Source organism: Castanea sativa, chromosome 6, assembly GCF_040712315.1.
Source record: "Castanea sativa cultivar Marrone di Chiusa Pesio chromosome 6, ASM4071231v1".
Classification (NCBI taxonomy): Eukaryota; Viridiplantae; Streptophyta; class Magnoliopsida; order Fagales; family Fagaceae; genus Castanea; species Castanea sativa.
In genome coordinates this window covers 22,525,490-22,597,578 of record NC_134018.1, presented here as the reverse complement: position 1 = coordinate 22,597,578, position 72,089 = coordinate 22,525,490, and the positions used below count along the sequence as shown (strand labels likewise).

The window sequence follows — 72,089 nt, the reverse complement described above, 5'->3', positions numbered from 1 at the left end:
CCTGGTAGCAATCCTGCTTGGAAGGTTATTAAGATGACTTGATCTTCAGCTTCGTCTACCTACAGCAGCTCCTTATTAAATCGAGTGACTTACTACCTTAGTGACTCTCCTTATGCTTGCAGGATGTTGAGAAGATGATCGGTTGGCTTTTTGTGTCTTTGCTCCCCAATGAAATGACGAACAAAACCCTTGCTAAGTCGTTCAAAGTCTGCAATGGTTCCTGGGGGTATCTTGTTGAACCATACACTGGTTGTTCCATTCAGTGTTGTTGGGAATGCCCTACACATTACTTCGTCTGAGGTAATCTGCAACAGCATCAACGTCTTGAACGATTCGATGTGATCCAAGGGATCCTTGGAACTGTCATATGACTCCAATTGTGGGAGACAGAATTTTGGTGGTAGGAGACGATTCAGCACTTTATTAGTGAATGGTGAGTATGTCCTTCGAATCATCCCATCCAGGTTCTCTCCGCCTTTGTCCTTCATAGCGCTTTTTAGTTCGCCCACCTCCTTTCTCATGTTGCGGAGCTCATTCTCCACGTTAGTAGAATCTTCTCCTGAAATTTTGTCTCGCCTATTGGCTTGAGAATTTGATTCTTCTTCATTTTGGTTTTCACCTATTCGCTAACGTTCTGCATTTTAAGACTCCATCATCTTTTGTAGCTCTTCATTCTGAAGAGTCAGTTCTTCCACATTTGCCAAAAGGGCTTGGATTTGTTGTTGTTGCACAGCATCTGACCAAGGTCTAGTTTCTGCTTCCATCTTGCACTTTGAGGAACTCTTTTGTCACGAGGAGAGATGGCTTGAATGATTAGCGTCCCCATAAACGACGCCAAATTGATGATGCAAAAAATCAACAATTGAGCTCCTCGTCGTAATGGATGGACGATACTGTGGATAGGGTCGTCTCTGTAGATGAGAAACCTACAAAATGAACTAGATAGAAGAGTGACACTGGCGTCAGCCAAACCGCTTTCGATACTTAAGTCAGTAAGAGAGAAAGATTCTAGAGAGAAATGAGGAAAGAGTGATTTCATAAAGTATTTGTGTGTACCTTTAGCATCTGTTATCTTCTCTTTTATAGTCGTATGCCTCATTAATGGGTAATGATGCATTGCATTTATGCTCAATGGCTAATGCGTTACAGAATCTTTGTCTAAAGGCTACAGCTCATTCTCTGATCGTTGCTCCGTCAGTTACGTTTTGTCATCAATGACCATAATAAATGCGTAACGTCTTCTCTGAGTGAATGACGATCTGCGTATAATGAAGACCATAAATTTCTGGCTCATCAACTGGTAATGAAGGATGTCTTCTCTTGATCTACCTCATCCATCCTGATCCTGTTATAACCTAAGAAGGCGTCCATGAAACTTAACAACTTATGACCCATTGTTGAGTCCACCAGCTAGTCAATGTGTGGCAATGGATAGCTATCCTTGGGGCAAGCCTTGTTTAAATCGGTGAAATCCACACAAATTCTCCATTTGCCATTAGCCTTCTTGTCCATTACCACATTAGCTAGCGAATCCGGGTAATAAACTTTCCGAATAAACTTTGCCGTGATTAAATTCTAGACCTCTTCCTTGATAGCATTATCTCGTTCAAGAGTGAAGACCCTCTTCTTTTGACGGATGGGTTAGGAGGAAGGATATACATTCAGATGATGGGTAATGACACTTGGATCAATCTCTGGCATGTCTTTGTGACTCCATGCAAAAACATCAATGCTCTTCCTTAAGAACTAGATGAGGTCTTGCTTCGTCTTCTCTTCCATGCTCGTTTTAACCTTGGTAAACCTTTCAGGGTTACTCTCATCCAGAGGAACGTCTTCCAATACTTCCATGGGCTTTACAACAACCCTTCTCACTTCTATATTCATTGCCTACACATGCTTGTCCATAGCCAACATGGCTAAGTAGCATTCTCTAGCTGCCAACTGATCTCCTTGCAATTGTCCTATTACATAATCTATCAGGAATTGGATAGATAGGTGGTAGGTGGACGTCACTGCCTTCCAATTATTCAGAGTTGGTCGTCCAATAATGGTAGGAAGACGAGCAATCTACGACGAGGAAATTCACCTCTTTGGCTATTTGTTGTGGATATGCTTCTACCACAACAGGTAAAGTAATAGTGCCCATTGGTTGTACCTTCATTCCTCCAAATCCAAATAAGGGCGAGGTCATTGGATGGAGCTGATCTTTTCCAAGCCTCATTTGTTGACAGGTGGGATAATATAAGATATTTGCTGAACTCCCATTGTCTATCAACACCCTTCTAGTCTTATAGTTTGCTATGAGCAAAGTATTGGAAAAACTGGTTTTACATCTCATACAAAACACACAGCGGAAGCAACATAAGTATCTCGTTCATTCATGTAAGATAACATGGAAAATCTAGAATTTTAGAAACAAAGAATAGAAAGGCGTACCTTGATGGAATGAAATTCAAAACAAAAGAACTTCGAACTTGGGAAAACCTTTACTCTTTACCCCAATTCCACAGATGCCCAAGATGTGTGGTCTCTCAATCAGTTATATACACACTTGTTCAAGAAAGAATATATATATATATATATATATATATATATATATATATATATATATATATTGAGAAAACTATCTTGTTTCTCTTTTAATCATACGTACATTTTTTTAACTATCAAAAGGCAATTACTTTATTTAATAACTCTTATTAAATAAACAACTAATTATCTAATTGGGCTAACCTTTTGGGCTTGAGGATATGTGTTCCTTTAGCACTACGTGTAGCTATCCAACATACTGAGATTTTGACCGTTGAATTAGATCTCACTCTTGATATATCAAAACAACCTACATTTCATGATTAGGTTCACTATCCTCTCAGGATTGAGAATTTATGTAAATTAAAGTCGTGAGATTTATTATTTAGTTGACAGTCATTAATAGAATAATTAATCTTACAGCAGTCCAATTCAATATGCCTTATACACTTAAGACACATCAACATATCAACTAGAAGTCTCCACTTCCATGATCAAGACAAACCATCTTAGTTAACACATTATAGTCTTCACAGATGAAATGCCTAATTTCATCACCGACTACGAACTAAGATTTTGAATTTACAAAGAACTTATGATTTATATCTTCTGTGACTAAATAACATAAATCACATACTATGCATCTCAAGGACTATATGATAATGTCCAAATACTCATGTCACCATTATTTCAGATAGTAAAACAACTTTATTATTTATAACATAATGTCATACCTAATATCATACATAGCATCGTGCAATAGGATTTTAGGGCACTAATCCTAACACAAAGTTATGATAATTGCATTGTCATGTGGATGATGGACCATTCCAGCATCTTCGTCCGTGAAAGGGATAGCTTGCTCGTCTGTCCCCCTCATCCTTAGTGGTCGTCCAGAGAGTTGGACATTCTACACCACCTTTAAGTAGGTCTTCCTTGACTTGGAAGATTGTCTTGCTGAAATTTCTCCTATTATAACTCTTATTTCTCCAAGTGGGGGTCGTGATGGCTCGTCTGTCTTCCCTTTCAACTTCTCATCCTTGTGGTCTCATCCAAGAAAATTTCTCAACTTTCCCTGCCTAATGAGATTCTCAATTTGCTGCTTCAAATCATAGCATTCGTTCGTGTCGTGCCTTTGATCTCTATGAAAGCGACAATACTTGTTCTCACTGTGCTTATTAGGATCCCCCTTCATCTTCTCCAGCCACTTCAAGGATAGGTCATCCTTGATCTACATAAGTACTTGGTCAAGTGGAATGTTCAAAGGTGTGTACTGCTGACTTCATCCTAAAGACGAACTTGCCTTCCTATTTTCTCTATCCTTCTTCTCTCCTGTTCAAGCCTTCTTTGGACAAGGTCCTTGTTCAAGATGACGTGGAAGCTCTGCTTCCATCCGCTCTGCTCTCTTCCTCTTCTTAGCAGTGATCGCATCTTTTGCATTCATGAAACTTTGGGCTGAATGGACGAATTCAGCCATGGTCTGTGGCTCTTGATCATAAAGCTTGTGGATGAATAGATCTAAACTAACTCCATTGTGGAAGGCTGCTAACATTAGCTTATCATCCATCTCGTCCACCGTCAAGGGTTCCCTGTTGAAGCGAGTGATGAAGGACTGCAAACTTTCATTATCTCCTTACTTTATAGTTAGCAGGATGGACGAGGAGCGTTTATGCCTTTGACCTCCAATGAAGTTTTTGACAAACAACTTACTCAACCTTTTGAAGGAACTAACGGTGTTTAGAGGTATCTTACTAAACCACAATCGTGTTGGCCCTACACATTATCTCATCTGGAACTCCTTGAAGGTGCATTGTGATCTTGAAGGTAGTAATGTGATCACATGGATCACGCGTTCCATCATATGAATCCAACGAAGGCATCTTAAACTTGGAAGGCAGGGGATGACTATTAATGGAGGTTATGAAAGGGGAATCGGTTCGATGAACTAAATCATCTACGTGATTCGACATTCTCATACTTTCCCTTATCTCGTCCATGGCTCTTCTCATTTGATCCATCTCTTTTTCCAAGTGTGGCAGCCTACACGAAGCGATACCCTTTGAGTGATTCTCACGCTCAACATTTTCTCCTTCTCTAACTTGTTAACTCTAAGCTGGTCCTTCCACACACTGTTCAAGACATTACCTTCTTTGGTTGACCTTCCGAGTCAGCTCTTGATTTTAACAGGTTAACTTGCCATGGTGGCTGCCATGGACTGCATTTGTTGGATGGAAAGCGGTTGCATAATAGGCACTGACTAGTGAGCGTGGTTGGGGTGATTGGAAGCATTTCCACTCTCCTAGTGGCCTGGACTAGTGGCTGTTGACCTTGTCCAGACCATACAGTCTTTTGTCAAAGAAAGATAAATTTTAAAACACAAATTTAACTCTTCCCACAGACGGCGCCAACTGATGATGCACAGTTAAAGTTCAATTAGTGTATAAAACACCAATGAACGTTTAGACCCCAATTCCAAAATTACCAACACAAGCTTATAATCAAACAATATATGTGCCAAAAATGAAATATAAGCTATAACCAAATTGGTAACACACTCTAAACCATATTTAATCACAAACACAGCAGTAATTAGAAGGTAAAGAGAAAGAGAAGAAAGATGCAAACACAAAGATAACACGCCGATGTGTTATCGAAAAGGAAACCAAAGTACTCAGCAAAAAATCTCTCTGCCACCTTCCAAGCGGTCAATAATAAAATGAAGTTGGGATACATGAATAGCAGAAGACCCTCCAAGGCTAATCTACCCAGTGCACCTAAGCATTCCAAGCTTCTTGCTCCAACAGGGTTACGCCGAACCTTGTCTTCTCTAGCTTACCGGATCTCGCAATAAGCCCATTGCATCAACCAAATGAATTAATCCCTTCTAAACTGCTTCCCAAACACCAAAACAACTCCTCGCTGATATAGGTATGGTGAGATAAGGATTTGGCCAAATGTACCTCTCAAGGATATATCAATGGAGAGGGTGACAATAGAGGAATTTGAGAATCAAAGGATGAAGATTGTGGATGAGTCAATCTTGTTTTTTCTTTGGGGTTTCTCTCTCAAAATTCTCTTTGGAAACTCTCTACATTTTATGGGTATAAGGGTATTTATAGTAAGGTGTATAAGGAATGTGAAACATCAGGTTTATCCAAACAGGGCATTCCGGTGACTCGACCTCGAGACTGGAACGAGTCGCGAGTTTGAGTCACAAGCTAACTGCCTGACCAAGCTGGAAGTTTTGTCCTGGAGTGCTCTAGTTGTCACGACCCTTCAGCTCCCTTGCATGCTCCACACGTGTGCCACCTTTGGCGACTCGCCAGTCGCGAGATCTAGTTGCGAGGCTCTTCTTGATTGCACACTTTTGAGATTTCTTCACACTCTCTCACACACTACCCTTACATAATTCCCACCTAAATATAGGGTATCTAATTGCTAAAATACAAGAAAATTTGGCACGGAATAAAGTCAACACATGATTGAATAAATTTAACCTTACACACAGAAAATCAGTAGGCTAAATGCTCCGGCCTTCAATGGGCTAGTAGTTGCTTGGAAGGCCTAAAAAGAAAGAAACACAAGATCAAAGGTGACCAGGGTGAACCGGCCAAGAACCCTCCGATGCTTAAGTTAGTTTTCTCTTTAGAACTTAAGTATTCCAACTTTAGGAGTGGTGGAAACTTACCTTCACTTGATATGAATGAATCATTTAATAGTGAGTTTTGGAGTGGTTACTTGTTTAGTAACTTCCTCAACCTGAATGGAAGTTGGAAGGTTCAGACTTAACTTCCACAAATGCTATAGAAGTTAGAAGGTTCAGACTTATCTTCTACAACTGCTATAGAAGTTAGAAGGTTCAAACTTATCTTCTACAAGTGCTATTAGAAGTTAAGAACTTAGTGGGAAGTTAGAGTGATGAATAAGGATTTTGCTCATACTTTAGAATAGTAGAACGTGGTTCGGAATATAAGCTTTTGAATATAAATTTACCCTGAGAATTTCTAAGTGTTAGGAGGTTGTCCAAGTGCTTCCGTGTTGGACTACCTTCTTACACTTAGACGACCTTCTCGAATTGGGACTACCCTTCTGGACTTGGACAACCCTATGAATGAACAGGAGATAGTCCAATTTTTGGTTCACTATCACAATATATTTGTGGAACGTTTAGGTTACTATCAATCAATCATGGATTTTTTTCTTGTATATATTTTTGTTACTTTTTTGTTATACAAGTTATATTTATAAAAAATAAAAAAACTTACTATCATATTGTCATAATTATTAGTAGTAAATTAGAAATTGGCCATGACATCTTGAAAAATATACCATCCCATCCAACCAAACCGCACCTTGTACACAACACCGAACCACACCGCACCGCACATGTTACCACAAAATTGATGTGCGGTGCAGTTATGGTTTTGACCAAACTACACCGCAAAATGCAGTGCTTAAAATGGCTCAAAACCACACCGAACCGCACTGTGAACATCGTACATGTGACCGCAAAATTGATGTACGGTGCGGTTATGGTTTTGGCCTAACTGCACCGCCAAGTGCGGTGCTTAAAATGACTCAAAACCACACCGAACCACACTGCGAACACCCCTATGTGGCATCCCAGGAAAATATTTCGTTGCCTCTCTTCAATCCCTATGCAACAAAATCACTTAATAAATTTAACCATTGTGATGCTACGTAACCTTTGTTTTAAAGGATTAAAGAGGGAAAATTCGATAGTTTCATGTGGTGCCATTATTGCAAAGGTCAAATGAGTCGCACATGGCATGTTATTTCATCAAAGTTAACAGCTCAGTTGATGGTAAGATGCAAAGTGAAACAAAGATTATAGTTTATGATGGTAACTATACATTATGAACATTCAAGATGGTAAGTGTGAACGGGAATATAATTTAAGGTAGCAAATTATAATTGCCACTTTCTTTTTTTACTATAGATTAGCAAAGAAATATTATTTCTTTGTGTATATATGCTATTTTTAAATTCTAGCAAAAAAAAAAAAAGAGACTAACTTTTTTTTTTAAAACTAACAAACACACACACACATAAGAAAGGGAAATGGGGTTATAAATAACACAAACTCCACTCAAAAGTCATATCACTTTTAAGGGAGGGGTTTTTTTTTTTTTTTTTTTGAAAAGGAAAATAAAAACTTTATTAACAAAGAGCGACTAAATCAGCCTGAATTACAGAAAATATATATATAGTGGCGGAGCCAAGATTTGAGTCTAGGGGGGGCTAGATTAAAAGACAGTATTAAAAGAAAAATAATTTAATATTAATCTATAACAGTAACAAAAAAAATTGTAAATAAACAATTGTAGTTACAAGTATATTTTTCTTATTGTTAAAAGAAAGAAACAAAAATAACCAATTCATAGTTACTAACAGTTGAAAGAAGAGATTAATGTAAATCCATAAATTTTTTTTAGAGGAATAAATACATAAAGTTTAGACATCTAATTTGATTTCTTAAAATAAATTAAGAAAAAAAAATTCATCTATAAGTTTATTATTTTATTTTATGAAATCTAAAAATATTAAAAATATAGCAAATACTTGTAAAGTTGTATATATGCCTTACTGTCTGATTGCTTCTTAAAATATGTAAAATTTAACATTTATTTCTCTATCCTTCTAAATATTTAAAATTTAAGTTTATAACAAAAATTCAGATTTTAAAATTGTGAAAAAGTTAAGAAATAACGGCATTTCATCATTCATTTATAGGTTAAGTTATTTATGAGATAAGCAAAAAAGGCAAGTGTTGTGAATAGTGATATAGGTAAAAAAATAAACGTGTATACAATATAAAAACTAAGAAAAAATAATAATATGAGGAGACTTAGGCATGTCAGAGGTTAGGATTTTGGTCTGTTTCTTTAAGGTTAAAAGTGGGAGTGGGGATACCTTTTTATTTTTTATTAGAGGGGTCAAAGTGTCAAACTCTTTAAACCAATACATTATCTTTAAGGCATTTTTACAGAGTTAGGGGGGCAGGTGCCCCCTCGCCCCATGCTGCCTCCGCCCATGTGTGTGTGTCTATATATATATATATATACTCCATTCACATTAAAAAATTTAAAATATTATTAGTATATTTAGCCAAATTATGGGCAACTGAGTTATCTTTTCTCTTCACTCGTAAAGTAATTGAAAAAAACTCTGGGAAAAGAACTTCACATCTTCAACCAACAAACCGTGGGGGGCCAAAGAAACACCATCAGCACGCAACGCTGTTATAACGACCAAAGAATCTCCTTCTAGCATAGACTCGGCAAAACCCAGCTCAAGAGCAAAGAACAGAGCCTTTGCCACTGCCAAAGCTTCAATCTCCTCACAAGTGTAGGCTTGAGGCAATTTTGACAGCAAGAGGCAATAACTAAACCGGAGAAGACAGCAAGAGGCAATGCCAATACCAACCTTGTTCTCATTGGAGAAGACAGCTCAATCAAAATTTATTTTCACAAAATCAAATGGTGGGGGATGCCAAGAACACCTAGGACGATATTGGGTAACAACCAGTAGTGTTTGTGAAGCCAAAAATTATGCATACCTTTTTATAGAGAGTTCAGCAATCTAATGTAGAGAACAAGCATTTTGTTGGAGTTGAACCTGGTTTCTTTGCGTCCAAATCGACCAAACTATAACAGCGAAAATTTCTGGGTTTTTTTTCTACATAATAATCCATGACAGCAACTCTTTGAAGTCCAAGAATTGGACCGTTCTTCAAAAAAACCAAAGCTCCTGATCGGACCAAACTGTGTCCAGCTCTTGGCAGCACCACAAACGCGTGTAAGGAAGTTTCCTGAGCTGTATGGCAGCGATCACAAAGAGGATCATCAATTATAGCAGGCCAGACTAAGCTTGCCTTTGTAGGCAGCGCGTTGTGACACGCCTGCCATACAAAATTTTTTATTTTATTTGGCACCCGAAGGGACCAAATGCCCTTCCATAGCAGCTTATCGTTATTAGATGGAGCCGTTAGAGCAACCAGCTCGCCTTCCTCTTGCAAAAATCGATAGCCCGACTTAACATTGTATTTGCCATCTGGTGAATGAGGCCAAATCAATACATCCTCAGACTGAATTCTGGACAAAGGTTTTTTTTTTTTTTTTTCGGCCTCAGATTGTGCGAACAGCCCATCTGCTACCTCTTCATTCCAGCATCTAGCAGTAGAATCAACCAAGGTTGCAACAGTTGAATTTTCAAAAGACTCGATAGGATAGGAAGTCACATGAGGTGGATGTTTTCTAGGGAGCCAACGGTGCTACCATATATTAATTTCTTCTCCATTACCCACCTCCATCTTGCACCCCATTAGAGGACATCCCTACTTATAAGAATGCTTCACCAAGCACACAAACCCAATCTAGAATCAGTCACCTCCATGATGGAACAATTAGAAAAACTCTGGCTTTGAACACTTTATAAAAAAGAGATGATTTATTATGTAGAAGACGCTAAGCCTGTTTTGCAAGAAGAGAATCATTAAAAAGTGGCAAATCTCGCAAACCCATTTCACCAACCATCTTTGATTTTGTAATCTCATCCTATCTTAGCCAATGAATTTTCCTCCAATCACCTCACTGCCCCCACCAAAAATTTTTTATCAAAGACTCAATGTCATGACAAGGTCCTAAGGGGATCTTAAAACACCCCATAGTGTAGGTAGGAATTGCTTGAATTACAGATTTGGTCAAAACCTCTCTACTTGAGAGAGTAATTTTCCTTCCCAACCTTGGAGTTTTCACCACACCCTCTCCTTTATATAATTGAAGCTTGCTTTCTTGCCCTTCCCAACCAGAGATGGTAGGCCCAAATATTTTTCATACTGTATAATTTTTGGGACTTCCAAAACCAATTTTATATTGGTTTTGATATCATCAACAGTGGCTTTGCTCAAAAATGGTGTTGTTTTGCTTCCATTCACTTTTTTTCCTAATTCCCCTTCATAAGTTTCCAAAATATGCAAAACTTTGTCACACTCCTCCATCGTTGCCCTGCAAAATAGAAGACAATCATCTGCAAAAAGCAAATGTGTTAGTTTTGGTCCCCTCCTACACAGAAAAGCCCTGAATATCTCCATTCATTTCAGCATGCTTTATTAGCCCATCAACCCTTCGATACAAAGCAAAAACAGAAAAGGGGACACAAAATCTCTCAATCTGATACCCCTGCAAGGATTGATCGTGCCACATGGTTTGCCATTGACCAAAACTGAGTAGGTGATAGTCTTCACACAAACCATTATTAGATTGATCCACCTTTCATTGAATCCCATTTTGCACAAAAGATTTTCAAGAAAATCTCATTCCACTCGATCATACACCTTACTCATATCCAGTTTTAGTGCCATAAAACCTGATGTACTAGAATTGTATTTCTGCATGCAGTTTAGGATCTCAAATGCAACGAGGACATTATCAGAAATCAATCTGTCTTTAGTAAAAGCCGATTGGTGTTTAGTGATAAAAGATGGCAGAAATTTTTTCAAATGGTTTGCTAAAACTTTTGAAATAATTTTATACAGCACATTACATATTCGGGGTTATTTGTCTTGGGAATAAGAGTAATAAAAGTGTGATTCAAAGGGTGAGGTAGGGTACCTGAATTCAACCAGGACAAAATTGAAGATGTAACATCACTATCCACAGCACTCAAAAAATGCTGATAAAACAGGGGGGGCATGCCATCTGGACCCAAAGCTTTAAGTTGAGCCATTTGTTTCAAAGCAGTACAAACCTCACACTGTGTAAACTCACGGCTTAGGGAGAGGTTCATCTCATCAATTATAACATGAGGGATATGGGCCAAAACACCAATAAACACATCCGGCCTAGTGGTAGTGAAAAGCTCCTGGTAGTATTTTGTCAAAACAGAGGCTACCTCATCAGGTTAAGCTCTCCAAGTGTCCTGGTCATCTCTGATTCCGACAATCAAATTTCTATGGTATATTTTAGTGGCACAACTAAGGAAGTGTTTAGTGTTTCTATCACCTTGGCTTGCCCACAAAAGTCAAGAGTGTTGTGCTCATATCCGAGCCTCTCTATCCAAGTGTAAATTAATTTCAGCTTTCAAAAGTTGAACCTGTTGATTGTCGCCATTTCTAATAGCTTCATTCTCTGTCCTACGAAGCATTTTTTTTCCTTTCCAACTCTTACCTAACGTTGCCAAAAATGTTTTTGTTCCACCACAATGAATCCTTACCACACGTTTCCACCTTGGCCAATATTTTCCTTTCCAAACCTGGCCCGACATTAGAATTCCAAGCACACTACACTATCTCTTCACAACTAGAATTCGACAGCCACATCTCTTCGAATCGAATGAGTTTTTTTTCATGATGGGGAATCAATACTAGAAAAATTAATAAAATGGGACAATGATCCAAGGAATCACTATGTAGATGATGGACCCTTATATCTGGAAATTTCAAAAACCAATTATTTGTAGCCATACCCTTGTCTAACCTTTCCCAAATTGAACTACCATTCTCAAAGTGCCTACTCCAAGTAAATTTCAGACCCATAAATCCTAAATCCATAAAGCTAAATTCATCAATTACATCACGAAATAGTTGCATCTGACTGTGTGACCGAATTGCTCCCCCCACTTTTTCTTCTTGTTTGGTAATCTCATTAAAATCTCCCATGCATAGCCATGGAATATCTGAACAAGATTAAGGACCTATAAATTCCAAGCTTCAATTCTTCTTGTTGTCTTTGGTTCCCTATAGAAACTAGTCATTCGCCATTTGTTATCTATATTTTTGTCAATGGTTGCATCTATGTGATATTTATCAAATCCATCAATCTTCTAATTAATGGAAGATTTCCAAAAAAGGACCAAACCACCACTTATGCCTTCTCTTAGTACTACCTATTGGTGATCAAATTCAATATTGCGTTGTATCATCTCTTGCCTTGCTTCATCTACCATAGTGTCATCTAAAAATACGACAGAGGGATCTTTTGCCCGTCTGAAATCAACAAGCTCCTTACCTATACGTAGGTTCCCAAGCTCATAACAGTTCCATGCTAGGCAACTCATTGTTGCTAGGGGGATGGCAACCAGCTCCTAACAAACCAATAGAAACATCAACACCATCCTAAGAAAATTGTTGACACTTAGCAGGTAAACCGTTATTTTCCTCCACTGCTAATGAATCTTGTTTGTATCGAACAGTTTGCTCAAGCTGTATATTGCCATTGGAGAACTCAAGTCTAGCTCTACGAGTCCACATTGATGACGCCCTAGTATCCTCTTGCTCAGCGCGTGACTCATTTAGATTGGAAATAGGGGCATGTGGTTCTAGGCCAAAAAAAAACTGGAAGGGTAGAGTACACTTTTTTTAATTGACTTAACTCCTCATCAATCTCTGTCAATTGTGATTCAAAAACAGAAGGATTACTGAAACACCCACTAATATTGGAATTGATGCTAAACGCCTCTTCAGGAATAGTATCAATAAGGGAATTAAAAGCAGACCTTACGTTACGTTCAGGATTAGGTTTTTCTGAAATGACCATATCAATTCCTTGCTAACTACTTCGCTGTATTAATTGCTCCAGCATGGTGGGAAGAGATGTTGGGCGAGTTGGGATTGCGGCACCATCATGATTCGCTGCTGCAAATTGATTCCTGTGATTAGAAGATGGAGCAGAGGGTGTCGAATTGGCAAAGTAGAATCCCGGAACGTTGAGCACGTTCTTTCTGAAGGCACAAACATAGGTGCTCGAAGGTGAGGTCCGAATTTCCTTTGCTCGAGTTGTAGGGTGCCCTCACTATTAATCCATAAATCGCAGTCCCTATCAACATGCGTGAGGCGACCACACCAATAGCACAAATTCGGTAATCATTCATACTTGAATGTTATCCAGGTTTGCTTATCGTTATTTAAAGAGATAAGACGTCCATGACATAACGGGAGTGACAAGTCAATCAATACCTTCATCCGCAGAAAAGCACCACCATCAAACTCCTTAGGCTCTGAGGGTCGAATGACATCCCCCACAACAACACAAATTTTCTAAGCAACTTCCATGGTCATATACCGTTAGGGAATACCATGAATTTGAACCCAAAAATGAGTCCTTTCAAACGTAAGATCTTCTATTAGTACATCTTTTTCATAACGCTGCATCACGACTAAATGTTTACCAAAACACAGGCTCATTCTGAAGAATTCTGTCAACATCAAGCTTATTATCAAAGTTGAAAAGGATTTTATGATCTCCCAAATTTTGGATCTTGAAGTCGTTGCAAGCTCTCCACAGAGGAGTAAAGCTTCAGGAAAGAACATCAACATTAAGGGCTCACTTTGTAAGAAACTTAGCAGTTATGGAAAAATCCAAGGAGCTCCTTTCATTTGTAGGGCAGCACCCCAGGCCTTCCCTCTCAAACAAAGTAAGACGACTCCAACTCTGTGCGAGATCCTCCATAGGATAGAGGAAAGACAAATAACAACACTCTTGTTTCCCTAGACCCCTGAAAAAATCACTAGCCAAGGAATAATCTAGTTATTCCAAGGAGACTAACAACACCCTCGTAAAGAAGGGACAAGATATTCTACTATGTGTGAGAAGTTAGAAGACTAACTCTCAAAGCAACAGAGAAACCACTGGTCAGTTATAGGAAGAATCGGAGTTTAAGGGAAGGTGAAGCAAGTTAAAAACATGAATTTATATTTCTTATTGTTATATGCATAGTTAATAATAAGCATATTATAACATTATGTAATCATGTGTTATAAAATCAGTACCTATTTCTTTTAAAAAATAATCATGTGTTATAACATTTTTTTTTAAAGAAAACTAAAAGTGGTTTGTATTAAGTATAAAACATGGAAATGCCATAAACATCCAACCTACAAATACTAAACTCAAACTTGACATAATGGTCACCCCACCAAGAGATTAGGGCAAATGTGGGTTTTTTTCCTCAAACCCAAAACGAGGGCAGGTCAGATAATGGTATTTATCTCCCATCCCAAAACCCAAACCATTTATCAAAAAAAAAAAAAAAAAAAGACCAAGTTAAGAGAAATTTTAGAGAAGACTACTGACTTCATCAATCAACTCCTCTCTCATTGTTGATCACAACCTTCGCCTTATTGATGTGAACGCTTCCAAAGCCAAGGAGATCACCCACTATAACTAGCTAGGCAATAAAGGGTAAAAACAGTGGTTGCACTTGCTCTCAAGCTATTGACCTTTACTCCATCCAACTGCTTTACTAGGGCTTAACCCTATTGTTGGAATGTGATAGCGTTGTGACTTGGTTTTAGGGATCATTGGTGATAATGGCATTTTTTACAAAGGCTTAGTACACCTAGACGCATTGTGCAAAGAAACCGACGACATCAACGACGTCACAAAAACCAACAGACCTAAGCCAATGACATGACCTTTGACGACCCCGTAGATGGTGCTCTAAGGGCACCTCTATAAAGCCGATGGGAAACCCTTTAAGGGCTGACGAGGAGGGGTGACCGACGGGTCCACCATGGCCTAGCTTGATCCCCACACATACCTATACATGGAAATACCTTGCACGACACACCAAATAAAACCCATTACTCACTCATATCTCCCTTACATGGAAAGGGACCCTGAAATCCACAAAACCCTACGCACCAAGCCCTCTTCGCAAGGAAAGATCCCCACTTCGAGGGGATACCAATTCACCATTCACCACTATATAAGAACTAGACCTCCACTTTTATCAGGTACGTGAAAAATCCTTAGCTCTCTCACTATAGAGTTCGTAGAGATTTCTCATTCACTAACTTAACCTTCAAAGGGTTCTTGACTGGTACCACACCGGTGCCTTCTGTTTGGTTCATTTGTTCTTATTCCACAGGCACCCATTGGAGTGATTTGGAGCCTACAACTCACTAATGATTTTAGCACATCATCAGTTTGCATTGTCTGTGGGGACCACAATTATGATTAACCATATCATTGCCTCAGACACAAAATAGTTGCATGGTCCAGACACGCTCAATGGCTACTATCAACCAGGAAACAAGGAACCCATCTAATGCCCTGGAAAGACAGGTGCAGACCCTAGCTGCAGCGATGGAGCGACTCACCCAGCGAAACCAAGAGTTAGAGCAACATCTGAACCAAAGGAATGAGCAAAGACAACGCAATGAGCGGGATATCGACGAACAGAACAGTAGTCATCTACCAACGGGGGACATATAGGAGAGGGAAGACCAGGAAGAAAGCAACATCCCCAGCAAAAGGGACGTTTCGAAAAATACTAGCTGCCCCTCCGAAATAGAGGTAAGCGTGATGCGTATGACCCAGGATATGCAAATGATGAAGGAGAAAATGGATATGATGATGAATGCCATGAGGGGATAGGTTTTGACCAATTTGGACGAATTGGTCCACCGGATGGACTCTCCATTCACTACTCAAGTGACTTTTTTCCTCCTTCCAGCAAAATTTCGGATGTCGTAGGTAAAGGTGTATAACAGGTCGAGGGACCTACTCGACCACCTAGAGTCATTCAAAATCCTTAGCACTTGCAAGGGGTTTCGAACGAAATCATGTGCAGAGCCTTTCCTACCACGCTGAAGGGGCCGGCAAGGTCGTGGTTTAGCAAACTTACCCCGAACATTGTCTCCACCTTCAAAGAGTTGAGTGGACACTTTGTCACGCACTTCATCAAGGGACAGAGACATAAAAGCTCCTCGGCAGCCATACTGAGCATTACACAACGGGAAGATGAAAGCCTAGGGTCATACCGGACCCATTTTAACAAAGAGGCCCTTTTGATTGACGAAGCCGACGACAAGGTCCTTGTCGCTGCCTTCACCCAGGGATTACAGCCAAGGGAGTTTCTATTCTCCCTCTACAAAAATGATCCAAAGAAAATGGCCGAAACGTTGTATAAAGCCACGAAGTACATGAACACCGAAGACGCGATGATAGCTTGAAAGGACAAGCCAAGGAAGAGACAAAGACAAGACGACCCTCATCTAGATAGGGGCAGGAAGACAGCCCAAAATGAGTGACCGATGGGATGATAAAAGGTCAAGGCTGCAGCAGGGGCGAGTGACGAACTTCACCCCTTTGAACGTTCCATTGGATCAAGTACTTATGTAGATAAGAGAAGACACGACCTTGACATGGCCAAATAAGTTAAAGGGCAATCCGAAAAAAAGGCCCCAAAATAAGCAGTGTCACTTCCACCTAGACCACGAGCATGACACCTTCGAATGCTATGACCTCAAGCAGCAAATCAAAGCACTCATCAAGCAGGGGAAGTTGCAGCAATTCGTTAGGTGAAGAGAGAACCCACCTAGGGACTTTGAAACCAACCGAATAGCCGAGGAAAGACCTAGAGCCCCACTTGAAGAGATAAGGGTAATCGTGGGAGGAAACTTTAAGGCAAGATCGACTAAAAAGGCGAGGAAGATGTATTTGCGTATGGTGTAAAGCATCCAAATCTCTGAATGGCCTCCTAAGGCAACCAAGGTTGACAGCCCCGTCATCAACTTCACAGAAGACGACGCTAGATGACTACACCACCCTCATGACGATGCCTTCGTCATCACCCAGTCAATTGCAGATTTCACCACTTGACGAGTTCTACTAGACAATGGAAGCTCGATGGATATCCTCTACTACCCGGCATTCCAGCAAATGAGGATTGATAGGGAACACCTCCTACCCTTTGACACGCTGTTAGTAGGGTTTAGGGGCACCAAGGTCTACCCCATTGGAACCATCACCCTGCCGTTAATTATCAAGACGTACCCTCAACAGCTCATGAAGGATGTTAGTTTCCTAGTGGTTGATTGCTCCTCTGCCTACAATGCCATCATTGGTCGACCGACGCTTAACTCATGGAAGACAGCTACGTCCACATACCTCCTACTAATAAAGTACCCGATGGAATACGGGATAGGGGAAAGACGAGGGGACCAAATGGCCGCTTGCGAATGTTATGTCACCATGCTAGAAATAGATGATCACCTACAGGCCTTGAATATTAAAGAAATGAGGATAGTGAAGGAAAAATTCTAGTTTTTGTATCTCATACAAAACCCACAGCGGAAGCGACGAATTAGGATCTATTTCATTCATGATTGATAACGTGCACAATGTAAATTTCAGAATTTAAGAACAAGATAGCGTACCTTGGTGTGGACAAATTCAAAACAAAGATTAGAAGCACTTGGGAACACTTTTAATCTTCACTCCAATTCCACTTTACGCCCAAGATGTGTGGTCTCTCAATCAGTTTTTCAAAGGGAGAATGAAAGTGTGTCTCACACTCTCTCACACACCGTTTTTTTTTTCTTTTCTAAACTCTTCTTCTAAAAATTCTGTATGTTTCTCCCTTTATAACTAACTGATTATCTAATTGGGTTGGCCTATTGGGTCTTTCCAATTGGGCTTTAGTGTGTGGCTTGGAGTGGGACCAAAAGGGACCAATAAGACACTAGCTCTAATGGGCCTTGGGCTTTTCCGTCAACTCTTGACAAGTCCAAAGTTACCATTAATTATATTTAATACCACTATATAAATATAATTGCACTTTAGGCCTTATTAATAAATTATATCCCAAGACTTTATTATACACGTAACCCCTTCATAAAATATTCGTAGTAACACAAAGTCATAAACGTAGACTGCCACTTTGTAAATTACTACATCTTATCCTTGAGTACCCGGTTTAATTCTTTAAAGTTATTCATTATATATTTATGAAATCCAATTTCATAAATATATACTTTAGTAATTTCTTACTAAAGTGGTTAGGCCTAACTCTCTGAATAACTGAAACCATTAAACTTATCTCAAGGGAATATTTTATATCTCCATTAAGAGACTATGAATTCTATCTTGAGAATATATGTTCCATCAACACTAAATGTGGCTGCCCAATATACTGAGGTTTTGACCGTCACTTCAGATCTCACTCCTGATATATCAAAGCAACCTACACTTCATGATCAGGTCCATTATTCTCTCAGGATTAAGAGTTCATGCAAATAGAAGTCGTGAGATTTATTATTCATTTGACAGTCATTATGAGAATAATAAATCTCACAGCGGTCCTGTTCAATATGTCTTAACTCTTAAAACATATCAACATATCAACTAGAAGTCACCACTTCCATGAATAAGACAAATCATCTTAGTTGACACGTTATAGTCTTCGCAGATGAAATGCCCAATTTCATCACCGACTACGAACTATAAATTTTGAGTTTACAAAGAACTTGTGATTTACATCTCCTATGACTTTTCACATAAATCACATACAATGCATCTCATGGACTATATGATAATGTCCCATATTCATGTTACCATTATTTTAGATAATAATAAAATAACTTTATCAAACACAATACTAAGTCATACATAATGTCATACATAATATCATACAATAGGATTTAAGGGCACTAATTCTAACAATCTCTCACTTGCCCTAAAGACTATTGTGCACTAATCAAACTCCCATTCCCTCCAAATGTGACTCGAAAGTCCTTTGAGGCAAGGCTTTGGTAAAGGGATCTGCTAGATTATTTGCACTTTCAATCTTTGCTACCACAACATCTCCACGAGCAACAATGTCTCGAATGATGTGGTACTTCCTCTCAATGTGCTTTCCTTTCTTGTGATTCCTTGGATCTTTGGATTGTGCAACCGCTCCACTATTGTCACAAAACAATGTGATGGGAACTTGCTCCATTCTCACAACACCAAGATCAGAAAGGAATTTCTTGAGCCAAACAGCCTCCTTTGCTGCTTCACAAGCAGCAACATACTCGGCTTCCATGGTGGAGTCCGCAATACAAGATTGCTTAACGCTCCTCCAACTTATGGCTCCACCTCCCAAGGTGAAAACACATCCTGAAGTGGATTTTCTGAAATCTAGATCTGACTGAAAGTCTGAATCTGTATAGCCAATGGGAATCAAATCCTCACTATGGTAAACAAGCATATAATCTCTCGTTCTCCTAAGATACTTGAGAATATGCTTTACAGCTTGCCAATGTTTTGGTCCTGGATTTGATTGATATCGGCTGACCATGCCTACTGAATAACAAATATCTGGTCTAGTACAAAGCATGGCATACATGAGACTTCCCACTGCAGAAGCATAAGGAACTTGTCTCATCATATTTTCTTCCTCTTGAGTCTTAGGCCTTTGGTCATCAGACAGAGGAACTCCAAGCAATCCTTTCTTGGAGTTTTGCATGCTAAACCGTTCTAGGACCTTATCTATATATCCAGCTTGTGATAAGCCTAACATGTTATTCTTGCAATCTTGCCAAAGCTTGATCCCTAGAATAAAGTTAGCCTCACCCAAGTCCTTCATATCAAATTGGCTTGACAACCAAACTTTAACCGATGACATTACCCCTACATCATTCCCAATGAGTAGAATATCATCAACATAAAGCACTAGGAACATGACTACTTTGTCTCGATGTCTTTTGTACACACATAGTTCATCAAGATTTTGTTCAAAACCAAATGACTTGATTGCTTGATCAAATCTGATGTTCCATGACCTAGATGCTTGTTTAAGTCCATAAATGGACCTATTCAACTTGCATACCATATGCTCTTGGTTCTTTGCTATGAAACCTTCTGGTTGCAACATGTATATTTCTTCTTCAAGATTGCCATTAAGAAATGCAGTCTTGACATCCATTTGCCAAATCTCATAATCATAATGAGCAGCAATGGATAAGAGAATTCTGATAGATTTAAGCATGGCTACTGGCGAAAAAGTTTCATCATAATCAATACCTTCTTTTTGTGTATACCCTTTCGCCACTAGTTTTGCTTTAAAGGTTTCAACCTTTCCATCTATCCCTCTCTTTCTCTTGTAAACCCATTTGCAACCAACAGGTTTAATGCCGTTAGGCGCCTTTATAAGATCCCATACATGATTGGAATCCATAGAATCCAATTCAGATTTCATAGCTTGGACCCAATGATGTGCATCTATATCATTCATTGCTTCATCATAAGTGTAAGGATCCGATTCAGCCTCTTCTAAGATAGCCTCATAAGTTTCTCCCAAACCTATGAATCTTATAGGAGGCCGAGCAATTCTCCCACTACGACGAGGCACTTGTGTACTAGACATCTCATGAGTAGTATCTTGTGGTGTATCTAATACAATCATATCATCCCTAGTTTCATCCATTGGTTGTTCAACTATCGGTTCATTCATTTCAGCCAAGACAACTCTACTTCTAGGAGTAAAATTATTCATATAGTCAATTTCCAAGAATTTGGCATTTGTGTTAACAAACACTTTATTATCCTTATGACTATAGAATAAACCTCCAACTGTTCCTTTTGGATGCCCTACAAAAAATACCACTTCTGTTTTAGACTGTAACTTGTCAGACTTTCCTTTCAACACATGTGCTGGACAACCCCAAATGTGGAGATGTCTCATACTAGGCTTACGCCCATTCCACAACTCTACAGGTGTTTTAGGAATAGACTTCGAAGGTACTAAATTCAGAAGATACATTGCAGTATTTAAGGCATATCCCCAAAAAGAAATTGGTAGAGTCGAATAACTCAACATGGACCTAACCATATCTAAAAGAGTCCTATTCCTTCTTTCTGCTACACCATTTTGTTGTGGAATTCCAGGTGCAGTCAACTGGGATATAATCCCATTTTCAGTCAAGTAATCCTTGAAATAACCAAGAAGGTATTCGCCACCTCGATCAGATCGAATGGCCTTTATGTGTTTACCCGATTGATTCTCAACTTCAGCCCTAAACTCTTTGAACTTTTCAAAGGCTTCGGACTTCCGTTTCATTAGGTACACATAACCAAATCTCGAGTAATCATCAGTGAAAGTAATGAAATACTCATAGCCACCTCATGCTTGGATTGACGTAGGACCACATACATCTGAATGTACTAGTTCTAGCAAATCTTGGGCTCTTCTGCCCTTTGCATTAAAAGGTCGTTTGATCATCTTACCTTCCAAACAAGATTCGCAAACTGGAAAACCATCAAAGTCCATGGGCTGTAAAAGTCCATCTTTGATTAGTCTTTGAATCCTATTTGAATTAATATGACCTAAACGTAAGTGTCATAGATATGCATCCCTAGTAGAAGGAAACTTTCTCTTTGATGATTTCACATGTGAGTTACTATCTAATTCAGAATTGTATAATTCATGCTTATCAGGAGTTAAAATATAAAGACCATCCACAATATTGCCAGAACAGATAAACACTTTATCCTTCTTTATTACAACATTGTCTTTCAGGATAACACAATATCCATGTTTACCTAAGTAAGTTGCAGAAATTAAATTCCTACGAACATTAGGTACATACAAACAGTCTTCCAATATTAAAACTCTAGACTTAAAACACAAATTAAACACTCCAACAGTTTCAACCGGAATCTTGCTCCCATCAGCCAAAGTAAGAAATAGTTCTCCCTCATTCAACTTTCTGGTCTCCTGGAACCCCTGCAAAGAATTGCAGATATGATTAGTACAACCTGAATCCACACACCAGGAATCTGTTGGATTCTGTACCAAACATATTTCAAGAAGAAATGAACTTTTCATACCCTTATTCTTGGCAGCCTTGAATGTTGGACAATTCCTCTTCCAATGTCCTTTCTCACCACAATGGAAACACTTTCCTTTGGTTTTCTTTCCTTTGTTGGCAACCCCTAAGGCAATTTGTTTACCATCTTTCTTAGTGAAGTCCTTCTTCTTCTTCTTCTTACCCTTGCCTTTCGACTTAGGTTGAGAAGTAGAAGCTTCACCCACATTGGCTTCAACACTAGAAGTACCAAGGATGCCTTCTGCCGCCACTAACTCATTCATTAATTCAGACAAAGAATAAATCTTTTTGTTCATGTTATAATTGAGTCTGAATTCCTTGAATGATTCTGGTAGTGACTGGAGTATCATATCCACTTGGGATTCTCCATCAATGTCGGCACCTAAAACTTCTAATGTGTTCAGATTAGCAATCATCCTAAGACAATGCTCTCTCATTGAACTTCCTGCAGCCATTTTGGTATTATAAATTTGCCTCATGGTTTCTTGCCTTGCAGAACGGCCTTGCTCACCAAACATCTCCTTCAGACTATGCATTATGTCCGAAGCAAGTTCTACATCCTGCATTTGATGCTGTAGAACATTTGAGATAGATGCTAGGATGTAGCACTTGGCCATCTCATTAGATTTCTGCCAATGATCATATCGCTGTTTTTCCTCAAGAGGAGCATCTAATGAAGGAAAGGTGGGACATGGTTGAGTAAGCACATATTTGTGCTCTTCAGCAGTAAGAACAATGTCCAAATTTCTTTTCCAATCAACATAGTTGGATCCAGTCAGTTTGTTTTGGTTAAGAATAGAAACAAGTAGGCTAAATGATGCCATGACAAAATCTGAAAATAATAAACATGAATATAATAAGTAAATTAGACATTATCAATTTAGCATAAAAGCATATAATATGGAACCTTAATAAAACCATAAAATAACATATGCAACGACAACCCAATCTCATATTCAATATCCCTCAGCATAGAGTGAACATAAAATACTATGATTGATTGAGAATTATTCTCATTATTAGTGCTATCATGATAACTCTTATCAAACACTAATAATATGCCGTTTTACATTTAGCCTCTAAGTAATAATAGTAAGAACTCAGCATAGAGGATACTAAAATACTTAGTCTAGTGTATACCATTGTCTAGAATTATGTGCAACCACATCTCATCTCTTTAACAGGCTTATTTTGTAGTACCATGATAAAACACCCTCCGCATGGAATGCAAAGCTCGAAGCTAAGACAAGGTGTTTATCAAACCACTATAAACCAAGAAATTCAATCTTGTAGGACCATGAAATAAATACTCTCCGCATGGAATGCTAAGCTCGAGGCAAAGACAAAGTATATATTTCACACTACTATGAACCAACAATGGAGGCCGTGAGATCCAACCCTTGAATCTCTCTCTCACTAGATATTTTAAAATAAAAGTTTTTAAGATCAAGAATGATAATAATGCTAGACACGTGAAAAAATATAATCCTAATCTAATTAGGAATAAATTTCATTAAACTAGCATTAATGTATATAAATATATATATATATATATATAACGTAATAAAAATCTTTATTATATATAAAAATCTATATTATATTATATATAATATAATATACAAATTAATATATATAATATATAATTATTACATTTTATATATATATGCCATTGACTTGTCTTTTCCTTAAGTCACGGTGGGCCATCAAGAAAAAATAAACTCCAAGACAATTCATGAAAGAAGGCTTTGATTCATTGCAAGTGTGCCAATCCGTACCATGCAATCTAAATAAACCAAAGCACATTTCATGCAATAAAGGACGAAACATGCAACAAGACAAAGTCAAAAATGCACCAATTGAACTTCCCATGCAATCCATGCAATTCCACTTCCAATTCAAACGGTGCAACGATGAATGCATGCAAAAGGTAGTTATTTATATATATTGGTACAACTTCCATCCGTGAATGAAATGGTAGTTATTTTTTTAAATAACTACCATCCATTTCAATAACCACCTATCCATCCGTATGGAACATGTATAGAATGTAAAAAGTGGTTATCATTTTGAATGTGCCCATACATATTTCAATGGCTATAAAGCATTAACATTCAATCATATTCTTCCATTAATGGTTATAGAATTAATGACCCATTCGTGCACAAGCATAACAATATATCACATATATTTATCAATGCACACAAAATTTATGGAACAATATTTTTATGCAGAAATTTGAAAACACAAAGATATCGGTTTTCTTAAATTCTAAAATTCAATCACACGCTATACAATCATGATATGAAAACCTGGCTCTGATACCAATTGAAGAAAAAATTCGGGTTTTTGTATCTCATACAAAACCCACAGCGGAAGCGACGAACTAGGATCTATTTCATTCATGATTGATAACGTGCACAATGTAAATTTCAGAATTTAAGAACAAGATAGCGTACCTTGGTGTGGACAAATTCAAAACAAAGATTAGAAGTACTTGGGAACACTTTTAATCTTCACTCCAATTCCACTTTACGCCCAAGATGTGTGGTCTCTCAATCAGTTTTTCAAAGGAAGAATGAAAGTGTGTCTCATACTCTCTCACACACCGTTTTTTTTTTTTTCTTTTCTAAACTCTTCTTCTAAAAATTCTGTATGTTTCTCCCTTTATAACTAACTGATTATCTAATTGGGTTGGCCTATTGGGCCTTTCCAATTGGGCTTTAGTGTGTGGCTTGGAGTGGGACCAAAAGGGACCAATAAGACACTAGCTCTAATGGGCCTTGGGCTTTTCCGTCAACTCTTGACAAGTCCAAAGTTACCATTAATTATATTTAATACCACTATATAAATATAATTGCACTCTAGGCCTTATTAATAAATTATATCCCAAGACTTTATTATACACGTAACCCCTTCATAAAATATTCGTAGTAACACAAAGTCATAAACGTAGACTGCCACTTTGTAAATTACTACATCTTATCCTTGAGTACCCGGTTTAATTCTTTAAAGTTATTCATTATATATTTATGAAATCCAATTTCATAAATATATACTTTAGTAATTTCTTACTAAAGTGGTTAGGCCTAACTCTCTGAATAACTGAAACCATTAAACTTATCTCAAGGGAATATTTTATATCTCCATTAAGAGACTATGAATTCCATCTTGAGAATATATGTTCCATCAACACTAAATGTGGCTGCCCAATATACTGAGGTTTTGACCGTCACTTCAGATCTCACTCCTGATATATCAAAGCAACCTACACTTCATGATCAGGTCCATTATTCTCTCAGGATTAAGAGTTCATGCAAATAGAAGTCGTGAGATTTATTATTCATTTGACAGTCATTATGAGAATAATAAATCTCACAGCGGTCCTGTTCAATATGTCTTAACTCTTAAAACATATAAACATATCGACTAGAAGTCACCACTTCCATGATCAAGACAAATCATCTTAGTTGACACGTTATAGTCTTCGCAGTTGAAATGCCCAATTTCATCACCGACTACGAACTATAAATTCTGAGTTTACAAAGAACTTGTGATTTACATCTTCTGTGACTTTTCACATAAATCACATACAATGCATCTCATGGACTATATGATAATGTCCCATATTCATGTTACCATTATTTTAGATAATAATAAAATAACTTTATCAAACACAATATTAAGTCATACATCATGTCATACATAATGTCATACATAATATCATACATAGCATCATACAATAGGATTTAAGGGCACTAATCCTAACAGATAGCAGTAAAGCTAATGGAGGACCTGAAGGAAGTTTCCTTGGACGATAACGTTCCCAGCCGAACCACTCGTATCGGCAACTGAGCTCACCCTTCAATTCACAGAAAGCTTGTCATCTTCCTAAAAAACAATCGGGACATCTTCACTTGGAGCCATAAGGATATGCCAAGGATCAATCCAAGTACCATGGTCCACAAGCTTAACATATGCCCATCCTTCCCTCCAGTCTAACAAAAGAAAAGGGGCTTCGTCAAGAAAGGGACAAAGCCATATTTGAAGAAATATGCAAGCTACTAAAGGCAGATTTCATTAGGGAAGTCTACTACCCCGAATGGTTGGTCAACGTGGTCATGGTCAAAAAGCAAACGGCAAGTGGAGAATGTGTGTGGACTTCACTGACCTAAACAGAGCTTACCCAAAGGATAGCTATCCACTTCCGCGTATTAACCTCCTTGTGGACTCTACAGTTGGCCATTAGTTACTAAGCTTCATGGACGCCTATTCCGGATACAATCAGATCAGGTTAGATGAAGCGGACCAAAAGAAGACCTTATTTGTCACAAGCCAAGGACTTTTCTGCTACAAAGTCATGCCGTTTGGTTTAAAGAACGCGGGGGCGATGTACCAAAGGCTTGTGAACAAAATGTTCACCCGACATATAGGGTGAAACGTGGAAGTATACGTAGACGACATGCTCATAAAAAGCACGAAGGAGTCTAACCACTTAGATGACCTTCGCGAAACATTCGATACCCTTTGCCTCCATGACATAAAGCTCAATCCCAACAAGTGTGTGTTCGGTGTGGCGTTAGGAAAATTCCTAGGTTTTATGGTATCGCAGCGTGGTGTAGAGGCCAATCCTAACAAAGTTCAAGCGATAATGGAGATGCCCCTTTGAAGAACATCAAGGAAGTGCAAAGCCAGAACGATAGAGTGGCAGCCCTTAACAGGTTCATCTCCAAAGCAACGGATAAGTGTCTGCCCTTCTTCAAGGTACTGCGGAAGGCTTTCAAGTGAATCGACGAGTGCCAGAAGGCGTTCAAGGAGCTAAAGACATACCTCGTGTCTCCCCTATTGCTTAGCCCATCCAAACCTGGTGAGAGCTCTTCCTCTACTTAGCCGAATCCCAGACGGCCGTCAGTTCCACCTTAGTACAAGAGGAAGACCGAGTGCAGTTGCCTTTTTACTACACCAGCCGAGCACTGCGAGAAGCTGAAGGATGATACCCCTTAATAGAAACGTCGACCTTCGTGCTGATCACGGTTGCACGAAAACTCAGGCTGTACTTCCAAGTGCATACCATAGTGGTTCAAACTGACAAGCCGCTATGGAGGACAATGAATAACCCAGGGGTGGTAGGATGTCTGGTCCTATGGGCCATAGAGCTCGATAAGTTCAATGTCCAATACCGACCCCAAACCGCAATCAAAGCACAAGCTCTAGCTGACTTCATTGTAGAGTTCACGACAGGAGAAGTTGAAAAAGAGGAACCGACGACATGGATGGTATGGATAGACAAATCGTCTAATCAACGGGCAGAAGGAGCAAGGGTCCTACTATGAACCCTAGAAGGAGATACAATAAAGTGTGCAGTCTGCCTCCAATTCTCAACAACCAACAACGAGGCAGAATACGAAGCGATCCTCTCGGGTATCGACTTGGTCAAAGTGGCAATGGTCACGTCCACAGTTGTGCATTATGATTCGCAAGTTGTGGTAGGACACATCAACAATAATTATGAAGTAAAAGGAGAACGAATGAAGAAATACCTAAGCATGGTCAAAAGCAAGACAGGTGATGGATTTTCAGCCAAGTTTATACAGATCCCAAGAAATGAAAATGAGCAAGCAGACTATCTGGCCAAATTTTCATCCGCAGATTACACGGACACTACTAATAACGTATTATCCTTCATTCAATATGCCCCTACCATCGACAGATTGGAAGTTCAGGTCATCCTCCCAAGGACTGACTGGACAACGCCCATCACATCCTACCTCAGAAATGGGACATTGCTAGAAGATCATGACACTTCTTGTAGGCTGAAGGTGCAATCTTCATGCTTCATAATGATTAGAGACATCCTTTACAAAAGGGGCTTCTCCCGTCCATATCTAAGATGCCTAGCCCCCGGCGAAGCAGACTATGTCATGAGAAAAGTGAATGAAGGAATATGCGGGAACCACTCGGGGGCACGCTCACTGGTCCACAAGCTAGTAATGCTGGATACTATTGGCCTACTATGCAAAAGGATGCTCAGTCCTATGTAAGGGCGTGCAACAAGTGCCAACGATTCAGTAACCTCATACGACAACCAACGGAGGAGCTTACACCAATGAGCGCCCCCTGGCCATTCGCCCAGTGGGGGTTGGATATAGTGGGACCTTTCCCTATCACTGTATGATAGCTCAAGTTCCTCGTCATAAGGATCGACTACTTTACTAGTTGGGTTGAGGCAGAGCCACTAGCCACTATCATAGAGAGAATTGGCTAAAGCTTCATTTGGAAGAGCGTCATTTACTGCTTCAGGATTCCTAGGGTCTTTGTCTCGGACAATGGTAGACAATTTGACAGTGATGCATTCAAGGACTTTTGCCAACAGTTTGGAATCAAGAACCATTACTCTTCTCCCACTCACCCCCAAGCCAACGGACAGGTCGAAGTCACAAACTAATCCCTGCTCAAAATGATTAAGACTCGGCTTAAGGTGGTGAAGGGTATATGACTAAATGAGTTACCCAGTGTCCTATAGGTATATAGGACAACAGCTCACACACCTACAAGAGAGACACCTTTCTGCCTCACATACGAGCACAAGGCCATCATCCCAATAAAAATAAGGCCGACCAGCTATCAAATATCCCATCATGATGGCGAAAGGAATGAAGAAGGATTACGCCTGCAGTTGGACCTCCTTAACGACGTCAGAGTAGTGTCAGAACAAAGGATGGCTCGTTTTTAGGACCTAATGGCAAAATACTACAACTCCAAGGTCAGGCCTCATCACTTTCAAGTAAAGGATCTGGTCTTAAGAAAGGTAACAACGACCACCAAGGATCCCTCACAAGGCAAGCTGGGCCCCAATTGGGAGGGACCCTACAAGATCGTCGACTGTCATAGGAAAGGGACTTACTACTTGGAAACCCTTGACAGGCAGAGACTCCATCACCCATGGAACACCGAGCACTTAAGGAAGTACTACCATTATTAGTCAGATGCAGCTTATTTTATCGTTTTCTTTTCGTTTTTCCATTTTTATATCAAAAGTTGAAAGTTAAAGGATGTTAAGAATCCAAGGATGTCGAGTTTCTTTTTAGCACTTTTCATTATTAATAAGACTTGGATGCATTATTAGAAATGTGGCTCTGGTCTCTACCCTTCAATGGATCATCTAAACCACACTAAGTCCTACCTACGGGGTGGACGGTCGATCAAGGATACTAACGGGTACTTGGTCTTAAAAATCTTGCCAAGTCCTACCTACGAGGTGGACAGGCGACCAAGGATACCAACGGGTACCTCACCTTTAAAATTCTTTTTAAGTCCTATCTACGGGGTGGACGGGTAACCAAGAATACTAACGGGTATCTGGTCTTAGAAAAATCTCCTAAACCCTACCTACGAGGTGAATGAACAGATGCCTTGTAAGGATTTTCCAAGCTCTACTGGACGGACAGATAGCACAAAATATCAATGTAATAGAGGTACCTTCCCAAATAACCAATAAAATAAAATCACAAGGGCAAGCAACGAATAAAAACAGTAGATGTAACCCAGAAGGGTAAATGCCTTTACATAAAAGCCCAAAGGGGCATTAATTACTGTTTTACAAGTAATCCTACAAAAATTTGGATACAAAAGAAAAGGATAGGAAATCAGGATGGGGGAGCATCATGGGCAGCTGGATCCATGGCAAATGAACCATCGGTAGTCATTGGGCCCACGGTAGACTCAACGGCATCGAGACCCTTGGGGGCAGGCTAGGCAATAACCACACCGTTAGCAACCTTCTCCTCCTGCTCAACCGTGTGGACGGAGTCCACGATATTATCGCTAACAGTGTCATCGCTCGCGAACGTCGGCGAGACGATGTCGTCTATGGTAATCCAAGACAAGTCTAGGTCGGGATAAATGGCTCCCACTTTCTTCAATCAATCATCGAACCCATCACCATAATAGACACGACACGTATCGAAGAAAGGTTGAGAAGCCTGAAACTCTGCCACAGCGTCGGCCCTGGCCTTCTCCACCTATTCGCGAAAAGTAGGCAGCTCTGTCGCCAGGTTAATCTTTGCCTTCTCTGCTTCCTCACGCAGAAGAGTCTCCTCCGCCAGCTCAACAAGCTTATTCATCAGCTCTTTGTTAATGGTACGAACGGCCTCCTTATACTGCTCTCGCTCCTTATTTTCAATTTCCTAAAGCTTGCGGAACCAACGTATCACCCCCTCGTTGGCCTCACACCTGTCCTGGAGGGCCTTCATCTGCACCAATGCTTGAGATAAAAGAGAACGACGAAGATTAGGAAAAGCACACAAAAATTGGCAAACTTAAGATGACGGGTACACACCTTGGATAGGTCGTAAAGGCTGGAAGCCCCCAAGTCTTCCGCGGTATACCCAATACAGGGGTCCAAGTCCGTCTCCTTGATGATCGAGCTGACCATCTCGATAGCATAATCCTTGTGCGTAAGGAGCTTCCAAACGGGGTCGTTGACAATGGGGCCCTTACCCATCATCAAGCCTTTACCAACGCCTTGGTGAGGAGGTGAAGGAGATTTACGCCGTTGGTCCCCCGCCGACAAACCCGTCCCTTTCTTGGGTGGACAGTCGTCCTTGGTTTCGCTCTTCCTTTTACTGGTCGTCTTGGGGACCACCTTGGGGGCCAACACAGACGTCTCCCCCTACTGCTTACAAGTAACAGTCGCTTTCCTTACCAGTGCCCTTTGCCTACCTATCTCTATCTCTAAAAATGATGGGACAAATTTTAAATTAAAAAAAAAAAAAATTGATAACGACAATGGACAAGGTATACATAAGGGATTAACAAAAGCACTAACAGATAGAGAAACTAACAACGACGTGAAGCAGCGTGCAGTCGTCGAGCTACAAGCATCGACTCTAGACCACCGCAAAAGGCATGGAGGGTGTCAAGGGTGACCAAGTCCTTCCACTTCCTTTCCTCCAAAGCCATCTCCCAAACCCTCCTTAGAAAGTTTTCTTGCTCGTCGGTTATCTTGGGACAGACGGAAGTTGAGAAATAAGAAAAATCTTGTTTTAGATACAAAACTAAAATCATCAAAAATACAAGAAGCTGAACACTCACTAGACTCCTGGATGATTCCCCAAGTGTTATCAAACCCGTCACACATACTGGCCCACTCTTCGAGCCTACACACCCACTCCGTCCCCTTGATGAAAAAATAGCAATCCTTCCAGTTTCTATTAGAATCAATCATATCAAACACAAGCCTGAGCGACGACTTCCTAGCTAAAAAATGGTAGATGCCCTTTAATGATGATATTTGATGGGGCTTGTAATAGTAAAAGGACTAGTCAAGCATGAGCCGACGGTTCCCTCCACTCAACTGGCCCTATATCACCTCGTCACCAATAAAAATCCTCCACGCATTGGGCGCGATCTGACTGACAGATAATCCTAGGTAATTGTCAAGTTGAAGGTGCAGTTTCGTCAACGACAACCTCAGCCCAACGGTGAACATAGCATCATACATTCCCACATCTACCATTTTACCCAAGTAACATCTCTCGAACTTTCCTGATAGACGAATGTGGATGCTATCAAGGATTTGGTGACGGTCACGAAGGGTGATAAAGACCTTTTGAGACATGGTCAGGTAGAAATCGTTCACCGTTCATATCTTAGGCAAGATAAAGGGTCTACTACACTTACCATCCTTCTAGTCTAGCAACTCATCACTTTCCTCAAGACTTCCCTCATCACTCTCCTTTTCCCCCTCATCGTCCCTCTCCTCTCCTTCCTCTTCCTCGTCGTTGTCTTCTTCATCCTCTTCATACTCTTCCTCCTCCTCCTCGTCAGGAGAATGAGCGGACGGTTCCCTTTCTGGGGACCAAGTTAAACCCTCCTTAGGCCCATGACCTGATGGGTAGACCTCGTCGTAGCCTACACCCTCACGGATTGACGACGACTGTTCACTCGTCGCTTCTATACCACTTGACATCTGTTCACCTACAAGCGATGAAGGTATTTTAAAATCCTAATCGACGGGTCTCTATATATATGACGACCAACAAAAAGAATAGACAACAAAAAAAGAGACGAAGAAAACTTACCAGGCGACGGGTTCCTCAAAGGTGACGGATTGATCCAAAGGACCAGCGCCTAAGAACAACAGACGGGAACACTCTGATCCTTAAATCTCTCCAAGAACGAAAATGAAAATAAAGGGAACAAATGAGGGGAGGGGGGACTATTTATAGGATGAAGAAGCGCGACAAACGAAGCGACACTTTTGATTAGAAACAAAGCCAACCAACGAACGCCACGTGTCACCTAGCATTTAAGATTAAGGTTGCCTACACCATTTAATGACACACTCTTCAATAAGACTCTAAATCAATGGTCATAAATACCCATGTACTCCGTAGCCCGTCAGCCAAGGCCGACGGGATCACGGCTTAGGGGGGCAGCTGATAATGGCATTTTTGACAAGGGCTTAGTACACCCAGACGCATCGTGCAAAAAAGCCGATGACACCAACGATGCCACAAAAACCAACAGACCTAAGCCAACAACATGAGCCTTGATGATCCCGCGGATGGTGCTCGACGAGCACCTCTATAAAGCTGACAAGAAACCCTTTAAGGGCCGACAAAGAGGGGTGACCGACGGGTCCACCATGGCCTAGCTTGGTCCCCATGCATACCTATACATGGAAATACCTTGCACGACACACCAAATAAAACCCATTACTCACCCATATCTCCCTTACATGGAAAGGGACCTTGAAGTCTTGGAAACCCTATACGTCAAGCCCTCTCCGCAAGGAAAGATCCATACTTTAAGGGGATTCCGATTCACCACTCACCACTATATAAACACAAGACCTCCACTTTTCTCAGGTACACAAAAAATCCCTAGCTCTCTCACTATAGAGTTCTTAGAGATTTCTTATTCACTAACTTGACCTCCGGAGGGTTCTTAGCCGGTACCACACCGGTGCCTTCTGTTTGGTTCATTTGTTCTTATTCCACAGGCACCCATTGGTGTGATTTGGAGCCTACAACTCACTGACAATTTCAGCACATCATTAATTGGTAAATCCGTACTTTTATATCTATCCTGTGGTAGGTACCCACGAGGCAAGCAAGTCAAGGTCGGGGAGGAACCCTCCCAAAAGTGAGGACAAAGACGAGTGATCCAATACCCGTCTTGTAGCCATTTATATATAAAACACATGTTTTTTTTCATATTATATTTTAGGAAAATGCTTCAACTTAATTAAACTTTAATATGTGTTGTAGACACTCAATTTTACACCCATAATTTAATTTTGAAAGATGACTAAAATGACCATGTCAAGTACCCAAAAAATCATAGTTACATTACATGCATTAAATCATTCATTGCATATCATAAAAATTATCTTGAGATTCAAACGGTCGCAACGATATGCCCGATTCCCAAATCGGATCGTCGGATTAAAAGATATTACAAGAACAAGTTTTCACGGTCTGCATGCATTGTATGAGGGTGAAGCCGATCACGTGTGATTAGTTTAAATTAATTTTGATTGGTTAATGATTGAAATTAATTAAATAAATTTATGTGATTGGTGGAGTATTTTTCTTAAAATGAGATTTGTTGCATGGGATTAAAACAATTAAGTTGATAATATTTAAAGGCTATAGATAACTAGGCTTTTGGAATAATTATATTCAAAATAATTATATTAAAAAATCTTAATTATCACTTTGTGATGAGGTTTATCATGAAAATAACTTTAAAATTCGTCCAAATACAGTTTTAGAGTTGGAAAACACTTCAAAAACGTGCTAATCAAGTAGCAGATTTCAGATTCACTTTCCAAGGAAATTTTGGCATAGTAGAACTCATAATTCGAACTAGGCTATTTCTGGAAAAGTTGTATAGAGTTTAATTTTCCTTCAGCTATCAAAATTTTAGCTTAATCCGAATTTTGAGTAAAAAGATATAATCAGAATATTGAAACATGTTCTGATCTGAAAAATTAGCTTACTCTTATCTAAATCTCTTTTTTTTTAAGGATTTTCCCATATGTTTTTTTCCTTATTTTTTAAGCTGATTGGACTTAATTTTTAAGGAAACCTAGCTTATTTTCTAATCAACTAACACCTCTATAAATAGTGGAGGCCTCCTAACATTCAAGTAGGGGTGGCAAATGGGTGGGTTTGGGGCGGGTCTAATTGGGTTAGGGTATATAAAACTCATTTACCCATTAGAACCCATTTAACTAATTGCTTCTAACCCAAATCTAACCCAACCTAATTATTTTGGGTAAACCCCAACCCACCCAATTACCTAATTATCAAAATTACTAAAATGTCATTAAAGTGAAAACCCCCAACAATTTTTTGGATTCCCTTTTCCACTCTCTCTGGTCTCCATTCTTGGGATTAAAAAATTCCACATAAGCACATCCACATCAGCAATTATATTAAAATCCAAATAAATTTTTTTTTTTCTATTTTCTCTCACTTTCTTGGCAGCCAAATAGTGAAACAAATACAAAAAAAAATGTCATTTCAAACTCAAAACTTTCTTGGAATTTCGAAAGCAACCTTCCTTGAAACAAATAGAAATCCTTCTGAACCAACAAAAGAGAAAAATGAAAGCATCCTTATCAATTACTCTATTCTTAAATTACCCAAATTTAAAATAAAAAAAAAAAATTCAAACCCAGTAGTGGTTGCACTTGGCGATGCTCTGGTGGAGATGACGGTGAGCCGAGTCTGGACTTGGCAATGAGCCTTCACGTTTTGGTGGTGATCTACTTGAGTTTAGGGCGGTTCGAGGAGGCAATTCTGGTTCTGGACCAGGCCATTTAGGTTCCGGATCCTCCTAGAGGCGCCGATCACGCGCTCGTGGCGTTTTCCGGTCAAATGCAACTTGGCGACACGTTTTCAATCGCTTAATCGCTTGCTATGAAGAAGGGCTTAAGATTCAGATCGAAGCCTTGGGCGACACTGATCCACGCATCAGTGAAACTTGTAGGTTTGAATTTTCATGCTTTTGATTTGCTAAATGCAGATCGGATTGCTATAGAGAAATGTGTTTGTTGTGCCTCATTGTTCTCTGTGAGAGCTAGAGAGAGAAAGAGAGAGAGCAAGCGAGAGGAGAGAGAGAAGTGTTTGGAGGCCAAGAAAATGAAGGAAAATGGAAACACTGAAACTGAAACGTCTGAGGGTTTTTTTTTTTTTTTATGGGAAGGGCTGGGTTGATTTTGGGTATATTGTTTTTGGGTCAAATGGGTCCCAATGGTTTTTTAGTTAAAACCCAATAATCATTGAGTCTAATTAGGCTAATGCCCATTTAACCCAACTAATAATTGGGTGAGTTTGGGTTCAATTAGAGTGGGTGGGTTTGGGTAGGCAAATAGGTTTGGGCTTACTTTACCACCCCTACATTCAAGGGGCCTTTTCTTTTTACTTTTCTCCCCTTACATTAAAGAAATTCTGGAAGCTTTGCTTTAGGAATTTCTTTTCTATTAAGAGACTTCACTTAAATCCTTAGAAATTCACTCTCCTTAATCTCTAGGATAGTTCTTTGCTAGTGGACTAAGTTCATGCAGGTATGATTCTAACTTTGTTTCCTTAACATGCTTTCATGTATGCTTTATTTTCCATGGATGTGATGTTTTTTCTGTGTTTAGATAACCATGTTTCTCATATGTTATTACATTTTCTCTTTTGCTTTAAAAAATTTCACATGATTAATTGATGAACATGCCTAGATCTAGGGTTGAATCTTTCCTTAAGATTTTAGATTTTCTTAAACTAAAATCAAATCTACAATTTTTCTCATGTTTTTCTTAAACTAAAATCAGAATTGCAAATTTTCTCCATCTTTTTTAAAACTAAAGTCAGATCTATACTTTTCTCTTTGTTTCTTTTTCAAAGTAAAACCAGATCTGAATTTTATTTATAAAATTTGATATTGTATTTTATTTATAAAATTTGATCTGTATTTTATTTATAAAATCTAATATGTATTTTATTTATAAATTCAGATTTGCGTTTTTGCTTATAAAAATCTGCCCTGTTTTTTAATATAAAAAATCTTATCTGCATTTTGTTAAAATAAAAATCTGATCCTTGTCTTAGATAGAAACCAGATCTGTTTTTCTTTCATAAAAAAAATTGGTGTTTTCAAAGAAAAATCTGTTTTTCCCCACATTTAAAAATCCCAACCAGATCTGAATTTTTTTTTAAAATCCATTCTTTTTCTTTTATGGAAATTAAAAAATTAAATTTTTCATTAACTACTCTCATCAAATTTTTTCACACGAAGTAAAATGCAGATCTAAGGTTCTTGAATAGAAGTTTAACCCTAGGTCTAGGATTTGACATAGCATATGTTGCATATCATTTCATACTTTGAATATGGATATTTAATGGTCATTTAAAGTCTAGAAGACCAGACTCTATTTGGGCAAGGTGGATAACTAACACATTCTCATCCTGTAACCTAGTCCCTGAACCTTAGAATTTTAGGTTGGTAGGATTGGTGCTTTATTTTATCTTGGTAGACTATATCTAGGACAAAACTTTGTATTTTTTTTATATAGATTGTATTTAGGACCAAAGCCTTGTAAAGATATTCTACCGAATTGTATATGTATAACCAGTTAATGAAATTTGAGGTATTTTGGACATGTGAATTTGTATTTTTTTCTTATTTTTTTATAAAAAAATAAGCGGCAACTCCATACAAAATCCTGAAAAGGGAAGATGCCGATGCCTAACCCCTTTTCTGAGAGCACCCTAGTTTTCCCCAGTCTCTCACATGTGTTATAAACTTAAATATACTACAATGAAATTATTATAATTAATATTTTTAGTTCCATGTTTTGCTGCTTGTTATTAAACACCAACATTTTCTCATCTTCTTTTTTTTATTATAATCCTTAATTTTTTTTTCTTGGGATCTATAATTTGGACGATTAGATTATGTCATATATTATGTAAGTATGTTTATTAGATCCGAAACAAAAAAAAAAACAAAAAAACAAAATTTAAAATTATATGAGATAAATATTTTTATTTTTCTTCTTTTTAAGCTAAGTACTCAAGGAATATAATAATAAAATATTCTCCTTCATTTACTTATTTGTTATTTTTGCTAGAAAACATGGGTAAAATTGAAAAAAAAAAACTATATATTAAATACTAAATTTATTTTTTTAATAATGTTTTATGAAATTATACTAAGATGAATAAAAATGCTACTAAATTGGAACATAATAAAATAAATAACTTAATATATATAAGTTATTTCAATCTAAAATTTTTCATTTAAATTCATAATATATGTGTATATATGTCAATTTTTATTTTTCATTTTCATTTTTTATGTTAAAAATTAAAACATTTTAAAACCTTGAGCCAAATGAAATGCATTCATATTCCACATCTTATATATCATGTCTCATATATTACTACTTAGAGCAACCACATCAGCTCGTTCAAATTTTTTGTCTATTTTACACGAAAAAACCTACTTTTTCTATTTTACACCTCCACTTTTACAAAACACCCACATCAGTTTATCTATTATACACATTTATTCAATAAAATATTCATTCTTTTTAAATTTTTTATTATTTCTTTCCCTCCCTCACTGCGTCTTCTCCGTCTCCCTCACTGCGTCTTCTCTGTCGAGCCACTTTCCCTCCCTCACTGCATCTTCTCCGTTGAGCCACACACCCAACCAGCCACCCTTCAACAAAATCCTTCAACAAACCACACCCACCGAGCCACACCCACACCCATCCTTCAACAAACCACACCCACCTATCCGTCGAGCCAAACCCATCGATCCGTCGAGCCTCACCCACACCCAAACCCATTCATCGCCCACCCAATCGGCGATAAGATAATCAAAACCCACCGACCCACACCCACAGTCAACCAAAAACCACAAAAAAAACAACCAACAAATCGGAGCAAGATCGATGCCTCGCAACACCGCCACCTCCTCGCTCAACCAAAAATGGATCAAAACCCACGAGATTCTAGGCGACGGACCCATCGGAGAACTCCGTTCGTATTGTAGGCGACGAACTCATCCGGCGACTCGGCTTGCTCGACCTTGTTCTTATCGGTGGCGATGGCGATCGGCGGCTAGAGGAAGAAAAATGGATGAGATGAGAGAAAGAGAGAATTGTGCTGTGTTTGAGAGAGAGAGAGAGAGAGAGAGAGAGAGAGGGAGGTGAGAGTCAGTAGGGAGGAGAGAGAAAAAACTATAAAAAATTAAATACACCTGCTACAGTACCCGTGTAAATTTACACGGTACTGTAGCAAAGTGTATGTTATAGATGAGTTTAGAGGCACTGATGTAGAGACTTTTTTGCTCAAAATGTGTAAAATTAATAACTTTTTTTCATTTTGCACAGTTATTCACATTTATCCATCCACTGATGTGGATGCTCTTAGGGTAAAACTTAGGTATAATACCTTAGATACTATTACTTAGGTTCCCTTTTTAAATTTAAGACAACTATCAAGCTAAATACTACAACTAACTAAAGTTAGCACCGTCTGATAATTTTCTTTTTCCTCCTAGATGCATTAATTCCTCAGCCTCTTCAACTTCTCAATACTCACTTCTCTCCCTCAATCCTTCAAACTCATGCTTCTAAATCCAAATCAAGAAATGGGCAATTTTTTTGTCTCAAACCTCAAGTTGATTCTGCTTAGACTTTGAATTCGTGATATGAATCTAGATATATTTCATAGACGATGTTTCGAAATGCGAGGCTCAACGTTGACTGTATATTCAAAATACTTTGTATTTGGGCAAAGCAAAGCAAACATGAATAACATAAACAAACTGTCATGTTTGATCAATTTATGGATGCAAGAGACAATGAAGGAGTTGACAGCTTTAGCTAAAGTCAGCAAATCGACACTATCTCACACTAGTTACCTCAAAATCAACAGCTACCTCTTCAATTTTCCCTTCATGGCTTAGGACCATAGTTTTAAAAAGGGACCAAACCGACTGGTTCAATCAGGAACCGGACAATAATCCATTCCAGTTATGCTTAAAAACCGAAAATGTAAGAAAAACTGCATTTAACCGGTAACCATTGGTTTAACTAGGAAAACCGAAAACCAGAATGGTTGAACCGGTTTTGCAAAATTGATGAAAGAGATCTGAAATGGAGCTTTATTTTGCAGAAAAATCTTTTTTTTTTCTCAGATCTACCAGTCTAAGTGGGTAAGGACAGATTTTTTGCTAAAAATCTTCTTTTTTCTCAGATCTGCTAGGCTTGAGAGATGAGAAAACTACTGAATGCTCATTCTTGGTGTTGAAACCACAGCTCTTCCGTGAGACATTGAATGAGAGGATCTGATGGAGATCTAACTTCCACAGAGAGAGAGAGAGAGAGAGAGAGAGGGGGAGATTCTTCTATCTTTTTTTATTATTAAAGAAGGGTATACGTGTGTGGCTGGGAGTGAGATGGTGGGAAAGTGGATTGGTCATAATAATTGGTATGTCACTATGTCAGTGAGTTGTCTAGTCGCTTGACTTTGGGGGGTTTTTATTATTTTTTTTTTTTTGAATAGAAAATTAGTTAAAGTTAGACTATTATTTATTAAAAAATAAATATATGAAACTTTAATAGTAGATTATTCTTTTTTTGTCAATAATTACTGACTAGAAAAAAAAAAAAAAAAAAAAAAGGTAGTATGCAAAAAAAGAAAAAAAAATTCTAAATTTTATATTTTCTTAAAATAAGTTATTAAAATTCAAAATTCATATAAAAATTATTTAAATATTTAAATTATATTAATTATGACATCATCGGTTCAATCATCGGTCTGACCTCAGTTGGACCATAAAACTGATAATCAATCTCTTTTCCGGTTCTTTGTCCGTTCCGATTTTTAAAACCATGCTTATAACATGTTGACTTCATCACACCTAGGTGTGACTCTCCAAAAGTTCAGAAATTTGAGATTGAGGATTGAGGGTGAGAATTGAGAAGAAGAGGAGGTTTCCGTGGTTTTCTAAATGAGTTTTAATTTCTTATGCATCTAGAAGAGATAAAAAGAAAATGGTGTTAGCTGTATTATTTAACTAAATAGGTATTTAAAATTTAAAAAGCAAATCCAAGTAACAAAAATTTAAGTTACTATATCTAAGGAATTTTGTTGCCATTTACCATTAGATATCTAACATTTTCGTTAGTTGTCACTGTGCAAAAGAATGTAGGAAACTAGCATCTCGAGTTTTATAAACTCGAGATCCAAGAAAAACTCGAGCTTTTAAAACTCGATTTGCAGTGTTCGGCAATACCATTACGTGGACAAATTTTCCATGTGTAGCCACGTAGAAATCGAGTTTATAAGACTCGAAATCTACACGCCCATTTTCAAACCCCTCCCTGAAACAATCACACTCTCTCAACCTCACTCAAACACTCACACTCTCTCAATCTCTCAAACACTCTCTCTGAAACACTCTCACTCAAAATTCAAACACTCTCCCTCAAACACCCAAACCAGTCACCCTCAACCCCTCGGCATTCAACGGAAATCGCCCTCACCCTCAAACGGTCTCCTCTTTCCTCACAACCGGCTTCAGGAGATCCTTCAAAATCCCTTTTGTCCCTACCAACGGAAGTTTGCAGGTATGTTTTTGAGCTTTTTAAATAATTATTCCATCTGGGTTTTGCCAAGTGTTTGTGTTTGATCATGTCTGTTGTTAGTGCTTTAGTTTTTCTTGTTAGTGTAAGATTTAAGTTAGACGAATTTGGTTTGTTACTTGTTGTATGATTTGGGTTGCTGGCATATTCATCAAAAGAGATGCTGAGTCAGATGAAGAACGCGGATTAAGAATATGGAATGGAGTAGAAAGGTTGTCTTTGTGGGATTATAGTATAGATGATTTGACCAATATTTTAGAACCCAACACAGTTGGTTTTCTGCCGACGATCTATAAACTGCTATAATAGTAAATTTTAGAAGCTGAAATGTTAGATATCTAATGGTAAATTTGCATCCATCTATCTCTTTCTCCCATCTTTCCCAGTCCCACCAAACATAGGAATCTGCAAAGAAAAAATGTGAAATTACCTAAGGAATTCTCTACAATAAACTCTGGTTTTTGGATTGGTAAATTATATGCACACCCATTAGGTTTTTTAACCCATGACCTCACTCTTCACCTATTCTTGTGTGAGGAGGTATTGACATTTGAGTCAGAGCTCACCAGCAAATTTACTACAACAAAGATTAGCTGAAGTAACAAAATAGTACACTATCATTCTCTAAAGTGTATAATAGGTGAATTCTTGAATTCCTAATTAATATATAATCTATTTTACAGTTCCTGTCCTCTCAATCACTTAAATCTGAAGAATAGCACATTTAGTTCCAAAATTTTGGTAGAACTGAAAAGGTAAGCAAAGATTCAATACTCACAACTAGATGTAACAACATTCTGGTAATAGTTCCATGGGACTGGCCGCTGAATCATCACCTCATCGTCTTTTACAAGGGGCAGTGATCCTGGCTTAGGGATGGAAGCTATCTGAACTCCACCAGTCTTGTCCCATGAAACATGAGCACCACACCAATACTTTAAGTACCAATAGAGGCCAGATGCAATTTCTACAGCTGTGGTTCCTTCAATCCTGAAAGAGAAATGCAAAACTTATAATCACAGAATATATATATATATATATATATATATATATATATATATATATATATATATTGCTTTCTCTCATTTCGGGGAGAAGGGGATAGTGGAAGATATGATTGAAAGAAAAACCACCAGAAATCTTTCATAGCCAGATACCTACCTATCCTTTAGAAGGGGTTAAAAAAATAACTCTTTCAATGGTGACATCTTCCGATGCACAAAACAATAAATTTAAAGGTTCAAAACTTTAAGTTCAAATCAAATCATCCAATGAGCCCAAGAGGAGGGAAAATGGGAGGGATTAATGATATCAGCCATAACATTCTTGAAGATGAAAATTGCTAGAAATGGACAAATAAAGATCCTTAAATAACAAAACAAATAAATATTATAAAGGGATAAAATCTTCAACAAGAATCATATCCAACGTACACAATTGCAGGCCCATTCTTGCTTGAGGAGTTGTAATTACTTGTACACAAAGATGGATGCAAATTTTTTCACAAAAATTTCACAAATGCTGAAATTTTTTTTGTCTTTAGCATTGTTGTTACTTTTATGGTACACCCATCACAACTTGCCATCTTAGAAGCTGTGAAATTTGTTTTGTCATTAGACTTGCTCATTCTGTATCATCTCAACCAATTTCAAGAGCTCACAAATGCCAAACCTTTGCCTCAAAGATTCCATTTTTTTTTTTTTCAATAGATTTAGAATTTGTGCATTTCCCATCTCCATCCCAACCAGAAATAAAGATTGAACTGAACCCAAAACAGAACTCCCACTACTAAGCTAATGCCAAACCTTATTTTGTTCTATGGAAAATTTAAAGAAAAAAAATTGTGAATTATTTTGTGCTTTTGAGTTTTGATACCTTATGAGGACATCGCTTTGTTTTGCATCAATATCAGAGTGACTACCCTGCAAGCAAATAAGAGATGCTATAAGCCATATAGAACTGTTAGGATTAGTGCCCTTAAATCCTATTATATGATGCTATGTATGATATTATGTATGACATTATGTATGACTTAATATTGTGATTGATAAAGTTATTTTATTATTATCTAAAATAATGGTAACATGAATATGGGACATTATCATATAGTCCATGAGATGCATTGTATGTGATTTATGTGAAAAGTCACAGAAGATGTAAATCACAAGTTCTTTGTAAACTCAGAATTTATAGTTCGTAGTCGGTGATGAAATTGGGCATTTCATCTGCGAAGACTATAACGTGTCAACTAAGATGATTTGTCTTGATCATGGAAGTGGAAACTTCTAGTTGATATGTTGATATGTTTTAAGAGTTAAAATATATTGAACAGGACCGCTGTGAGATTTATTATTTTCCTAAAGACTGTCAAATGAATAATAAATCTCACGACTTCTATTTGCATAAACTCTTAATCCTGAGAGAATAATGGACCTGATCATGAAGTGTAGGTTGCTTTGATATATCAGGAGTGAGATCTAAAGTTACGGTCAAAACCTCAGTATGTTAGGCAGCCACATTTAGTGTTGATGGAACATATATTCTCAAGATGGAATTCATAGTCTCTTGATGGAGATATAAAATATTCCCTTGAGATAAGTTTAATGGGTTCAGTTATTCAAAGAGTTAGGCCTAACCACTTTAGTAAGAAATTGCTAAAGTATATATTTATGAAATTGGATTTCATAAATATATAACGAATAACTTTAAAGAATTAAACCGGGTACTCAAGGATAAGATGTAGTAATTTACAAAGTGGCAGTCTACATTTATGACTTTGTGTTACTACGAATATTTTATGAAGGGGTTACGTGTATAATAAAGTCTTGGGATATAATTTATTAATAAGGCCTAGAGTGCAATTATATTTATATAGTGGTATTAAATATAATTAATGGTAACTTTGGACTTGTCAAGAGTTGACGGAAAAGCCTAAGGCCCATTGGAGCTAGTGTCTTATTGGTCCCTTTTGGTCCCACTCCAAGCCACACACTAAAGCCCAATTGGAAAGGCCCAATAGGCCAGCCCAATTAGATAATCAGTTAGTTATAAAGGGAGAAACATACAGAATTTTTAAGATGAAGAGATTAGAAAAGAAAAAGAAACAGTGTGTGAGAGAGTGTGAGACACACTTTCATTCTCCCTTTGAAAAACTGATTGAGAGACCACACATCTTGGGCGTAAAGTGGAATTGGAGTGAAGATTAAAAGTGTTCCCAAGTGCTTCTAATCTTTGTTTTGAATTTCTCCACACCAAGGTACGCTATCTTGTTCTTAAATTCTGAAATTTATGTAGTGCACGTTATCAATCATGAATGAAATAGATCCTAGTTCGTCGCTTCCGCTATGGGTTTTGTATGAGATACAAAAGCAGAATTTTTCCTTCAGAACATGTTTTAGGAAGCACCAATTTATATGAAACTTATGGGGAAAAAATCATAGAAAATGCACATATGGCAGCTTGATTTTCAAGTCTAGCACTTTGCTCTGAAAACATTTCATTTCAAAAATGTGACTGTAATGATCTTAAGCTAATTTCAACTTAGGCATCTAGAAACAAATGGTAAGACGACCATTCTTGGTCAACTTATTTCCAAGATATGATAGTGATACTATAAGCATTGTCTATAATTTTATAACACATTTAGCATCTTCAACCTGCCCAAATTGACATTAAAAATATTAAAATGACATTAAAACTCAACTTCCCCCTATCCACAAAATCAAATTGGTGTATTTGTATCAATTATATGAAAATTTCTTAGTATACTAGGCAAGATAATTCTAACTACTCTTTAAGTTTAACAGACAACATCTGTTAGACTGTCACACTGCTGTCTTCAGAAGATTAAACAAATCTCTTTGGATTTAAACTTTACCTTAACAATTTGACAATCACCTTAATCTATTCAGTTCATCATGTTGAGCTTGGTTTTCCGGTATACAGATGGGTGCATTGGTGTCATAAAACAGAGTTTGAGTTTCAAGGGCATCATAACATCAAAACACATTTCAATTACAAGTATCCAAAAACTCTTGTTTTAGCATTCCCATTTAAATCATTCCTCCCTTTGTCCCAACTAGTTTTTTCTATATTCCATTTTGAGATGTTGCAATAAATAGTCTTATTTTGAATGGGGATCTATCTCATGTTTAGTCACATTTCCTTGCATGTAGAATAGCATTCCTTTGCCCCCACACTATTAATGATCTCACAGTTGAGTATCTGAATGTTTGCAGTATGGAGCCTCGGATTGATGACGAGCCACAAATCTTGCACCTTGGTCCACTTGACGAGTCATTGTTGACGCGACAACGATATCATCGATCAGAGGACATTTGGAATGGCGAGGTGAAATATCTAGTTCTAACAATCGCTTTAATTTTTACGTTGTCTTTGACTTTTAGTTAGCAAGTTCTTTCAAAACACAATTTGTAGTTGTAACAACCGCTATAATTTTTATGGATTTTGCAGGACCCGGGCCCACTTACGTGCCGCACTAAGGAGATGGCAAGCATTCAGATGGGAGATAATCGGGTGATTGACATTATCAAGTTGCTAAGGCTGGAAGGATTGTTTAGGGCCCCTTCTAGAGAGATAGATCATTGCCTAATTTCGGCCCTAGTTAAGCGATGGCGGCCGGAGACGCATACGTTCCATCTTCCACATGGTGAGATGTCAATCACCCTACAAGATGTGGAGGTCATTTTCGGACTTCCTATAGATGGTGAGGTCTTGGTTGGGCCGACTGCTGTGGTGGATGGGGATTGGCGAGATCTGTGCATGGAGTTGCTTGGTTTTACTCCGGCGAATGACAACAAAACTTTGGTGGGGCAAAGAATTCTCATCAGCCGCCTTGTTCACGCCATTGCAGTGCCACTGCCTCATGACGCAATGGAGATGCAGATACACCAGTATGCTCGGTGCTATATTTTAGCGCTGCTAGGGGATAAGCTTTTCATGGACAAGTCGGGAGATAGGGTGCATTTGATGTTCTTAGCATTCCTGCGTGACCTTCGTGATCCGCCACAGTATAGTTGGGGTAGTGGTTGCTTGGCCTGGTTGTACAGAAAGTTGTGTCGGGCAAGCGAGAAAGGGGCATCGCAGATTGGTGGGGCGTGCACATTGGTCCAGTATTGGGCATGGGCAAGGTTGCCATTCTTGTGCCCGAGGATAGAGCCCCCACCTGGATGTGATTATGGCCCATGGCCATATGCTCCACTTGCATTTAAGTAAGTATTTTTCTAATATTGTGTGTGCAATGTACTCTTCTTAGTAACTATAACATGGGTATTATCTTATCTTATGTCATTCGCTTCTAACTGTAGGTGGGTGCGGGTGCCAAGCTCGAAGAGTAGGCCATCCGGCATGGCCTTGATCCACTATCGCGAGCAATTAGTTAGAATTCAGCCGGACCAAGTATGGCAAACAAAAATTCTGTTTGGTTATGTTAATTTTCCTTAAGAATATGATTGTTTCATCCTTTAACACATCTTCTGTTTTAATTTTTGTTTTTCCCTTTATCTATGTATTCTCCCTTGTTTTAATAAACTTGATGTTATGATAATTGTTTTTTGTTTCTATTGTAGATTGTGTGGCAGCCATACGAGGCAGACTTCGGCTACCTTCCTGACTTTTGCGTTGCAGGGAGGGATACGTGGACGGCAAGGGTGCCACTTGTGTGTTTTTGCATAGTAGAGATACACCACCCAGATCGTGTCCTTCGTTAGTTTGGGTTGGCGCAAGAGCGGCCCGACCATGTTGTGTACGATGAAAGACTGCATAGAATAGACTTGCGTGGGAAGGTGGAGAAGAATTGGAGGGAGGAGCATGGACCGTATATCCTTACATGGGATGCGAGACAACAACGACTTTGCCATGCACCTCCTCAGACTGGTGAGATGCCTCGCGATCATGACTATTACCGTTGGTACCGTCCAATCACTCGAAAGTATGTTGACCACAACAGCGCAAAATTAGATATATCGGTAATGTGTTCTAATTAGATATATCTTAGTTGAGTATTTGGGTAGATTAATAAGTACTATACTATATTATCCATTCTACAATTGATATGTAAATGTCTCAAATCTAATTGTACTGGTTCTTTCTCGGTTTCAGATTGAAAGCCATTTAGCGCTGTTGGAGATGCTTCCTGTAGGCAGCCGAGCCCACAACCATGTCCGACGCATCCTAAATGATCTGGCTGGGCTTGGTGGTGGTCCTGCACCAAATGGAGAGGCAAACAATGGGCATGAGATTGAATCAGCAGATATTGCAATCCCAAGCACAAGCGCAGCACCTGTACATACACCGACCCATGCTACTGCAGCTAGGGGCCGTGGTGGGCCTGCTACAGCAAGCCCAAGCACAAGCGCAACTAGGGGCCATGGTCGGCCTGCTACAGCAAGCCGAAGGACAAGTGCAGCTAGGGGCCGTGGTCGGTGTGCAACAACCGCTCGGGTTGTAAGTAGTGTTGAGATACCTGCACCCATCCCGTACGCATCTCTCCAGCCCGAGGTCCCTCCACCCATGGTAGATGCATCTCCTCAACCCGAGGTCCCTTCACCCACCCCACCTTCGCAGCCCAGTTTCGATCTCGGTATTCATTCTCAGTTGACCCCTTCTATGCACCCCGAGACACCCTCAAACCCATCCACCAGCTCTAGTGCACCCAGTTTTCCCATAGACCCACCCCGTACTGAACCCATGACAATGATCCCCACTCCTGGCCTATACACAAAGCATCATTACCCACCTACCTCATCCTCATCTGACCCTCTAGGACCTCCAGTTGGGATTGACACTCTACAACCAGATACTGATGTACCGGACGAGCATCCCCCTCATCAGCCCTCACCCCCACGAGGTAGACCGCAACGTGCTAGAAGAGCTCCCACTTGTGGGACAGGTGGACACAAAATAGGACACAAAGGCAGCTCTATGGTACGATACCATTAATTACGATGTATAGGCCTATTTTGCAGTTCACACACCTTATCATTTCACCAAATATTGATTGTATGCATCTAATGTCTTTGCAGCACGATGATAGCCTAAGGATGATGCCCCGCAGCCTCCTCCCCCGCCCAAACATTACACGAGGGTTAAAAAAACGCAAAATTGGTGAACCTTGAAAAAGAGGTTTGTTACAGAGGTTTTCTAAATAGTGAATAAGTATTGATCACTTGGATTAGGGAGTTGAGGGTTGAAGTTTGATTTAATTTTTGCTTTTTTTTTTTTTTTTCCCGAACATTTTTGACAATTGCAATGTTTCTCTTCATAGTGAGTGTAAAATGGCAAAAAGAGCTATTTCAAGCTATGGAAATTGATACTAGCCAGCCTGCCTATGTCTTCAAGTGCCAGTTGTATGATCTAATCGGGGTTCCTCCTGAAAGGCAGAAGATTATGGTTAAGGGTGGTTTACTGAAGGTAAGTAGATGCCTTTGTAGATGTTGCTTAAAATTGATCCATATCTTGATTTATTCAAATATAGTGCATCATATGGTAAATCTGCAATAAATTGCTTTTCACGCATGATTGAAATTTTCAGTAAAATAGTTTATTTATTTATTTATTTGTAAGTCAGACAGACACCTGCTGGGACTTGAACACATGACCTGTCCAGCCTTGTTCTTGTAAAAGGAGGAGGCAACATTAAGCTAGAGCTCATTAGCAACATAATAAAAGCAGCTTTTAAATTCTCAATCTAAGTTTTTTATTTGGATGATGCAGGATGATGCAGATTGGTCGACATTAGGAGTAAAACAGGTGCTTTTACTTTCATGGTGACTTTGTTACAGATTTTAATTCTACATCTATATTTTGTTCTTATGTGGTGCGCTGCATTTATTTTTTCTAGGGCCAAAAATTAATGATGATGGGAACTACAGATGAGATCATTAAAGCTCCAGAGAAGGGCCCTGTTTTTATTGAAGATCTTCCAGAGGAAGAGCAAGTGGTTGCTTTGGTACAGTTCATGACTCTATGGTTCTAAAATCGGCATGTTTTTTTTTTAATAAGTAATAGAAAGTCTGCACATGTATTATTAAGAAGTTGAATATTTAAATATATTTGAGCTGTTACAGCAGTGCCATTGTGTAAATGGATAAGTTTTTAGTTGTTTGATCTCATTCTATAATCACCATATGTTTCAACCTCATGCTAGTTAGGACTTCAGAATAATATACCATTGCATTCCTTTTGTAGATCAGTCAGGAAAAGCAAATTAAACATGATTTTAAACTTTAAAATTTATGTGCATTGTTAATGATAGCTTTCAATCATGAATATTGTGGATCTGTGACCAAAGGGAAAAAAGGTTAATTGAAATCTAATATTAATTTTTAGTTAATTATTTTAGGCCATCTTCTCGTCAAAATTTTGATAAGTAATGAAAACTTTAGTCTTTATATGAAAATATAAACTAAAAGCTGACACCCAAGTACACAGGCAGTGTACTACAAGAGGCTAGTGCCCTCAACAAAGGAACACGTATCTAAGAACTATACCATCAAAGAAAAGGAATGACCACTCATCACAAACATCCAAACATACAAGGAACATAAGAAAATACACATCCAAGTCCAGCATAGAGTGTTTTGACTCAAGAAATGAATCGAAGTCATGAGATCAAACAAATTAGAGTATTAAGGTGTTTTTTCCCTTGATAATATGTCCCTACATGGAGAATTACAGAGAGATTTTCTTTGGAGTGGTATTAGTGGTGATTGTAAATTACACTTGGTGAAATGGGCTAAGGTTTGTAAGCCAATGCAAGTTGGGGGGCTAGGTATTAGATGATTGATGAGTTTTAACTCTACCTTGTTGGGCAAGTGGTTGTGGAGGTATGGTTTAGACACAGTGCTGGTCTATTTAATTTGGGAAACACCTGTTACATGAACTCCACAGTACAATGCCTACATTCTGTTCCAGAGTTGAAGTCAGCTTTGATCCAGTGAGTTCTCTTCTTCAGTTAATCAACGTTAATTTTTCCAGAATTTGTTTTGTGATTGTTGTTTTCATGGTTAGTGTGCATGCCCTCTTTTGCTACTAAGATGTATCAGTTTATAAACTTTCATTAGGTATGTACATTCTGGAAGAAGCAACGAAGTGGATCAGACTTCTCATATGTTGACCATAGCAACACGTGATTTATTTAATGAGCTTGATAAAAGTGTCAAGCCTGTGGCTCCAATGCAATTTTGGATGGTTTGTTCTCTGATTTAACTCTTCCATTTAATGTTGCAGCTGTTTTATCTCCTTTACAAATTGAGGTTACTTGTTAGAATACAATAATCCTTGTGTCATGGGATTTTGCAGAAAAATCTTTAGCATTAATCAGAAATATTTTGAATGGCATATTTTTATTAAAAAGATAAAGGTAGCACATACATTCACTGCTATATATCTGAGCTTAAGGCTTCATCCTCAAGAAGAGGGCACTTTGTCCACTGAAAAATTTAGTTAATGCTTGGATTCAAGATGGAGGATGATTTCCTTGATTTTTCACGTGATATAAATTCTTGTTCTATAGGTTCTAAAATTGTCTCAGTCCATGCTTGCTTTGTACTATTTTCACAAAAACTACTTTTGGCAAACTAAATCTCAATGATTGGTTGCTACAGCATAATTTATACTGGTACGGGAGGGAGACATATCATGTTTGTTTGTTTATTATGTTTGCAGGTTTTGCGTAAAAAATATCCTCAATTTGGCCAGCTGCATAATGGTGTCTTCATGCAACAGGTCTTGAATTACTTCCATCTAATTGTAAAACAATGTTACTGATTTGATCTGGTAGTAAGTTGATCTTTTAAATTTAAAACATGTAACAGGATGCTGAAGAATGTTGGACTCAACTTTTATATACACTCTCTCAATCTCTTAGTTCGATTGGTTCTAGGTATTCTTCTTTTTACCTGGTAGCATGTAACTACTACTATGTAGGCCTGTGGGTATGTCTTGGTACTGATATTAGCTACAAAAAAGTCTACTATAGATTATTATGTATACAAACTTCCAGTGCACACCAATTTCCTCAAAAAAATAAAAATAAATTATGGTTATTTTCAGTTAGAACTACCACCCGAGCAGTTTCTTCCTTAGCACTCTAATCCTCTGCTGTTTCATGAGCACTTATTGCCTTGCTTATATTTGTTTTATTTTTCAGTAGTTTAACGTCATCATATATGACATTCACTTGCAGTGAAAATCCTGACACCATGAAGGCTCTCTTTGGCATCGAGCTTGTTAGCAGGTAGTTATGTTTTTCATTATTTCACAATTAACACTGGTTTGGAGTAGTAGTCTTATTTTAATTATTACTAATTTTGTATGTGGAATTACATAGTTTGTCCTTCCATTGTTTTGCTAATTAATTAGAGAAGACACTGAGTGTTTGGATGTGTAAAGTCAAGATGTGCTTCATTGTATACATCTCATATTTTCTTGTTTTCATTCCTTATTGACACTTCCTTGTTGTCATACCATTACAGACCCGCTTCAATTTTGTGAATTTTTCCCTTGGAAAACATGTTTCATATTGGTGAGGGCTTGAGTATTTAGCAATTTTCTGACTATAGTCAAATCTTAATACTTGGATTTGAGTTTGATCTATCTGGTGTATTCAGGATGGTGACTGAATCTCAACCAGCTCAAATTCAAATTTGATTTGGATCTTTGATCTGATCAATTCAGAGTCTTATGTAGTGCTTCTGCCAGTAAAAGAGAATATTCGTCATCTTGTGATCATTTTGTCTATTGTTTTAATTCTGTACTTTGTTTGCATGGGAGTAAAGATGAAGATCAAAGAGTGTTAGTAAAAGAAAGCAGATTAAGGAGAGATGGAAAAATTATTTTGATAAACTTTTTAATGGAAATGATATGAAGATTGGAGCGATTTGGGTAACCCAATGGAGGATAGAGACTGTAGATTCGTTCGAAGAATTAGGATGATGGAGGTAAAGGATGCATTAAGGAGGATGAAAATGGGAAAAGTCCTAGGACCAGATGAAATCCCCAATGAAGTTTGGAAGTGCTTTGGCGAGGTGGGTGTATGCTGGTTGAAAAACTTTTTCAATAAGATCTTAAGTGCTAACAAAATTCCTAGTGGGTGGAGATTACTGTTGTCCACATATGAGCTGCACTATGACACTTTGGAAAGAGTGACTGAAATAGGTTAAGTATCAAAGAATCATTTTGGTTCATGCTAGGACGATCTATCATGGTAGTTGTTTTCTTACTTAAACTTTTGATGGAAATATAAATATAGAGAGGTTCGTAAAGATCTTCATGATCTAGAGAAAGCATATGATAGGGTCCCTAGAGAGGTTATTTGATGGGTTTTGGAAAAGAAAGGAGTTCTCCTATATAAAGTTGATTATGGATATGTAAGACATAGTTGTAACTAGTGTGAGAACAAGTGGAGGAATCACAAGCAAGTTTCCTATCACTATAGGTTTGCATCAAGGATCAACATTAAGTCCATATTTCTTTGTACTAATGATGGATGAGTTCACTAAATCTATCCAAGAGGAAGTCCTGTATTTTTTTTGTAGATAATATAGTTTTAGTGGATGAAATTAGAAGTGGTGCTAATGCGAAGTTAGAAATTTGGTGAGAAGCATTAGATTCTAAAGGCTTTTGATTAAGTAGGACTAAAATAGAGTACATGAAATGTAAGTTTAGTAAAAGTAGAAACAAAAACAAAGGGGCGGTAAGACTTTTGATAAGTAATAAGGATTTATTGATATCAAAGAAAGAGACACTTAGATACACAAGGAGTATACATGGATATACAATCAAATATAGAAGTTACATAAATCAAGTAAATCAAGAATTGGAAAGAAAGATTGGTTTCTCAATGCTAACTAGTCCAATAAGATTCTTAAAAAGAATAACTTGAGATCTGGCATAGTTCTCTCATTATCTTCAAAGCTCTTGCTATTTCTTTCCCTCCAAAGATGCCACATCAAATAATGGAGAACAATAATCCATATATGGCCATTTCGATGATGACGACCTTGCCAGCATGCTAAGCTCAACAATAGACTTTGGCATAGCCTAACTTACTCCAAATAAACCCAAAACCATAGACCACAGATCTGTAGCAACTGGAAGGGTGGTAAGACTTGATGGTCAGGAGATGCCAAAGAGTGACAATTTTTGATATCTTGGATTAATAATTCATAAATATTGAGAGATCGAAGAGGATGTGAATCATATGATAAAAGCATGGTGGATGAAGTGGAGAAGCACATCAAGAGGAGTGTTGTGCTACATGGAAATACATTGGAAAAATAGGATTCAAAATGATGAAATTCACTTCAAGATAGGGGAAGCCCCTATTGAAGAAAAGATGAGGGAGAGATGACTACTACTAGTATGAAAGAGTGAGTTGGTCCAAGTTGAGGGAATGAAAAAGGTAGAGAAAGACCAAAAATCACATTAGTAGAAGTATTAAAAAGTGACATGTCAATTAAGGGATTAACAAAGAGTATGACTTTGAGATAGAATAGAATGGAGGAAAAGAATACATATGGTTGACCCTAACTATTCTATTGAGAATCCATAACCAATCCCAAAATTTTGGGACTAAGGTTTTGTATGTTGTTTGCATGTAAGGAAAGATTTTTGTATGTTGTTGTTTGCATGTAAGTCAAGATTCTTGCTTGCTTGATGCATGATTGGCTTACTGATGACCATAGCTAGTAAATAAATTAATGGTAGAGGCATCATTTTATGATCCATGGACTTTATGTTTTTCTTCTGTTCAGTTTTATTAAGCTTGAAATTTTGATAATTATTTTGTATGAATATGTGATTTGTGCTGGTGGGGGCCAGGGTCCATTGTCAAGAAAGTGGTGAAGAAAGCTCAGAGACAGAATCGGTTTATTCACTTAAATGCCACATATCACAAGAAGTGAACCATTTGCACGAAGGACTAAAGCATGTAAGTAGTATCATCCAGTTGTGAAGATCTTTTGTTCTCTCTCTCTCTCTCTCTCTCTTTTAGGGTGTAAGGGCAGAACAAATATTTGATTAAGTATTACATGCTTCTTATATTTTCTTTCAACATCAATGTTGTTATTGTTTGTGCATTTTGACTAACATTTCCTAATAACAATGGCCTTTGTACCAATTGGCATTTTAGCCCTCATAAGTTTGAGGTGATGGGTGGTTCAGGTGATGGTTTATAATCCCTGAATTTGTAACATGTCATGGTACCTATGACAATTAACCTCTAGTATTTTGTTTGCTTCTGCTTTTCTATGACAAGAATAATTTTCTAGCTATGAAGTTTGTAACATTGAACTTGCACCATGTTATTCAAATCTAACATTTTCATATTTCTTTTCTAGATTTTCAAAGGGAAAAAAAGAGTTTATCAATTGGTTATTCTAACAATGAAAAATGTCCTTTCAAAACTACAGCATTGCATAAGCTTATCATTTCACTTGTTTGTGTAGGCTTTAAAATCAGAATTGGAAAAGGCTTCCCCTTCCTTGGGGCGTAGTGCAATTTACTTGAAAGAGTCTCGTATCAATGGCCTGCCAAGGTACAACTTCTTCTGATTTTTATGAATTATTCTTTTTTTGCCCTTTATAGCATGAAAAGTTCCACCATGTGGCCTCATAGGATCCAACCTTAAGGATCTTCCTATTTAATGGATGACTTAAGCTGGTAGGGTGTTTCTCTACTTTTTTTTTGTGTTGGTTTATCTAAATTCATACTGCTAATGTAACTTTGATTTTTTCCCAAGGTACCTGACTGTTCAGTTTGTGCGTTTTTTCTGGAAGAGGGAGTCAAATCAGAAGGTCAAAATTTTGTGGGTAATTGCAGTTTCCTTCTTTCATTATATGTTGCACTACAGAAGTTGAATTTGTCACTTTCATATCATTGTGGGGAAAAAAAAATGAGAGTACACAGTGCATTGTGGAAATTTAACAAAACATTCTTTGAGATGATTACCTTGTGGGGGTCAAATATGAGAGTACACAGTGCATGCTGTGTCTTGCCTTCTTTCATTAGCATTCACCACTCTTTATCTTGGTGAGAAGTTTTACAGTGTTCATGTTTCTTAAAATTTGTTCACTTATTTCAGAAAGTGGATTATCCTTTGGAGTTGGATATTTATGATCTGTGTTCGGATGATCTCCGCAAAAAATTGGAAGCTCCTGGCAAGGTTTTTGCTTGCCCTTGGCTTTGATGAACTTTAAAGTTACATCTCCATTTCAAAAATATTTGATTGCTTGGTTGTGTTGGACATTTTCATGTATATTGTTTATAATTTAGATCCTAAGGGACGAGGAAGGTAAAAAGCTTGGTTTGAAAGCTAGCGAAAAGAGCTCTGGTTCAAAAGACAATGATGTCAAGATGTCTGATGCAGAGGTACACAACCTATCCATACAAACACACAAACATGTATCTCTTTCTCATTACAAAATTATCTCATGTCTCTTCTTGGCACACAGGGATCATCAAATAGAAGTGGTGAACCATCTATAGCTACATCTGAAGAAGGTATCAACCTAAAATGTCCATGTTAGCTGAAATTAGGGAGTCTACTATAGATTTCATGTGAGTTTTTGGAAGTCCAGTGCATGTGGTCCCTCCTTTTCACTGTTTGACTGATACTAAAATGCTGGTGTTCCATCCGATAGCAGAACACAAATGACTGGAATTTATGATTTCGTTGCTGTGCTGACCCACAAGGGTAGGAGTGCTGATTCAGGACATTATGTTGCTTGGGTCAAGCAAGAAAGTGGTCAGTTTTCTAGACTTGACTATTTAGTACTTCCATGTACTTACTACCTCATGTGCATAGGATGTTGGGATGTCTACACAAGATAACCTAAAGAATTACAAAAAATGTGAACTACAATCGATGAAATCTACAACAGAAAGAGTATTAAGGATATAGAACATAGAAAAAGTGAACATAGGCTGTTAGGATTTATACATATGACAGCCTAAAGAATTACAAAAAATGTGAACATCAATTGAAACGAAAGAGATTCACTGAAATCTACAATAGAAAAAGAATTATTAGGGTCTAGAACAGAGAAAATATATTATTAGGATCTAGAACACTAGACCATTCAAACAATGATCTAGTGAAAATGCCTATGAGCTCCTACCTCAAATGGCACTTCCTCTTGTAAAATCAAGGTGGAAGTTAGGTTGTGGGTTCAAAACGCCACTGGTTGCATGTCTAACCAGTAAACAACAATGATATAGCGAAAACTAGTACATACAAACCACCAAGTCTTCCATATCTTCAAAAGTATGATGATTCTTCTCTCTTCACAATGTCTACAACATGCATAAGCAGGCTCAATTCCAAATACAATAAGACTATTTATCAAACCAATTCTCCAAGTAGACAAATGATCAAGGGCCCTGCTCAGCAAAGCCCACTGAACCGAAAACACAAAAAATATAGGTGCACGAAACATGCAATGTTGCAAGGCAACAACAAATAATCCTGTCTCCCCCCACTGCATCTACAAATGCAATACCAATGTACTAGATAATTCCTCTCTTCATGAAATTATCACATGTAAGAATCTTTCTCCAAGCTGTTGTCTATACAGAGAATGCAACCCTTTTTAAAAGCTTCAAACACCAGATGCTTTTCTAAAGGGAAGCATGCATCACCCGGGCCTTTCAAAGCCACATAATATGAGTGAACATCAAACCTACCATTGCCATTTGCCATTTTCTTTATATATATATAATCCTGTAAAGTGAAATCTCTGGCAACATTCCTATACAAATCCCTCCCCCTCCTCCCCCCCCCCACCTACCACCAAATAAGCGATATAATAAAAACTGTTTGTTGAAGAAAATTCATAAAAGATAATTTAATCACTATCTTAGTGGTCCTACCAATTTGAATTAACATAATCAAACCTCAGTTGCTCCTAATTACCAACTCTAACAACCCTACCAATGTGGTGGATTTAATAGGAACCTCTAGCTATGTGGGGATCATCATAGTTGTATATGGTTTTTAAATTTAGTGGCAGGAGACAGGAGCCAGTAGGTTAGGAACTTATCTAGATTGCCCTTTCCAGGACCTTTCCTTTGTAGGAGAAACATGCACTTTACCTACTCCAGAGGGGAATGACTGAATATTAAAGCTAATTAGAATATCTATGAAGCTTGCCTCGTCATCATTTGTTACAAATGAGCAATTCTTTGTTTAGGGCTTAACATAGTGAAAAGAAAAAGAACATATCAGCCATTATCCTAGTGCTACTTTATTTTTATCTCGCTAATGTAGTATATGACATTTGATTTTTCAATGCATCATAGGACCTAGCTATTTCGAAAGTCAGTTTGTTAATTAAAAGTAAATGTGAGAAGAAATTACATAAAGTATGACATGAGCTTTGAAGTAATGGTTTAATTTTTTTAATTTTAAATAGTTAATTTAATTGAGTAGTTGAATGTAGCGCGTTGATTTTCAGATCCCCTGCAGTGTTTCTCTATTTAATAATAGGGAAGAAAATTTTTGGTCTTTGGTAGGTCTTGAGAATGGAGTAACCCCCCCCCCCCCCTCTTCTTTTTTTTTTCTTCAATTGGTAATTTAGCATTTGCGTTACATGATAATTGATGTTTGCTATAATGTTGAGCTCGACATGTAGGTTAGCAAGCACAGCAGTTTCCAGGAAAGCCGGTGCTTCTACGTTGTCTCAACTGATGGTCGTAAAGAAGACTTTTCCTACTGCAAATGCTTGGATAGCTTCATCAAGGGAAAGTATCCAGATGTTGCTGAAACATTCAAGAGAAGAACAATACTCCAGAGGAAACTGAGAATGAAAATAGGCAGTAAGTCCAAGGAGGGGGGGGGGTTCTAATTTATGTTAATTGTAAATCTTTTAGCTTGCCTCCCTTATCATGTAAGTAGTTACAAACAATTCCCGTCATCTACTATTCTGATTTGTATATGTACTGGGCAGATGTTTTTAGTTTACTTCCAGCTCGTCCACAACAAAATCAAAACTGAAGCGTGCTTCCATCTCAGTTGCTCATTTTTCATACAAGAGCGGTTCTTATTTACCCTGTAGTTAGCTTATTTGGTAGTTTGTAACCTATATTGTGTGTATAACTTACTAATTAAAAAAGAAGAGAGATATGTGGGTTGAATTAGCATTAGTTTAGATAAATTCTTTGTTGGGTATACTTTGTGGAATTTTGAAAATATGAAGGAGTTTAAGCCCTACATATTCATGGTTTAGGAGCTGGTGCTAGCTTGTGAGCTGGATATATGTGATTAATATACACTTGCCTTTCAGGAAACTGGAAGATCGTGAAGCAGCTGAACAGTATTGTGCAAAGATTGGCATACCAGATGCCTATATGCAGTTGGTTTTTTTTCTCTTCTCCTTAAATTTTTTATATGTGTACATATAACAATTGTGTAGCATTTTCTTAAGGCACTTTGTCTCCTTTCTTTGTTTATGATGACTCAGGTTACTTGATATGTATTTCGATCCACAGGATGGTAAGGAGCCAATGTTTAAGGCTGCTGTTCGCCTTCTACATAATCATGGAGAATCATTGGATCCTTTGCAAGTTTTGGAGGTATTACATCCCTTTCAGTCTCAAGCATACATGACCAGTGATTGTCACATGACACACTGTTGTGGCTTCCAAACTTTTAATTTTTGTGTGGAATTGGAATTCAATGCCAACTCCAAACTCATTAGACATCTAAACAATTTGGGATTGGAACCTCCAATAGGAAATCCAAAGTCCAATACAATGCCAAATCTAGGGATCTAAACAGATCATGAAGTTTGTTTGCTTTAGAAGTCTGGTTGGGAGTTTTAAGCTATTATGTTCTTACCAAAACCTGTTGCCTCCTACCTATATGGCAGAAATTGTCCCCAGATATGCCCCTCCAACTAGCCTCTGAGACAATATTGAGAATGTTTAGAGCTCGCCTTCATCATCATCGTCAAGGGTAGGTAAATTAATTTTGAATTTAAGATTTCTCGTAATGAGACAATAGGCAGAGGAACTACAGTAACAAATGTCTCTAACCTTTTTGAATATTCAGTCTTGTTCTTTTCCATATCATAGTTGCATTAGTTGATCTTTAAGCTTTATTGTGGGTCCTCCATAAATGTAACAGCATAGTTTATCTTTTAATATTCCTATACTTCATTGAGAATTTTGCTAACCTGTTGGATGTCCTTGATGCAGTGATCTACATGAAAAGCTTGATATTGTGGCTTGCTTGGGGGGAGATGGGGTTATACTACATGCGTCCAATTTATGTAGAGATGTTGTGCCCCCTGTTGTATTATTTAATCTTGGATCTCTTGGATTTCTGACTTCCCATACTGCAAGCTTCTTAACTCAGCCTTTGTCTTTTGTTATTGTCTTAATTATTTTTTCATGAATAGCCATTTGTTTGGCTCCTTCTATATTTCTTTTGATGTAGTTTGATGACTACAAACAAGACTTGATTCGCTGCCTAAATTGGAATGAAAGGCTAGATCAAAAGGCCCTTTGAATCCTGTTTCTATCTCAGATTGAAGTTTGTGCGAAACTACTGTACATATTGTAAACTTAGATCAAAGAACATTTGACTTTACAAAGAGTAAATAATACGATTCATTCCCATGTTGGCTTCCATGTGAATCCTTTTTTTTTTTTCTTCATTTCAATATGACAGAATGTACTTGTATAGTGTCATCTATTACACACCAATAAATATTTAATCTTGTAGATCCATCGAAATGACACTGTAGAAGTAATAATACTAGAAGATCTATGGAATATGACACATCATGAGAAATAATTTTCATACTGATATTTTTTTGGGAGTCAATTTAATGTTGATCACTACTGCCATTATTATTTCTAAGACATCTTATTCTAGTACTTGCTGACTGCTTAATTTATATGGTGATAGGTGTAGTTCTCTCTCTCTCTCTCTCTCTCTCTCTCTCTCTCTCTCCTATCATTGAGTGGAATTTCTTTTGCCCTTTAGATTTGTGGGTTCAAGCAGATTTCATCATACTATCAAATCCAATTTTTATGCAAACACAACAATTGACTTATTTTGTATTCTTAACTTTACTGTTTCACTAATGATTGTTATTTTTGTAAAATTTTGCTGAGATCCAAGTTGAGCTATTGGAAGAAAATCGAGTGGTTGAATTTAACAATATCTTCCAAAAAAGAGACGAATTGAGTCTACCAGTTTCAATAACTCAACAGCAAATTATGGAATGTTTCAACCATAAACATAATGAAAAGAACTATACGCGGGACCACCTTTAACTTTATTATTAATAATGAACCCAACTTATTAAATTTCTTGTCGTGAAATAGAAGATTTATTTACACAAAATACCAATTGATGTCTTAAACCTAGTAATAAATAACAATCATCAAGACTACTTTTTATTTTTATTATTAATGAAGAGCTCAACTTATTAAGTTTCTTGTCGTTAAATAAGAGATCTATTTATACAAAAAATCAATTAATGTCTTAGATCTAATAATAACTTTCACTAGCTGTGGTGCAGGGGATATAGTGGCCTTAAGTGAGTTTAACTTGTTGAAATAGATGTGTACATTATGTGAGTTTAGACCATAATTTTCACCAAGCACTTATAATTCTTGCAAACACTAATACAAGTACACCTTTTCATAACATACCAACAACGAACAGCAGGGAAAAAATGAGCAAGTGATTTCATATAAACTTAGCCAAAAGTAATGAACAATTCATCTTTAGATTTGCAAAAGGTGCACGTACAATAGGATCATTTTCCAGACATTAACAACAACATTTTGTATTGCACAAAATGTGTAGACATCAACAACAATGTTGAATGTTCGTAGGTAGAAATTTTTGGAAATCATCATTGCTTGAATCTGAGAAGTCTGAAATGTCACTTTCATCATTTAGCGCAGTAATTTCATTAATAGACTTCATGGCTCGCTCTTGCGCCTTCCCCTTTAGATGCTTCCTAGCTTTTTGGATTGCATGAAAACGGTCTAGCCGCCTTTGCATTTGATTGTTCTCTTGTTCAAGGCGAGCAAGTATGTTGGTAGGTTCATCTCTAGGTAACTTGACTGAGCGTGCCTTAGGAACTCGTAACCCATGCTATCGACAATACACCTCCAACTCACACCTCTTCTCGTATAGGGTTGACCATGGTGGTTCTGCTACGGTGAACTCCATTGCGGTGGTATCTGTACTTAGTTTTGTAGGTTTGCCGACCATGATGTGGCCAACGCTTCCAAGACTCTCATACGTCTATATTGGCATATTAACGAAATCTCTCTTCTTTCCAACCCATTTCCCTCCATAGTGGTCTGTGTATGTTTGTAGTTGTTGATCTGCTGGAACTTGTGATAATTCATTTGTTGAAGTAGATTGAAACTTGTTTCTATGTGTACGAGATGATGTTGAGGCGTTGCGACTCATACCATACTCAACCTACAAAGTTAGTGGTGTAGGAATAAGAAAAGAATTGTGGTACATTTATAACCTCATGGAACTGTGTATTGAATAATAAAATTTAACATATTCAGGCTTGTCATGTCAATACAGGCTGGAAAACCACAATACGAATTTTTTGTTCAAATGTTCCCAATGTCACAGTGAGATTCTCTTGTTCTGGGCAGTAGTTGCAGTGTACTGCCATGACTATTCAGCTGAACAGTATTCATGTGAAGAGTATTTAGCATGCTTGTGTTTCATCTAACATGAACTTGACAAGACAATACAAAGTTGTGTTAAATGCATCATAAACTTTTCAAGGGTCTTCTGCATCCTTGAAAACAGTACATTGCAAAAGGATGCAGATCTGTGTATTGACGTGAGTGTGAATGATATGACTAGATAGGGTTCAACAGTGCCGAGCTATTGAGCAGCACATGTAGCACTGCGAACATCAGTGTAGCAATGGTGGACAGCTGACCCCCAAACTCGAGAATTTGTTTTAATAAATCTAGATTTAGAATAAGGGCTCTCAACCTAAATCTGTTGTCTCCAATTATATATGTAAGTGCACAAAGATGGATCGAAACTGACCAAAATGGAACAAAGTGGTCTGAATGGACCAAATTAGACCAACTAGAATCGATAGAATTTTAGAACCAAAGTGGACCAAATAGGACCAAAGAAGATTTCAAGGACCGAATTGGGACCAAATTAAACTGAATGGACCGATTTTATTTTCCAGTACAACTCAATTCTCTAAAACTCGAGTTTAGTGGGAATTTTTCTTAATTAAACTCGAGTATTAAAGAATTGAGATTTCACAGGAACTCGAGTCTCTAAAACTCGAGTTCCACTGGGCAAATTTTTTTTCCCCCAGCAGAAGCATGCTCTGTTTCAGGTAGAGAGCCCTGCTCTGTTTCAAAAAAATTTCCCAGTGGAACTCGAGTCTCTAAAACTCGATTTTCACTGGGCAAATTTTTTTTTTAGAAATGCAGAAGCATGCTCTGTTTCAGGCAGAGAGGCATGCTCTGTTTCAAAAATGTTGCCCAGTGGAACTCGAGTCTCTAAAACTCGAGTTCCACTGGGCAAATTTTTTTTCCCTCAGCAGAAGCATGCTCTGTTTCAGGCAGAGAGGCATGCTCTGTTTCAAAAAAATTTGCCCAGTGGAACTCGAGTCTCTAAAACTCGATTTTCACTGGGCAAATTTTTTTTTTAGAAATGCAGAAGCATGCTCTGTTTCAAGCAGAGAGGCATGCTCTGTTCCCCCCCCCCCCCCCCAAAACATACAGCAAACCAAAAATTGAAATGTGTGCACACACCTGCTGGGAAACATAGATAGAGAAGCTAAAAATGTAATCTACAAATACTCATTGAGAGGTAGACAAGTTGAGAATGTAAATGCAGTTCAAATTACATCAAAAGGCGTTCTCATTAGGCACCAAACTATAGAAATTGTTACGCTCTTTGCATAACCATAGTTTTACAATGTAAATGCACTCAAATCACAACAAAAGTCATTCTCAATATATCACCATTCTAAACATGTCCAACCACGCTTAATTTGCAATTCTAACCATACTACTCAAATCACAATCTTCATAGAGGTACATTGGATAAAGAATTACAAGTAAATTCAACAACAATCAAAAAGTTCACATAGAGCCAATACAACGTAGTCACTTTTCCTAAGATCAGCGGTCCGCATGACAAAAACGTTGTCCATGGAAGGATGCCTGAAAAACATAGAGTATTTACGTTAGGAGACAAGATAGTAAACATTAGGTAAACATTGAATGAACAACAATTATTTAACCGATGCATAACTTTTTGCCATCTACCTACCTAGTGTGGAACATGGCCGCTTGTGGAAGCGCCACGGGATTGCGGACATTTTCTGCAGTTATGCCCGGAAGCATGACACAGTCCACATGTCTGCTTGGGTTGACTCTCTATCAAATCTGCGTCCTCCCTCCGCCATCCCGGTTCTTGATCCTTATTCCTCACTCCATCCATCTCATTCCTTATTCGTGACTTCACCGGTCGACCTTTGGCCCACAACAATGCCGGATTAGACAACCACTTTGGCCCCATGGGATCCCTCCATAATGACTATGACTTAGGAACCACAAATGCATGCTCATAAGTGTTAAGGGCATGGTTCAAACCATAACATGGGTGAATATACGTGGTCGAATCAATATGTAAATAGTCACATACTCTAATTGCATGTGAACACGGGATCCCTATATTTTGCCATTTCCCACAACTACATGTTTTTTTCCCATAACCGAACTTCGTAACTGTGGTTTCCCCCTCCTGCGCTACACATGTTAAGTTGGGTAACTACTTGAAATATCAGCTCTTCATTGCTAAATGGCTTGAGATAGTGTTTCTCAGATTTACGCTTATTTCCATCCCACGTGGATAAGGCATATTCACTCCATTTCTTACCCTCTGACAACTCATAATGGTATTCTTTGTGCCAGTTGTGGAAATATTGAACAAGTTTGTTCCAAGTGAACTCAACCAACGCGGCAATAGGAAGGCCCCGTGCACCTTTCAGCACACCATTGAAACACTCTAATATATTGGTTGTCATTGCTCCAAAACGTCTCCCACCATCGTATGACTGGGTCCACATGTCCATATCCTCGCTCATTAGGTATGTGTATGGAAGATAATCTTGATTCTTTTCCTTACCATCCCTCCCCGTCACCTTCTTCTTCTTCCTAATGGCCTCAATTTCCACCTGCTTAATGGAGTCCATTATGGTAGCAAATTTAACTACCTGAATAGCATATCCCGCTTTCAACGCCGTTGACTTTAGAGTCGAGTTCTGAAAATGGGTGTTGAAGTTGCTAGCAACATGTTGAAGACAATATCTATGAAATACCCCTGCTTTTCCATCATCCCTTCTAGGCCAGTTTGCAATGGCGTTTTTGATACCGAGATGTCGGTTAGAAATTATGCAAATGCCGTCATCAAGTATCAGGTGGCCAATCGTTTCTCTGAGGCATCGTAAAAACCACCTCCAACTGGACCCTGACTCACAATCCACAACAGCAAAGCCGAGAGGGAATACCTTGTTGTTAGCATCGGTTGCCATTGCGACCAACAACTTTCCCTGATATTTACCATAAAGATGGGTCCCATCAATACTGATAACCGGCTTGCAGTATTTGAATCCTGATATGCATGGACCGAAAGACCAAAACACATAATGCAACAATACGGTGTGATCTTCATCGGTGGGTGTGACACGATAGCAAAACTGGGTAGTCGGGTCCTGATCAATATACGCCATTAGCAACTTTTGCAGCCTTTGGTAAGATTCTTCCCAATCTCCAAACATAAGCGCAATCGCCTTTTGTTTCGCATCCCATACCTTGTAGTAAGAAGGCTTATGGCCATTATATTTCGCCTCTATCAGAGATCTGAGATGCTTAATTTGAGTGGTGTGATCCTCATGTAACTTGTTATGGATTTCTGCTGCAATAAAATTACAACTCATCATTCTACCATCATTTCGCACCCCAGTCGGTATACACGTGTGAGGACCCACATACACGGTGACCATCCATAGATTTTGGAGCTCGGGCTTCATAACTGCGTAGACATACCACTTGCATGACTCATGCACGCATTTCGCACAAAAATTTTTCCTCGTCGACCTAGTGATCTTAAAGTGTTTGTTTTCCTTGAGGGCACAAATTGTTAATACGCGCTTCACCTCCACTTTACTGGCAAAAGTCAACCCTTTGTACAAATTCATCCCCTCTCTCCAAGTAGACACAAATGGCATCTCAATATGCGAAGGATTAACCATATTTTCCCAAGTATTTGCAGAGAATGACAGTGCAGGAGGTGCGTAGGCAGGGATTGTGTTTGTAATGTTTTGGACACTAATAACATTGTTTGCATCAGGTTCACCACCATCCAATGTCTCATCGTCATCAATGTCCATCTCAAAGTCCTCAAAGTCCCGAAAGTCCCGAAAGTCCCCTCTGTCAATCATGTCTTCATAGTCATCTTTATCGGCAAAATCTTCACCATTAATGGCAAGATTCTCATCAACATAGTCGTCATCATCATCATCATCATCATTGTTAACGACAGTAGTCTCATCAACATAGTCGTCGTCGTCGTCATCATCGTCATCATCATTGTTAACGGCAGTAGTCTCATCAACATAGTCTTCGTCATCATCATCATCATCATCTCCATCGGCATGAACATCATCATCCTCTACATGTGTAGAATACTCATATTGAGCATCCGGAATCGCAACTTGTAAGCTTGTGGTTGTTTGTTGGATATCCTCTTGCCATACTGCACGCGGCTCCAACTGTATGTACAACTCAATGTTACTTACTTCACCTATACTCTCCAACTTGTCAAACATGATCTTCACATGTTTGTATTTTTCTATAACCATATACTTGTAATTAATCCGGTGCTTCATGATTTCATTTGGCATATGATAAGTAATTTGCATGTTGTACGCATCAGGATTCTTACACAACTCTTCCATGACAAACATCTTCAATTCATCAAGGGTTTTCAACCTACGATCAACTTGGGCATAATAAGTCTTCATACTCGGCCCCTCAAATGGCAATCCCTTGTTCGCATTGGGATTCTTAAGCGGACCACCGTGGTATATGATTATAACAATATCAGACATTGTGAACCTGTTCAAGTCAAGTCCTATGTTAGTTAAATCACATAGTCGTAAAGTGAGGGAAAAAAGTAATGCAATCTTACCAATGAACATATTCAAGCCAGGTTATAGAGTGCCCATTAATATCTAAAGGCCAAGACGTAAACTTTCTAATCCTAGTGGATGGAGAGACGGAATTATCTATTACTCCATTGTGTGGTGACCTTGATCAATGTAATCTGGGTTCTCGATTTTTGCCATTGTAGTACATTTCCAGTGTACTTGGTTGGTTTTTTATTCTTAATAAAATTTATTCTGTTACTTATCAAAAAAAGAAATGCTCATTCTAGAAATGTCAATTCTCAATGTAGTGCATTTACATTACACTGCTGAGTAATTCAGGATCATTCTTTCTTTGAACCTACTTTGTGAATGCTTAACAACATCATTTTCTATGTATTCAAGATGTCATATGAGCAAGCAAAACTGATGGGATGATTAGATGTATGGTATGTTTTCTAATTACTCATATGTACATATGTATATATGGATGTATGTAAGTGTGTGCATGCGAGTGTGTGCGTATTATACATATAAGCATTTTAGTCATTTTACCCACATTTCCCACATGGTGGGTATCTCATGTTAGCATCATTCATGTGGTAATCATATTCCCTTGAAACATGGGAAGGTGACATTCTTGGAATGTGTTATGTAATTAGAGAACCAAAGATGAAAATCCAATCAATTCCTGGAGAATGATGGAATCTTGTCAGGATTCTGCAGACCAAATGGCCCCTCAATGTGTTTTTCATAAGAAATACGAATTTTATGAAGAACAGAAGGAAACTAGTGTTGCTTTCAGTCATTTATACTTACAATATTTGCTTATTTATAGGGATCCGTAAAAATTAACAACTTTATATTAAATCAACCTAGAATAGCCCCAATATGCCAGGAAAAAGGATGATGAATGTAATTGTTTGTCCCTTCAGACAATGCCCATGAAAACAAAAGCAGATCCAGTGAGACTAAGTGCTAAAGAGGAGGTTGAAAACTCTAAAGGGACACAAGAAAGATTCTAAAGAAACAAACTATACATATTTCAATAAATAATTAAAATTCATAAGAAAGTATCACTTTATCATCAGAGGACACCCATAGACAACATACCCAACTACAATGACAATCAAATTATGCAAACCCTTACCTGAGATATGAATTTGCTGAGAGGGAAGAGCAGTGAGAGTGGACAATGTGGTTTTGTGAGAGTGGACAATGTGGTTTTGTGAGAGTGAGTGGTGTGAGAGAGTTATGGGTGAGTGAGAGTTAGTGAGGGTGAGTGAGTGAGAGTTAGTGAGGTTGAGAGGAGCTCTGTTTTTAGGCTTTCTCTGTGAGTGTGTTAATGTGAGTCTCTGTGAGTGTGTTAATGTGAGTCTCTGTGAGTGTTAATGCCACGGGCTGTGTTTTAAATAAACTGTCCAGAGGAAATCGAGTCTATAAGACTCGAGTTATTCTGGAAAAACTCGAGTCTCTAAGACTCGAGTTTCATGCGTATGAAAACAAAATTTAAAAATAAGATATAGTGAAACTTGAGTTTTATAGACTCGAGTTTCAGCTGGAGAAAACGAGTTTTAGAGACTCGAGATCTAGGTGGCATTTTTCCACCTCAGCAAGTGCAAAGCGAGGATAAAGCGAGTTTCTGAGACTCGATTTTTTATGTTAATCTCGAGTTTCAAAAACTCGAGTTGTTATTTTCCTTTATAGTTTCAAACAGTGCCTAACTTACTATATTCATGCCATCCACACCGCTAATCTGCACATTCCCCCATATCTAAGTTTTACGCTACTACCTATACCCGACTACTATTACTCTTTATTTATTTATTGATATTTGGATTTTTGACAACTGGACCTAAAAGGCCGTTCCAAAAGGCCATTAATGGACCAACGGGCCAGGTTCTTTTGAGTTACCAAAGCAAGATCTCACTATTGGGCTAGAGGAAGTAGTGGGTCGAAAGGACAGAAAGAGGCATTTGCCATTTGGTGTTGACAACTGGTGGTCCAAATCGTACTTTTAGAGTCCAATGGTCAAAATGTGGCTTTGTGTGAAATAATGGTAGCCAAGAGAGGTGTGTGTGAAACTGTGAGCTTTAGGGAGACATAAGCGCAAGGTGTTCCACACTGTCTTTCAAAGAGGTTCATGGGAGAGGGTATCTCATGCGCCAGCATGAGACATCTCTCACAGCCAGGTGGGCTCTACAGGTGTGGGGCCCTATGGGGCCCACCTGGCTGTGATAGGGATGTTGTATGCGCATGGCGCATACAAGATTTTTTCGGTTCATAGATGGGACTTCTTTAAAGAAGAGAAGGTTGAAGAGGTTGGGTAAGAGATGCACTTGCATAACTTTGACTCAAATGAGAATGGCTATGAGGAGAATATTGGCAATGAATACTTTTACATTGTATCTAGATGAAGTAGTTGATAGTTTCAATTAAAACTTAAAAAAATCTCATCTAAAACTAGTAATACATAATTATTCAAATCTAATAGAGGTGCAACCAATATAGTTTATAGATAATTTATTATCTTTAGTAGTACATATGCCAATATGTTCTTTGAGAAAAAAAAAAGAAAAAAGAAAAAAAAAAAGCCAATAAACACATCAAAGTGTGCAATAATCATTTATTAGCTCATAAAGCTTTAAAAACTAATCTAATATATGAAGGATTTTTTTGCTTCAAAATACGCAATAGACGCAATACAAGCAGTTCGCCACTTGTTTTGCTAGAGATCTTTTGAAATATTTTTGTTCCCTCTTTCTCTATCAAGAAAGTACTATACTAAGTCACCCATTTGACAACCAATGAGTAAATTTTATGTAATTTAATTTTTATCCCTTTTTGTCAAAGTGTATTCCACCAACGTCTCATACAGTATTCACTCATTGGGTTGTTATATGGATGACTCGGTATAATTGTTACAAGAGATACTTTATACTCACCATCTTCTTCTATTTTTCTTTATCTTGGTTACGCCAAGCCTCTTTACAAGAGATATTGGTTATGCTAAGTTTCTCATTACATTGTTATCATGTATATAATTTTAGAAATCACTATTGAATATTATATATACAATATATTATTGTATGTAAAATTTACTAAATATAAGACAAAATAACTCATTTGGTTCATAGAGTTAGAAGACATAATTATTTGGTTTATTTATATTGGACTCATCGTCTTCTACACTAAATTAAATCATTTGGCACAAAAATTTAAAAACTTAAATTACCCTAATTGAAATCAAATTTTTATATTAAATTAACTCACTATACACAAAAATTTAAAAACTTAAATTAGATGGAACACATGACGCAAAATTATATTCTAACTAAATTCAAAATTGAAATCTAATTGAATTTTCTCCCAATTTTATATATATATATATATATATATATATATATATATATATATTTACAAAAAAAAAACTGTTAAATTTTTTTTTCTTATAAAAAATTTTAAAAATATTGTCTAGATTAATGTCCTTTTTAACTTTCCAGAATTACCCTTTGTTTGGCTCGTGACCAAACGCGCTTTGGGCCACCAAAAAAAGAAAGGAAAAAAAATGACATGAGAACGAGATACATGCTTGCTGGTGCCTTAAAAAGTCAGAAAAGATGGCCAGCAAATGTCATTATTCCACGTGCTCCACCACAAAAAGACATACCTTTGATGCTTGACTAAACATGCGCGTGGCCCCAACAAAATAAATGAAACTTCTTCTTTTTTGAGAAAGAAAAAATAAATGAAGCTGAAAAATGCCTTTTGAACGGTCTATATTTTGAGCATTTTAAAAGATATATACCGTACCTTATCTAGAAAACCCACACCTGTTGCAAATTACCATCCTACAAGAAAATAAAATCTCCATTGGAGAACTTCCAGATCTTGCAAATACATTCTCCTTCTCTTTCTCTCTCTCTCTCTCTCTCTCTCTCTTACCCTTTGATGTGAGAGAGTTTGTGGTTATGCAGGGGCGTGCATGAAACTCCAGATCCGATTTGCCCTAGGGTATACCACCAATTTGAAGTGATGATGGATGCGTGGCAATTTACTGAATTTAAGGCATGTGACATCAGTAGCACAACCTTTAGAATGGGTGATTTTGGGAAAATTATGCTCTTTCCTCAAGGATGCAGAAGAGAGCTGGGAGTCGTTCTGCAACGACACAGCCTAGTTATTTTTTCGACCTCGGTGAATTATGTAGGATTCATCACCGACTGCACCAAAGTATTCTGTATGTGTTTTGAATAACTATAGAATGGAAAACACGTGTAACATGAGTGGCTGAATTTTAGCAAGGAAAAAACTATTGGCTTTCTAGCTATGTTATGTATCAAACATCTACAAAGTAATAGAAGCAATGTACATTTTGATAAAACTTATTACTGAAAATTAAAAATTGAAAATAAAATAATTTTTAAATATATAAATAGTATTATACTACTCATTTTTAATAAAAAAATTTTGAAAAAATATGTGAACAGTGCACACACGGACTCATTTGTCCCCCGCAACAAAAAAAAAAAAAAAAAAAAAACAAAACACAGCCAGCAAAACGCTAGATCCAAACGGGCAACAAATGTATGGTTAAGCAAGAAAACAATAGTGAAAAAGTGATAAGTATAGCAAAGTGTGTAATTTTCTAAGTATAATAAAATTTCTTTTTTATTAAGACCTATTTTGTGTATTCTACTTTAGTAGAGTGAGATTTATTAGATAATATTTAATCAGATACTTTTTTTCCTAAGTGTTGAATTTATTATGAACATTTTGTTATAGAGATATAAATAAATATATATATATATATTAAAATTTATAATAAAAAGTTCTTTATTTAGCAAGTTAATGTAATAGTTAGTTTATAAGTATGAAAAAAATGGTCACATTCAATAAGGATAGTATTATACTTCACAAATTTGAAAACTTATGCGATAGTGTGATCTTTTCTTCTTTTTCTTTTTTTCTTTTTTCTTTTTTCTTTTTTTTGAGAAGAGCGATAGTGTGATCTTGATTCTTAATTAGCTTTTTCTTTAAGAACAATTTATTGATATATTGTTTTTTCAATCCATAAAATAAGCTTGTTTCTATGTTTCATTATGAGATTATTATTCAAGAAAAATATCTCATGTTGGTGAATTTCAGCAAATATTGTTTCATACTCCTGCTATATATCTCCACGTGGAACCGGTACCCCAAATGATTCTGTATCCTTTTGCTAACTCAATTCCACACCACATGAACCCTGTGGAGATCAATTGATTGCATGTTTTAATATATTTGTTATGCAGATGTACCATGGAGTAAAAGGGTTTTGAAATTCTGATCCTAAATCTCAGTTTCATAAACATTAGGGTTGACAGCGAATTTTTTTTAAAAGATGAAAGAATAAGAAGAAGCAGCAGCTTAAAACTCACTGAACTAGATTATTTGGTGCAGAAAATAAGGTTGCATTTCTATGATTTATTTGAGACTAATATCATATACTATATAATAAAAATTGGGTTTAGAAACTGTAGTTGCGCTAAGTGGCTTCACCAAATTGCATAGTTTTTTTTTTAGATTTTTAGATTTTAAAAATATATATATAATTTTTTCTTTTCCTATAATTTCTAAGTTGATAAAAATCTTAATTTGATTACAACCCAAATGCTTCATCTAATCCATATAATCCTTATTTTTTAAGTTAATCCAAATTCTTCATCTAATCCATTGAATTCTTTTTTCTTTTCCTTTTTACGTATGGTGTATTATAAAAAAAAATTTTAAAAAGTAGCAAGAGTCAACTTGTACATATAGAAGGAGATAAACATAAAAAAAAAAAAAAAAACTAAACCTATTAAATAAGTAAATAACACACATAAATAAGTAAACCCATTACAACACGTATATAAGTGCCAAACTTAAAATATAAAAAAAAAGAGTCAAAAGCCCAAAAGATAGAGAACCTAAACCTACAGAGAGAGAAATAGCAGAGCAAGAGAGAAGGAGATTTGGAGTCACTGGATGCCAGATGGGGTTCGGTTGTTGCCAATCTGCCAATCTACTCCAAGAAGGCACACCACACAAATTAGATTAGAGAACTAAG

At 37.7% G+C, this 72,089-nt stretch overlaps 2 protein-coding genes and 1 long non-coding RNA gene across 3 annotated transcripts; all 3 read left to right on the top strand.

Moving 5' to 3' along the window:
• Nucleotides 1–27,585: 27,585 nt before the first annotated feature.
• Nucleotides 27,586–28,182, top strand: LOC142639660 (uncharacterized). Its single transcript, XM_075813809.1, has one exon. It carries the CDS (start codon nucleotides 27,586–27,588, stop codon nucleotides 28,180–28,182), a length of 597 nt encoding a protein of 198 aa, XP_075669924.1.
• A 17,711-nt stretch (nucleotides 28,183–45,893) lies between these two features.
• On the top strand, nucleotides 45,894–46,453 carry LOC142639166 (uncharacterized). Its single transcript, XR_012845137.1, has 3 exons — nucleotides 45,894–46,033; nucleotides 46,130–46,220; nucleotides 46,391–46,453. It is a non-coding gene; the product is annotated as an uncharacterized LOC142639166 (long non-coding RNA).
• Nucleotides 46,454–48,071: 1,618 nt separating this feature from the next.
• Nucleotides 48,072–55,351, top strand: LOC142639659 (ubiquitin carboxyl-terminal hydrolase 7-like). Its single transcript, XM_075813807.1, has 14 exons — nucleotides 48,072–48,233; nucleotides 48,537–48,572; nucleotides 48,664–48,776; nucleotides 49,660–49,758; nucleotides 49,886–50,012; nucleotides 50,490–50,549; nucleotides 50,639–50,706; nucleotides 51,010–51,060; nucleotides 53,646–53,754; nucleotides 54,272–54,360; nucleotides 54,565–54,634; nucleotides 54,907–54,987; nucleotides 55,098–55,193; nucleotides 55,277–55,351. Exons 1-14 carry the CDS (start codon nucleotides 48,072–48,074, stop codon nucleotides 55,349–55,351), a joined length of 1,236 nt encoding a protein of 411 aa, XP_075669922.1.
• The last annotated feature ends 16,738 nt before the right edge of the window (nucleotides 55,352–72,089 follow it).

Excerpts from the sequence above, each read along its gene's own strand:
- LOC142639659 (XM_075813807.1), top strand. The coding sequence starts at position 48,072 with ATGTTTCTCTTCATAGTGAGTGTAAAATGGCAAAAAGAGCTATTTCAA. Across the intron at positions 48,573-48,663 it reads CGACATTAGGAGTAAAACAG|GGCCAAAAATTAATGATGAT; the intron begins GTGCTTTTACTT and ends TATTTTTTCTAG. Across the intron at positions 51,061-53,645 it reads GGCATCGAGCTTGTTAGCAG|GGTCCATTGTCAAGAAAGTG; the intron begins GTAGTTATGTTT and ends GGTGGGGGCCAG.
- LOC142639660 (XM_075813809.1), top strand. The coding sequence starts at position 27,586 with ATGGTCACGTCCACAGTTGTGCATTATGATTCGCAAGTTGTGGTAGGA.